Source organism: Cetorhinus maximus, chromosome 11, assembly GCF_964194155.1.
Source record: "Cetorhinus maximus chromosome 11, sCetMax3.hap1.1, whole genome shotgun sequence".
NCBI classification, from domain to species: Eukaryota; Metazoa; Chordata; class Chondrichthyes; order Lamniformes; family Cetorhinidae; genus Cetorhinus; species Cetorhinus maximus.
Genome location: NC_135889.1, coordinates 72,431,804 through 72,503,892, shown reverse-complemented (window position 1 = coordinate 72,503,892; position 72,089 = coordinate 72,431,804). Strand labels below are relative to the sequence as shown.

The following is a 72,089-nucleotide window of genomic DNA, read 5'->3' as shown; positions in this document are numbered from 1 at the left end:
CGCTCACCTGATGCCATCGCGGGTCATTTTATGCTTGAGCGGGTCGGCCACGTACCCACCCGCTCAGCAAAAAATATATCCTGGCGGGTATCGCTCCCCCTGATATAAGAAGAATGGTAGCCAGCAAGAAAGAGCGACTCCATCAAACATCAGATGAGAGGCACCCTCTACATGGTCATACGCCTACACCCAGCCGCCTAAAGTCAAGGAAGAGCTTCATGAACAGTGTTGTTCCATTACAATCAACCTCATCTGAAGCCCGCATCGCCTTGTGGAAAGACCGGCTCGCCAGTCTCGAACAACCCTCAGCGATGGAAATTCTACCGGATGAAAGCCTTCCCCCAGGAGCTAATTGCAACTGGGCAATCTGGAAGTGCCTTAACAGACTTAGGACTGGTGTAGGTCGTTCAAAGGTGTCACTAATCAAATGGGGATATACAACCAGCCCGACAACTTGTGAATGTGGAACTGAGCCACAGACTATGCAACATCTCCTGCAATGCCTATCATTAGAGGAACCCTGCACTGTTGCAGATCTTGCCGAATTCAACAACAAGGCGCAAAAATGTGTCCAGTTCTGGCTGGGCCATGTATAGGCTGTCCATGGACACGATAAGAAGAAGCACAAAATCCTGCCCATATACTCTGAATCTCAGTGTGGTTTCAAAACTGGAAGGTCTACAATTGACATGATCTTCTCCGTCCCGCAGCTACAAGAGAAATCCAGGAACAAAGGAGGCCATATATGTTGCCATCATCAATCTCACGAAGGAATTCGACCCTATGAGCCGAGGCAGGCAGTCTATTTAAGCTGCTGAAGAGAATCAGCTTCGCACCGAAGCTGCTCAATATGATCTCCTCTTTCCATGACAACATGATGGGTAAGGTCAGTTATCACAGGGGAACATCAGAACTCTTTGAGATCCACAGTGGGGTCAAACAGAGTTACATTCTGTCACTGACATTCTTTGATATATTCTTCTCTTTGCTGCTGTTATATGCCTTCAGATCATCTACAGAGGGTGTCTACTTACATACCAGGACTGACAGAAAGTTGTTCAACCTTGTTCACTTAAGGTCCAAGACAAAGATGTGCCAAGTCCTCATCAGAGAGTTGCTCTACGCTAACGATGCTGGACTAACATTCCATATTGAGGAACACCTACAGTGGCAAATTGACAGACTCTCTCATGCCTGTAAAGAGTTTGTTTTGACCATCAGCACCAGGAAGACAAAAGTCATGGTGCAGGATGTTGCCAGACCACCATCCATCAGCATTTACAATGTGACGTTGAAGATTGTTGACAGCTTCACATATCTAGGCGCCAAACTCACCAGCGATCTGTCACTTCATACCGAAATCAACGCTCATTGTAAACATCTCAAAGTTAAGGGAGGAGCTATTGGGAGGAAAGATCTTGTAACAGTCTCTATCACGAGGGACAAAGTATTTGACAAACTAACGGAACTAAAGGCAGGCAAGTTGCCAGGACCTGATGGCCTGCATCCAAGGGTTTTAAAGGAAGTGGCTGCAGAGAAAGTGGAGACATTGATCAAAATATTCCAGAACTCACTGGATTCTGGAAGGGTCCCAGCGGATTGGAAAACCACTAATGTGTTGCCCCTGTTCAAGAAGGGAAGAAGACAAAAAGCAGGAAACTATAGGCCAGTCAGCCTAGCATCTGTCATTGGGGAAATGCTAGAGTCCATTATTAAGGAAGAAATACCAAGACATTTAGAAAAGCTTAACGCAATCAAACAGAGTCAACATGGTTTTGTGAAAGGGAAATCATGTTTGACAAATTTGCTAGAGATCTTAACAAGCAGAGTTGATAAAGGAGAACCGGTAGATGTAGTGTATTTGAATTTCCGGAAGGCATTCGATAAAGTGCCACATAAAGGGTTATTGCACAAGATAGGAGCTCACGGTATTGGGGATAATGTATTAGCATGGATCGAGGATTGGTTAATACACAGAAGACAGAGAGTCAGGATTAATGGGCTTTTTTCAGGTTGGAAAGACACAACTAGTGGGGTGCCACAAGGACCAGTCCTAGGGCCTCAATTATTTACTATCTACATTAATGACTTGGAGGAGGGGGCAGAGTGTAATGTATCCAAATTTGCTGACGATACAAAAATAGGTGGGAGGGCATGTTGCGATGAGGACATGAGGAATCTGCAAGAGGATATAGATAGGTTGAGTGAGTGGGCAAAAACTTGGCGGATGGAGTTTAATGTAGGAAATTGTGAGGTCATGCAGTTTGGTAGGAAGAATCAAAAGGCAGGCTATTATTTAAATGGAGAGAGACTCCAAAAAAGTGCAGCACAGAAAGATTTGGGTCTTCTTGTGCATGAAACACAAAAAGTTAGCATGCAGGGGCAGCAAGTAATTAAGAAGGCAAATGGAATTCTGGCATGTATTGCTAGGGGATTGGAGTTTAAAAATAGCGAAGTCTTATTACAACTGTACAGGGTGTTGGTGAGGCCGCACCTGGAGTACTGTGTACAGTTTTGGTCCCCATATTTAAGAAAGGATATTCCTGGCATTGGAGGCAGTTCAAAAGCAATTCACTAGGCTGATTCCTGGGATGAAGAGGTTGAATTATCAAGAGCAGCTAAACAGATTAGGCCTTTATTCATTAGAGTTTAAAGAATGAGGGGTGATCTTATTGAAACATACAAGATTCTGAGGGGACTTGACAGGGTAGATGTTAAGAAGATGTTTCCACTAGTGGGGGTATCTCAAACTCAGGCACATAGTTTCAGAATAAGGGGACACTCATTTAAAACTGAGATGCGAAGGAATTTCTTCTCTCAGAGGGTAGTGAATGTCTGGAATTCTCTACCCCAGAGAGTTGTGGAGGCTAGATCACTGAAAGTATTTAAAGAGGAAGTAGGTAGATATTTGAAATAGTGGGGAGCTGAGCGTTTTGAGGAGCTGGCACGAAAGAGGGGCTGAGGCCTGGGGCAGGTCAGTCATGACCTTATTGAATGGTGGGGCAGGCTTGAGGGGCCGAATGGCCTACTCCTGCTCCTATTTCTTATATTTTTATGTGCACATGGCGATCTGCAATTCACTTGTGACTTTGAGGTATGTTCATTTACCTTGCATTGTGCAGTGCTCGCGGCACCTCTGACTCTGCGCCGGCTTCGCATACAACACCACATGGCTTTCACGGCGGGGGCTACAGAGGCAAGGCTCTAAATACAAGACCAGCTGTAAGGCAGGGGTGAGCTGTAATGTGCTGCAGGGCACGGGCTCGACTGCAGCTGGGGTTGGGGAGGAGGGTGCGGAAAGACAAAACAGAGGCAAGGGAAGGGGCTGGAGGTCAAAGGCTTGATTGGGACCGGGGTGTGGAGACTCGGGAAGGTTGTACTCAAACACATGACTGGGGGGGGCAGGGAGGCTGGGGAAGGTTGCACTCAGAAGCTTGGGGGAGTGGGGGCGATGGGAGAGTCTTCTGGGTAAGAATTGGGAGAGAGTTTCTTACAGAAGGACATAAGCAAGTTGGGGCCAGAGTGGAGGATTGTGGAGGATTGCGCTTCAGCTTACATTGCTGAGCTTCCAAAGACAGTCCCTGTTCCAGTCCAGGGAGGGGGAGGGCATGTCTGTCCATTATCAGTTGTGCCCAGCGTAGTGTGAGCAGGGTGTGGTCATCACCTCACACACAATAGTCAGGGAGTTTCCAGCATAGTACTCGGCCACAGATGGCACAGTCATAGTCAGGGGAGGCATCTGCAGCCTGTAGATAGGGAACAGCTAGCGTAGGGACAGGCACTCAATGGTCTCATGGGGAGTTAGTGGGGGATGCCAATGTGTGAAAGTACAGTAGGCCTCAAGATAGGGATGAGTAAGGTCTACATTGGGTATAGGCAGATCCACCTCAAACGACTCTAGGGGGTAACACTGGGATATCAGCCACAATTACAATGGGATCAAGGATTACGGGGCGGGGGGGAACTGAAAGTAATAGGAGGGAGAGAAATCTGAACGTTATGCTCCTCTACGAAGATGGGAGGGGTTTCCATGGACACATAGGGAGGGCCAAAGCTGGCCTACCATCTTGGAACCTCAAGCAATGGTGCAGTAGACTGTAAAACAAAAAGAAAGTGCTGCTGAGAAGGGCTGTTAGGGCTTCTGGGAGGAGTGGATCACAGCACTGTGGGGCCGACTAAAGGGGCACCCATATGGAATCTGTATTACCAAATGAGGAGGAATGCACAGCTGAGACATGTTAGGAGCATCTCAATAACTATTGAGGCAATCTGGAGCCTTCTGTGTAACAGCGCATTCACACGAGATTAATTCTGGTGCGTTCCAATCATCGATCTCCTGCAATAACCCATTGTACCAATCGTGGTAATTCTCCAGTGTGATAATGACTCCAAAAGCAAGTGGGCACCTGGACCAACAGGAGAAGCCTCTTGGAAATCCCACCTCAGAACCTTGCAGCTGCCAGGTTCAGAGATGGGAACTCACAAGTCTCCCTAAAGGAATCTCATCCCCTTACAGAACATGTGCCCTCTTCAGTATTCTAAAGGATGTAGTGATAGAGTCCACTTAATGAGTAATCTATCACCTCGAATACATGCAGGGCATCCAAGCACCTGGCCAAATCCCTCTTATAGCAGTAGATCTACTGAAATGGGCCTGGGGGTTGCTGGGGGAAGGGGGAAGGGGGAAGCATACTGTGATACTGAGAGCGGTCATTGCAATGGCCAGGACTGTATTGGCTAACACAGTCCTAGACCTAAGTGCCCATACTGTAACCAAGCCCTTGAACTCACAGTCACTTACGAGTCAACGACAGAAAGTGAACCTTTGAAGCTGATGCTTACTCATGCCTTTCTTTCAATGTTCCTGCAGAGAGGGAACTTTCAGGAAGATGGAGGGTGCATTTAATGTTACCTGCATCATTGCATGCAGGCAGGAGGAAAGGCGGAGAAGAGTGTGACGGCGACGTCAGGCTCGCCAAAGGGAGGAGCTTCACCCTGATGAGCAAGGGGCAGCAGGGCCCCCTCCAGACCCAGAGGATGAGGCTCACAGAAACGCTGCGGGTAGGCACCTCTCAAGACCGAGGGTGTACAGAAGACGCATGTCTTTTCTGCAGATGAGCAAGTGACAGTGTCGTCGACACCACCATACTTCCAGGGATCTGGTGGCTCACATCTGCCACATTCTCCCTGAGTTGATGCCATGGGGACTGGGGCGACATCCTTCGCCAGTGGCTCTGAAAGTCACTGTCGCTCTTAACTTCTGGCTCTTTCCAGGGGTCCACTGAGGACCTCTGTGGATCTCTCAAGCTTCCACCCACAAGTGCATGCAGAAGGTGACGGGTGCTCTCTTTGCCAAGTGAATTTTGCAAGAGATGAGCAATGGGCTTTGCTGCCATTTCCAGATTCCCACAGATGCAGGGTGCCATCAACTGCACTCATATGGCTATCTGCTAACATGCAATATAATACATCAGCAGGAAAGGCTTCCACTCACTTAATGTGCAGCTGGTCTGCGGCCACCAGAAACACATCATGCAAGTTTGTGCAAGATACCCGGGGAACTGCCACAACTCCTATACCTTGAGTAGATTGCAGATCCCAGACGTCTTCAAAGGACCACACAACATCCAGGGTTGGCTCCTCAGTGACAAAGGCCATCGGCAAAGGACGTGGCGGATGACACCCATTTGACGGCCACAAACTCCAGCTGAGGGAAGGTACAATGATGCTCATTCCACCACATGAACATGGGTAGAGCAGACCATTAGCTTCTTGAAGATGCAATTCCAATGCCTCGACAGATCTGGCAAAGTGTTCCAGTACACTCCCCAGAGGGTCTCACAGATCGTCGTGGTTTGCTACGCCTTGCACAACCTGGCGCTGCAAAGGAGGGAGGGCTTGCCAGATACTGAGATGGCGGAGCTGCACACCTCCTCTGAAGAGGACATCGAGAAGGGTGAGGGTGAGGAGGTCGAGGTAGGCAAGGCAAGAGCCGGATGAGGCAAGTGTGCATGTGAGCCACTCATAGCCACAGGTTCCAGGAGGATGATGACGAGTAGCACTGCGTATCCTGTCAGACCAGTGCCCTCTGTGATGGGTCCATATCACCGCCAGTGTAGCTAGTCTTCTCAACCATCCTCTTCATTCTGAGATTGAGAACTTACACATTCTGATCACCATATCCTCATCCTATGAAGGATGATGAAACTGTGCAGGCACGTGTCCTTGCTGAGATGAGGTATTAAATGCAGGAGGTCGTTCCGGCATCACACGACAGAAGCTGCTGCCTCTTTATGTGTCTTTATGTGTCTCTCCAGCCTAAAAGAGGCAGAAGTTACCCTGCAGTCCTCAGTGGACTCATGGAAGAGTACCCTCAGTCTGACAAAGCGCCTCAAGGAGATCCATCTTCAGCAACAGAAAAACACCTTCTGTGGAACTTCAGTGGTGATACTACTAGGCAAAACTTGGGCCAAAGCAGGCGCGGATGTTCAACGGGTGTTAACGCATGTTCAAAGTACTCAGCCCTCAGTGTTACCTTAATCACCAATACATTGAGACCTTCCATTCTGTTAGGAATGTGGGCTCCAGTTAGCCTGGCCTTTCAATGTTCATAGCACACCTGACAATGACCATCTTCACATATTTGCCTGACAGACACGAAAAAGCCTCCTCTTCATCACCAGTTTCCCATAATGGTCAGCCCTGGCCCTTGCCAACCCGAAAATGCAGACACGCTATGGAGCCCTCAAGGCTCCGCTTCATTGATAATAAAGAGCACACATCAGCTGCATTACATCCTAGCTGCTCGTTCATTTCTGCCCTCAGCATTGTCTTCCATATAAGCATCGAGACCATGCTCAACAGTTCCATTGACCGCATCACATCTCCATACGGATGCAGCATCACTGAGCTCAGTAACTGTTTAGGGGACAGGAGGCTAAGCAGAATTAATGGACCAGTGCTGCATCCCTTCTTTTTGATGATAGTCTTGTGGGTGCTATGCAGACAATTCCAAAGTGGAAAATGGTTCAAACTGTAGCTTTGCGCACCTGGACAAAATTGTGCCCCCGGAGGGACAGAGCACGGAACATTGAGGTGGGAAGGTGCACACACTTATTGGTGAGCTTAGAAGATGTACACCCATAGAGTTTACAGTGCACAAGGCTGGCAGGAGTGCACACGACCTCTGGGTATGGGCTTATAGATTGCAAACCCTCATGGATGACAGAGAGTACATGGAGTTCAAGGAAAGATTACCCTTCTCCATGCACATCTACATCTCTGCTTCTACACAATACCTTCACCTTTCCACAATGCAGACGAGTCGGGGGACTACATGAGCTTCCATCTTACAGCCAAGAATGAACATCACTTGAACCTTCAATGCATGTTGACAAGATGCTTTGCACATGCACTTTTGGCATTGAGGGTGAGGCATTACTGATGTCGGTAATGAACTGAGAACAGGCACACATTGTGATGAGATGGCTGCACACAACATTAACCAGAAGCAAATGATGTGAAATCTGCGATAAGTAGGGGGAGGGAACATGGTGTAACACCTGATCGAGCAAAACACAACTCAGCATACAGAGGAGGCATACACAAGAGATGTGGAATCAGTGCAATTCTATTTACATTAGTGGAAAGTATATACATGTGGTGAACACCTGTGTTACCGCTGTGCTCCTAGTAATTCTTGATCCTCCTAACCCTACCACTACGTCTTGGTGCATCCCCGACATCCACAGCAGAGGTGGAGGCAGCCTGCTGACTGCTGCGCCCCATTGTCTGTGATGACTTTGGCGGGCATCCTCTGGAGGGTCAAGACTTGGAGGGCCCCAGCCTTCTTTAGTTCTCCTGCTGTGGGGCAGGTGTAACCTCCTCGGCCTGTGGAGCTGGAGGTGGTGGGGTCACAGGCAGAGGGGATTAAGATCTGGTGGGCACTGCCAGAGTCACCTGGGTGGATGTCCGAGGGTCTCTGGTTGACTCCTTAAGGAGAAGGAGCACCTGGAGTGAGCTTGAGGTGCCCTGGCCCCCTCTCGCATAGCCACTGATAGATTCCACCAATGCCTACAGCAATGGAGTTCAACTCCTGGAGCAGTGCAGGACCCCTGTCCTGGACCAAGGCCTCCATGAAGGCCACCAGTGTTGACCTCAGTGTGCTGCCATGCCAGCGTTATTACCTCAGACTGAACATATCTGCCAACCCCGCCTGATATTCCAGTGTCTGTTGCTGCAGCTCCAATATCTGCATTAAGACCAAGTCCAGAGGCTCATCATCTGACTGGGACTCAGCAGAATCCGGGTCTCCAGCAGTCCTCCGTGTTGGTGACCTTGGATGTCCCTGCCTCCACTGGCTGTGGACCAGAATCTGTGCTGTGCTGTGCTTACCAGATTGTGACAGCGAGCCTGCTCTAGATCTAGGTCCCACCAAAGTGCCTGTCTCTGGGCTGGTGGAGGGTGCGAGAGAGCATTGTGACAGGTCTTCCAGAAGTGAGTCCTCAAGATCCTCATCCGAGGTGTCTTCAGGGCTGGATATGAGGGGCTGGTTACCAGTATCACTAGGGTGCTTGGCTATGGTGCCTATGAAGGAGAGTAGAGATACTTAGTACGTGGCAACAGACACCAAGCCATAACATTGCACTCACAGTCTTGCAGTCTGAAGTCAGCTGGTTCAGGATCCTCACTTAGGTGTGCCCTGTTGACCTCACCATCACTGCAGGCACGGTCCTGGTCCTCTCTGGACAGGAGTACTGCTCGCTCCTCATACTGGGTGAGGACCTGACCTCTGGCATGCCACCGCCAGTCCAGGACCTCTCCTTTTTATTATGGGCGAGTTTGACCTGCATGAAGACAGATGGACAGAGTGTAAGCAGGACACATACCGAGGCAGATGATAAGAATGCCTGCCTTGTGTGTGTGCTGACTGGAGCCGTGTACAGGATGAGGATGCAAATTGCACAGAATTTGAGCCCAGATGGAAATATCAAGGTGTATATGGGAGAGTGAGTGGTGATGTCCCTTGTGCTGATAGTGCATGAGATCCCTGTGGACTGTCATCCTGCGAATGTGTGAGGAGCTTGTGAGATTGTGAGCTGAGAGGGATGAGAAGGCTGACTTACCTTGGGTGTGCAGAGAGGCCATTCATCCATTAGCGGCACTGTATTCCTGTTCTCCTCCGGGCTGAGGTGGTGCTCACCACCACAGCCACCTCCTCCCAAGCTAGGTTGGTGATCTTGTTGGAACTCCACCAGCCATACAGAATATGGAACGTTAGAAACAGAGTTAATGTTTTGAGTCCATATGACTTCTTCAGAGCCGTAGTCTTACGGACTTAAAACATTAACTCTGTTTCTCCCTCCACAGATGCTGCAAGAACTGCTCAATTTTTCCAGCATTTTCTGTTTTTATTTTAAAAAATGTTATGCTTTAAATCCTTGCTCACGTAGTAAATAACCTCACATTTCCCCATATTATACTCCATCTGCCACCTTGTTCCCGACTCAATTAACCTGTCTATATCCCTTTGCAGCTTCTGTCATGCCCAGAAGACATGAAGGAAAATATGTATGTCTACATCATCCTGGTTACTTTATATTTTTTTTAAATGGACAAAGGCTTTACACTGACTGAAGCCTGACTAGCTACAACCCACACACATGGAATTTCTAGCCTTCAGAAAACAGCAAGGACCTTGTTATATCCAGAGGCCCTAATGCCCCTGTGCCTGCAGAAATCAAATTCCAAGGAAATGTACAAAGGCCCTTTTCATTTCTAAGGCAGAGCTCTGGCTAATGGAGATGATGCGTCTGTGAGGACAAAGGGATCCTGAAACCTCTGAAGCTTATTAATGGACAAAGTATTAACCATCTCAAGAATCCACACCAGGAATATACATCCTTTGTCCAAACCAAAGGGAAGAAGTGGGAGTTATGTCACATAAGTGCTCCCACCCCCACCCCCACCCCCACCCCCACCCCAAACTGCTAGAACCTGTAATATGTGAAGCTAAAAGAGGCAGCCTGCCATCTTCCATCAACAGAACAGCAACAGAACCCAAGCTCTGTCCAAGGTTAATTTGCCTGGCCCTCATCTACACTGTTTCTACTGGAACACCTAAACTTCTGTACCAGTGCCTACTACAAGACTAGTTCATCTCTTCATGCTTCTCCCATCGTGGAAGTCAGCACTACTGGAAAAGTGGAACACCCCGTATCAGCTTCAGCCTGCTAACCTCACTGAAGGAATACACCATTGGACTTCTGATTCTGGACTCTGGACTCACGTGAAACAATAATTCTCATTTTATCTGTGGCCTTTGCCCTGCACCTCTTTCTTTCCCTTATCCCTGTTTAATTGCATGAATGTACTGGGGTTACATAGCAAAACCCCCTTCCCACATTTTGAGTGTGTGTAAAATAACCAACTCTCTGATTTTACTCTATCTCGAGTTTACTGGGGGTTATTAACAGAGGATTGGACCACTCCAAAACTGAGGGGTTGGGGAAAATATACCACCACTTATAAAGGGGGAAATCAGACATTTAAAAAAACACCTTTCTGTTTAGACAGTTGGTGAGAGGAGAAATCAGGGTTGTTTAACTTAAACCCCCTCTCCTATCCATAACATTTCTCTGAGTCCTCCTCATAGTTCCCATTCCCAATCCAGAGGCTCAGGCTAATGATCTGGGGACACTGGGTTCAAATCCCACCATGGCAGCTGTGGAATTTAAATTCAATTAGTAATCTGGAATTTAAAAGCTAGTCTCAGTAATGGTGACCAAATTGATTGTCATAAAAATCCACCTGGTTCACTAATTTCTTTTGGAGAAGGAAATCTACAGTCTTTACCTGGTCTGGCCTACATGTGACTCCAGACCCACAGCAATGTGGTTGACTCTTAATTGCCCTCTGAAATGGCAAGCCATTTGATTCAAGAGCAATTAGGGATGGACAACAAATGCAAATGTCAGCAATGCCTACATCCTATGAAAAAAAAACTTAGATGTTATTGATCCTTTTGTCTATGTCATTAATAAACATTGTAAAAAGCTAAGACCCCAGCATTGATCCTTGTGGCAGTCCACTAATTACTAACTTGAAAATGCCTCATTTATCCCTACTCTCTGCTGCCCGTCTGTTAAACAAGTCTCCATCCATGTTACTTCAACTCCATGAGCCCCCAATTTACCTATTAACCTTTCGTATGGCACTTTGTCAAATGCCTTTTGGAAATCCAAGTACATCCACTAACTCTCCTTAACTAACATGCCAATTACATCCTCAAAAAACTCTTTAAATTTGTCAAATACAATTTCCATTTCATGAAACCATTTGACTCTGTCTGATCATCAATGAGTTTCTAAGTGCATTGTTAAGACTTCCTTAATAATAGATTCCAGCATTTTCCCAACAGCTGATTTCAGGCTACACCTGAAGTTCTCTGTTTCCATGTTCTTAAGGTAGATCATAGCAACTGGTTCCATTTTTTCAGGCAATAAGTGAAGGCATTGTTTCTACTGTTGCCATTTACAGCTTCTCTGGACCCATCTTTTGTTTATTTATCTGTCCCATATTTCCTCCCTTTTGCCTTGCACAATGATCCCTTTTGTCATTTTATCACCTTTGCCATCCACCTGATCACAGTGCTGTCTTCTTGTTCTTTCCTGCCTTCCCTTTCCCCATCTTTGTACTTGCTTAAAATCTGTATGCTCTAGGCCTGAGAAAGGTACCTGAAAGATTAATGTTCATACACATAATCTTCATACACAGATGCTGCATGAGCTGCTGAGTATTTCCAATATTTTCTGTTTATAGTTCAGATTCCAGCATCACAGTATTTTGTCTTTGTCAAAGTTCAGTACTGCTTCAGTGGAAGTATGGCTGGGATATTTGAGATGGAGAAGGCTTCTCAAGGCCCACACAAACCAGACCACGAAAGGAGGTGGCAGAACAAGTAAATCCTGAAAACAACACCTAGAGCATTTGGTATCCAGCCGTCCAAAGCTGAGCTTGTAAGTGTAGGAGTCTGACATTTAGTTGCAGTATCAACTGTCTGGCATCACTCCTTTACTCATCTTTTTCTTTCCCCAAAATAATATACAGTATCAAGGTATTATCGCTTTTGGTCGTTTGGTGGAGATGAAAATGGCAATGCTAAAACCTAATAATCAGTAGTGTTAACAAAACAAATTGTATTGTATGACAAGTTTAGCTTCTGCCTTCAACATTCTCTTGGGTACCATTTTGCCAACTTCTCCCATAAATATTTTGAGCATTTTATGTTCGAGGTGTTCCTGTATTGCCTAATATCTAACTATACAAAAGCATAACCCAGGGCATAACAAAAGTTTTCAATTGTAATATGAACTAAATATTTGTGCCTTTTGCATATATGCTTCTTCAACCTCTTTGAGAGTGTGCAAACACTTGCTGAGATATAGGCAAAGTAAGAATTATTAAGCAGTTATCATCAGATTCATTTATTTCAATCATTACAAGTTGTCTATATGTAATAATGAAAAATAGTAAACATGCTATGCTTCCCACAGCAGCAAGTCGCCTAGCTTATCTTAAACAAAATAATTTCTCATTACTCCCTTGCACCTTTTGCGATTCTGGCAGCCTCGTAACTTCCATTTTAGAAATCTGGTCTACTGACTATCACAACGGATGTGACTTATTTTTTCATAGACCAACTAATTGCTTATTATTTACAATCTATGGGAAAATCGCATCAAACCTAGCTACTTTAAATCTTAATTAGCTATTGCCTAAGGGCTCTTTTCTTTTAATTTACATGAAGATACTCTGCTTTAACACACGATTAAATTTACATTTTTTAAAACCATCTGTGAAAAGATGGTCAAAAATCCCAAAGCATGAAAGCTCCAATAAAATCTATGAGGAGTACTCTTGTGCTGCATACTGCAAAAAATAATAATCCAAGTTGATCCTTTCCCCTTTAAATTCTCACTAGTTTCAGAACAGGGCCTGCAACCGTGTCAACAGGTAACATCGTGGAAAAAGATAGCATCCTTTCGTCCTTTGAGTAAAACTGGCTAAATTCAGGGATGGCAAGACAAGCTAATGAGGTTGTTAAAGCAATAAAAGAAAAGTATAGCCAGTCCATAGGCTAGCATGTAGTCTGATGCTAAGGTTTCCAAAGAGAGGATCATTGGGTTAGAACAACCAACAATTTACCCGTATTATTACTGCTATCTTTCTAGAGTGCTGAAAACTGCAAACATCTTTACAACCAGATTAGCAAACCTTCGTCCTTTAAGAGCTGTTCATTGATGTTTCCTGCTGTTTATTTTGTCAATGTAGGGCCATAACAAATAAAAACTAAATAAGACAGAAGAAATCTGTGAAAATTAGGAAAATACAGAGCAAAAGTAAGGTCAATTCATTCTTCTTCATTGTTCATCAGACTGACCTGGGAATGTAAGCCTATCAGTCGACAGATACTGTAACTGTTCATGTTCATATTTATAGATTTTAACTATTTATTTTTTCACAATTACATAAGCCGTTATGTAGGTAACTTCTTGAACTTCAAATCCTCAAAAATATTATTGATTAAATAAATTCTTCAATTAACCTCTTTCTAATTATTATGTTATGGGGAATAAGTAATGACAAATAACCCAAAACTGTGTTTCAGTAATTCTCTTGTTAACCTGTACGGCAGAGAGGAGAGAGAGAAAAACGATACAGTATAAAAGGTCAGAGAAGTACAGGCATAAGCACATTTTTTCTATTTGCATTGGACATTACTTCAGTACTTATAATAGAAAAATATGGACTGTGACTAGGGTCAGGTAGCATAAAGCACAAACATGACCACCCGCAGATCTAGGTCTATCTCAAAGGTAAGGCCATTTATGGTCATTCCAGGGGTAGAGTAGATTTTGATCCATTGGACTAAACCAAATGGCAAGAGTATAGCCAAAATTCAGGATTGAGACACTTAGGGCAATGCTGGAAGTATACTTATCTAGATGTCCCTGTGTCTTGGCAACCTGTTCAGTTCTCTCTGTGAAAATGCTGACTATCACAGGTGCATTAATAAAACATGGCTGGAGACAGTCTGGTTGTAATACATAAATATGGATAAGGGGAGTTCAGCATAGGGGTTAAGGGCATAACATAGATCAGAGTCATAAGGTTAATTGGGCTCTATTTGTTTATGTGGGTTGAATAACTCAAATTACATTAGCTGGAATAAAGTAATTCAAACAGTATCATCATGCTTTTATTTAAGGATTGGACAATGAGTAGCTAGCATTATTCCAAGTATTAGAGTTTACGGTTAAGTCTTGTATATTTGGCTGATAAATTTACATTCTTTAAATTTGTTGTTCCTTGAAGAACAACCCATGAGCAGTTGTCTTTTTTGAAGAATACTGTACAGACAGAAAAATCTGGGTATATACTACATTGTAATAGTTGAGCATTCTGCTATACTGTCCTCTCTGCTGCCAGCTCTGTTGAGGAGGTGTAAATAAAGTTGTTCAATAATGGCCGCCAGGAGTTGACTATGTGTCAGTCTTAGTATAATACACAACTGACAGATGGCGACAAGGATGGGATGAAATCCTTTTGTGCACTTCCTTTGAGAAATTAAGGACCGAAGAACAATGTGACACACTTTTTGGAACTTCTAAAATTGATTTTGAGGAGGTTTGAGCAGTTTGAAAGATTGGCCTGTGTGTGCACATCATATATTCAGGTACACAGTGAGTCAGTATGATACGTAATTGCAAAATGGCACTGAAGACGTATTTGGGGACAATGGGGGATTTCAACCCTAATAAAAAGGGCTGGTGTGATTACGAACAAAGGTTTCACATTTGGCTGAAAGCAAATGTAATAGGGGATGAGGAGACAGCAAATGTTTTCATCACCATTATGGGACCAGATGCTCTTCACAGCATCATAGAATTGTTACAGCGCAGAAGGAGGTCATTCAGTCCGTCGTGTTTGCACCAGCTCTCCGAATCTCCGAATGAGAAATTAACCTAGTGCCATTTCCCCATCTTCTCCCTGTAATCCTGCACATTCTGTTCAGATAAAAGTCTAATTCCCTTTTGAATGTTTCAATTGAACCTGCCTCCACAACACTCTCTAGCAGTGCATTCCTTAACCACTCGCTGTATGTCGGTATTTTGCCAATTACTTTAAATCTGTGACCTCTCATTCTCGATTCTCTGATGAGTGGGAACATTTTCTCCCTATCTCCTCTGTCCAGACCCCTCATGATTTGAATACTTCTATCAAATCTCCTCTCAGCCTTCCCTTCTCTAAGGAAAACAGTACTAACTTCTCCAATCTATCCTCATAACTGATGTTCTTCACCCTTGGAACCATTCTCCTGAATCTTCTCTACACTACCTCCAATGCCTCTGATGTAGTGTTTAACCAATATTGTCTGAGAGACCCCAGTACTATGGACTATGCTGAAATTAATGAGATTCTGAACTCATATTATAGCACAACCAAGAATGAAATTGCACTGAGAGTGATGTTCAGTCAAAGGAAGTAGTTGCCAAATGAGACTGCTGCAGATTACTTTCTTTAATTAAAGAAGATCTCTTGTCACTGTGGGTATGGCATGAACTTAGAATCAACCTTAGAGACATGTTTGTAGGAGGCCTAAAGAGCAATGAAATCCAGGCCAAACTTTTGAACAAAGAAATAAGCTGATGTGGAAGGAGGCCTGTGATGAGGCCAAAGCCATGAAAATGGCAGAAAGAGATAGTTGCAAATTTCAAGGGAGTTCTTTTCCTGAGCTGGCAGGATTTCAGCAAGATTCCGGCCAGGGCAGCCAAGTTCATAGTCTCAGAGTCAGAAATTTAGATGCCATCATTGCTATGGTAGCCACCAACCATTTAAATGTCCTCAATTCCAGTCAAAGTACTATGCTGGTGGGAAAGTAGGTCATATACAGAAGGCATGCAGGGGTTGAGGAAATAATAATGCTACAGGTCATGGTAGAGCTCCAGCCATGCACTAGGATGAGGTTGTGATAGATCTAAAGCTAGTTCAGGAGTCTGGAAGTCCTCGAATGCGCATATGATAGATGTGGAAACAGAAGCTGATGTTATTGAAGAGGGAGGTCAAGAGATGTACTCAATCTGTGAGCAAGAAAAACAGCACATGGAAGATGGGAGTAATAGGGCTGAAGGTAAAATTCCAACACCCACAATGGAAATGAAAGTTGGAGATTCACAAATTACTTTCATCGTTGATACAGCTGCAGCCGTGTCTGTTAGTTCAGAAGAGAAGTGCAAGGAGTCCCTAAATTACATTCCCTCACAGAAAACTGGTATGAAACTGACTAGCTATTCCAATAACAGTATTCCAGTATAAGGTGAATTTTGTGTTGGAGTGGAATATGATGGTACACCCTATTGCTTGCCATTGGCAGGAGTAGGAGGGAGCAAAATCTCCCTGATAGGAAGGACTTGGCTTAAGAAGTTACGGTTAAACTGGGCCAAGTTATTCACAGGATCAGGAATCAGTAAAAGTACGTCTGACATTGACAAAGTGCTAGGGGAGCACAAACTGGCCATTGAGTAAGGAGGACCAAATGATAAAATTAGGCTTCATAAAGCCCAAGTCAAGATGAAGGACAATGTACAGCTGACATTTTGCAAGGCTAAACCAATGGCCTGTGTACAGTTAGAAGTAGTAAATAAAGTGCTGACTAGATTAGAAAGAACAGGGGCAATTAAGAAGGTGAAGCGCAGTGAATGGGCCACACCCATTGTGGTAGTTCACAAAGCAGATAGGTCCGTTTGGACTCATGTAGGTATAAGCAAGCAGTAAATGAAATGATTGAGAATGAAACTTAACCACTGCATAGCAGTGAGGATTTGCTTTCTAATTTAACCAAGGAAGGTGTTCAGTAAGGTAGGCCTATTAAATGCATATTTGCAATTAGAACTAACTGACGAGAGCGAGGAATTGCTTCGTACACACAAAGGGGTGCACCAGTATGGAAGGTTACCACTTTGGGTGTCTACTGCTCCCACAGTGTTCCAGAGTGTCATGGATTAGGTAGTAAGTGGGATGAAAGGTATGTGCTGCTTCTTAGATGACATTCTAATTAACAGTAAAACAGAGAAATAGCACATTGAAAGGTAGAACAAAGTCCTAGATCAACTTCAAGAGTGTGGTATCAAAGATAAAAAGCACAAGTGTTGCCATGTGGTCAAGTGTAACATACCTGGGTCATTAAATAGATGGTGAATGTATCCACCCAATGCAGGAGAAGGTTAAGAGGATCTTAGAAGCAAAAAAACCAGAGAACAAAGAAGAACTTAAAACATGCATAGGAATAGGTCTATTATTCTAAGTTCATCGTCGACTTATCTAACACATTCATTCCACTGTACCAACTACTCAAAGATGGAATAGAGGAGAAGTGGTCTGTGGAGTGTCAGAAAGCATTTGAAGAAGTGAAGAAAGTACTGACTAGTGATGCTCCTTTGACCCACTATGATCCCAAGAAATAATTAGTTTTAGCGTGCAATGCCTGACTACAAGGGTTATTTGTGGTGTTATCCCACATAATGGAAGCTGGTGTGGAGAAGCCTGTAGCATCAGCTTCACGTATTTTAACAAAGTAGGGCAAAATTACTCACAAGTTGTAAAAGAAGCATTAGCGATCATAATAAAAACAAAGAATGCTGGAAATACTCAGCATCTGTGGTTCAGTAGCATCTGTGGCGAGAAACAGAGTTAACGTTTCAGGTCGATGAACATTCACCAGTAAGATAGAAATGTAAGAGTTTTTAAGCCAATAGAAGTGGAGGAGGAGGCAGAAAGAGCGAAAGGAAAGGTCTGTGATAGTGTGGAGGGCAGGAGAGATTAACTAACAAAATATTTCATGATGCAAAGACCAAAGAGAGTGGTAATGGGCATAATAAAGAAACAAAGATTGTGTCCAGAGGACGTGTGAATAGCTACATTGCAGCCATCTGAATGCAACACGAAGGGATGAAGAATGAAACAAGCCAACAAAAAAACCTAAAAAAACACATAAAATAGGAGGGTGGCAGAGGTTATGATCAAAAATTGTTGAACTCAATATTGAGTCCAAAAGGCTGTAGCGTGCTGATATGAAAGTTGAAGTGTTGTTCCTCGAGCTTGCGTTGAGCTTCATTGGAACACTGTAGCAGGACATGGACAGGAAAGTTCTCCACCTTGCTCCCACTCTGACCACAGTGAGCCACTGAGTTACCTGTGAATTACTTTATATTAAAAAATGCCAGAAATTAGTGAAGAAACTCGCAAGGATGTGGTGCTCAATAAAGTGTTTAATTATGTTTTGAATGGCTGCCCAGTGTGATGATGATAAATTGCAGGAGTATTTCACACATAGAAATGAATTGAGTGTAGGTCAAGGCTATCTCCTTTGGGGTTTAAGAGTCATTATTTTGCCAAGATTTAGAGATTTTTTTTTAATTCATTCACGGGATGTGAGTGTCGCTGGCTAGGCCAGCATTTATTGCCCATCCCTAATTGCCCTTAAGAAGTGGTGGTGAGCTGCTTTCTAGAGGTATTTCAACAAGAGCACACAACGTGTCTGTATGAAAGCAGTAGCAAGAAGCTATATTTTGTATCCAAAGGTAGAGATATTATTGATAAAAGCAAAATACTGCTGATGCTGGAAATCTGAAATAAAAACAGAAAATGCTAGAAAAACTCAGCAGGTCTGACAGCATCTGTGGAGAGAGAAACAGAGTTAACATTTCGAGTCTGTATGACCCTTCATCAGAGCTAAATAGAAGTAGAAATGTGATGAAATTTATACTGTTTAAGGGGCGTGGAGCAGGTGAAGCTGGATAGAAGGCCAGCGATAGATGGGGGCTAAGGAGAGATTGACAAAGATGTCATGGACAAAAAGACAAAGAGAGAGTTAATGGTAGTTGTAAGGGCTAAAGAAGGTGTTGATGGTGGCATAAAGGTAAAAAAGCAGAATGTGTGACTAGCAGAACAAGGGTCAGCGCTCTGTGAAAGAACAACCGGGAACAAGTAGCAGCTGGCCCTATTGGAGGTGGGGTGGGGGCAGAGATGGTGGTTTGGGAAAAAAGATTAGAAAAAGGGATAGAAAAAGGGGGATAAAAAAGGGGATACAACAATGAATAAATGAATACAAATAAAAGTAAGTGGGTAAAAAATAAAAATAAATTTTTAAAAAGGGATTAAAAAAGGGGTGAGGATAGAGGCGAGAGTTCATGTTGAACTCAATATGAAATCTGGAAGGCCCTAAAGTGCCTAATCAGAAGATGAGGTGATGTTCCTCCAGTTTGCGTTGGGCTTCACTGGAACATTGCAGCAGGCTAAGGACAGACATGTGGACATAAGAGCAAGATGGTGTGTTGAAATGGCAAGCGACAGGAAGGTCTGGGTCATGCCTGCGGACAGACCGAAGGTGTTCTGCAAAGCGGTCGCACATTCTGCAATGTAGAGGATTCCACATTGGGAGCAATGAGTGCAGTAGAACAAATTGAAGGAGGTGCAAGTGAAGCATTGCTTCACCTGAAAGGAGTGTTTGGGCCTTGGACGGTGAGGAGGGAGGAGGTAAAGGGGCAAATGTTGCACCTTCTGCGATTGAATGGGAAGGTGCCATGGGAAGGGGCTGAGGTGTTGGGGCTGATGGAGGAGTGGACCAGGGTGTCCCAGAGGGAACAATACCTACGGAATGCTGACAGGAGCCCAGGAGCCAGGGAGGTGCTGGCGGGGGGGGGGGGGGGGGGGGGGGTGAAAGGAAGATGTGTTTGGTGGTGGCATCATGCTGGAGTTGGCGGAAATAGCGGAGGATGATCCTTTGAATGCAGGGGCTGGTGGGGTGAAAAGTGAGGGCAAGGAGGATCCTATCATGGTTCTGGGAGGGAGGGGAAGGTGTGAGGGCAGAGGCATGGGAGATGGGTCGGACACAGTTGAGGACTCTGTCAACCACAGTGGGTGGGAAACCTCGGTTAAGGAAGAAGAAAGACATGGAAAGTGGTATCATCAGAACAGATGCGACGGGGGCGAAAGAACTGAGAGAATGGGATGGAGTCCTTACAGGAAGCAGGGTGTGAGGAGCTATAGTCAAGGTAGCTGTAGGGGTCAGTGGGCTTGTCATGAATATTGGTGGAAAGCCTATCGCCAGAAATGGAGACAGAGAGGTCAAAGAAGGGAAGGAAGTGTCAGAGATGGACCATGTGACAGTGATAGAGGGTTGGAAATTGGAAGCAAAATTGATCATTTTTCCAGGTCCAGATGAGAGCATGAAGCGGCACTAAAACAGTTATTGATGTACTGAGAAAAGGGTTGTGGGAGGGGGCCTGAATACCACTGGAACAAGGAATGTTCCACATACACCATAAAGAGATAGGCATAACTGGGGACCATGAGGGTACTCATAGCCACACCTTTTATTTGGAGGAAGTGAGACCAGTTAAAAGAGAAATTGTTCAGTGAGAGAACAAGTTTAGCCAGACGGAGGAGAGTGGTGGTGGATGGTGATTGTTCGGGCCTCTGTTCAAGAAGAGGCAGATAGCCCTTAGACCATCCTGGTGGGGGATGGAGGTGTAGAGGGATTGGACGTCCATGGTGAAGAGGAGGCGGTTAGGGCCAGGGAGCTGGAAATTGCTGATATGACGTAGGGCATCAGAGCAATCGTGGATGTAGGTGGAAAGAGACTGGACAAGGGGAGAGAGAATAGCGTCAATATAGGAAGAAGTAAGTTCCGCGGGGAAGGAACAGGCTGACACAATCGGTCTACCAGGACAGTCCTGTTTGTGGATTTTGGGAAGGAGGTAGAAGTGGGCTGTCCGGGCTTGGGAGACTATGAGGTTGGAAGCTGTGGTGGGAAGATCTCCAGAGAAGATGAGATCAGTGTCAGTCCTGGAAACAATGGCTTGATGTTTGGTGGTGGGGTCACAGTCCAGGGGGAGGCAGAAAGAAGTGTCTGAGAGTTGGCGCTCAGCCTCTGCAAGGTAGAGGTCAGTACGCCAGACAGCAACAGCACCATCCTTGTCGGCAGGTTTGATAACAGAGTCAGGGTGGACCTAAGAGAACTGAGTGCAGCAAGGTCAGAAGGATTCATATTGTTGACATTGGTTTAGTCATATTGTATGTTGGGAAAGTACATGCATCATTTTACATTTTAATATATGTTTCTTTGTGGGGAGGGAGTGTAATATCTTGTAATAGTCAAGCATTTTGTTATACTGCCCTCTCTGTTGGGAGGTGAAAATAGAATAGTTCAAGAATGGCTGCCTGCAGTAGAGCATGTGTTAGTCTTTGTCATTCACAACAGGCTATATACAATTTTTTTTTCTAATGCAATTTGTAATTAAAGAAGTTGCTGTTTCTTTTTGGGCTGAAGTAGGTGTTTGTAGTTTGAAATTACAAATCGACAATATGATCAGAGGTATCTGAATTGTTCCAAGCCAGACCTTCATGTTGTCAAGCCTCCTCATGTATTTGGGTAATTCTGAATTCCCACTGGAGAACCCTTTCATAAATTTCAGGCACAATCCACATGAGCAGCACCAAAAGGCTACATATAAAAACAAACACTGCATGAAGGGCTTATTCCCTTGTTGTTAAAGATACTTTTTGCTAACTCTCCCAGTAACTCACAATTTCTGTTATTTAGTTGGTTTTGTTGGAAACTGGGGTAACTTTGAAATAAAAACAGAAAATGCTGGAAATACCTAGCAGTTCAGGCAGCATCTGTGGAGAGAAACAGAGATAATGGCCAAGATCATCACGGGCAGGATGGAAAATTTGATGAACCATCCAAAGGTTTGTCGACTTCGGGAGGGAATTTCCGGTCCTGCGGCGGGCACGACCAGAAAATCCCAGCCAATATTTTAGGTTGATGACCGCACATCGACCTGAGACATTGACCCAGATCTTACAGTCAGCAGTGGAGCTGACTGCGATTTAAATTAGCCCCCTTACCTTTTAACATTGGAGTCTTTGGACCTTCTGGTCCTGACTCCAGCTTGAATCCATTGATGAACAGACTGGGGAGGCCTTGTGGCAAAATGTAACTGAAGCGAAGCCATACCTCCTTTCTCGTCATGAACTGAAGACATTCATGCCCCTTAAGGTCTCCTTCAGTTCATTGATGTGCAGAGTTTTAACTGTTACACCCAGCGTCCCTCCCATGTCACTGCTCACTCCCTTTACCTGATACTGCTCATCCTCACCCCTCACCCTGACACTGCTGGCCCTCCCCATGACAATGTTCAACCCCAACAATGCTCGCTCCTGACAGTGCTCCCCCTCCCCCTGACAATTCTCACCCATGACAATGTTCAACCCTAACAATGCTCACCCCCGACAATGTCCTTTAAGGTCTCCTTCAGTTCATTGACTTGGAGAGTTTTTAACTGTCCCTGTCACCCCCAACACTTCACAGCTTCTCCGCCATGACGCTGCTCACCCCCCCACACCTGGCAACGTTTATTCTCACCCTGACACTACTGACCATCCCCCCTCACCCTCAACAGTGCTCACCCTGACAATGCTCCTCTTCCCCTTCACCCCTGACAATACTCATCCTTGACAATACTCACCCCAATGATGCTCACCCCTTGACAATGCTCCACCTTTCCTTCTCACCCCCGACAATATTCACCACCAACAATGCTCACCCTCCCCGCTCACCCCAACAATGCTCACTCTAACTCCTCAACCCCCCAACAATACTCACCCTCACCCCTCACCTCCAACAATGCTCACTCTAACCCCTCAACCCCCCAATACTCACCCTCACCCTCCAACAATGCTCACCCTCACCCCTCACACCCCAACAATGCTCACCCTCACCCCTCACCCCCAACAATGCTCACTCTAACCCCTCAACCCCCCAATACTCACCCTCACCCCTCACACCCCAACAATGCTCACCCTCACCCCTCACACACTAACAATGCTCGCCCTGAGCCTTCACCCCCAACAATGCTCACTCTCACCCCTCAACCCCACTAATGCTCACCCTCCCCCCTGAACAATGCTCATCCCTACATTCTCATACCCCAAAAATGCTCATCCTCCTCCCTAAATCCCCGAAAACATTTATTCACCAACCCCCACCTCCACCGACAAAGGTAACTCTTCCCACATTGGCCAGACGGGAGCCAGGGATTCCAGGAGGTGAGTTGTGATAGGGGGTGCATGTAGGTATTTGGGCAAAGTCAGGTGAGTGCAGGGTGAGTGGGTAAGCATTGTTGGAGGCTGCTGTTGGGCAGGTAAGCATTTTTGGGGGGACTGAGCTGTGTGGGGGGTGGTGAGCAGTGTTGGGAGAAGGCTGAGCTATGTGGAGAATATGCTGAGTGATGTGTGGGGTGGGTGAGCTCTGTGTGGCTTGAGGTGAGCAGTGTCCGGAGCAGGTGAGCGGTATCGGGAGAGGGGCGTGCAGTGTCAGGAGGGCGGAGAGCTATTTTGGGAGGGAGAGTGAGCTGTTTCAAAAGTGTGGTGAGCTGTTTTGTGAGGGGGTGAGCTGTTTCAGGAGGGTAGTGAGCAGTGTCATGGTTTCTGAAGAGTGGTTCAGTAGTGTCAGGAGGAGGTGAGCAGTGTCAGGTGGGGGTGAGCAGTGTCGGGAGGAGGGTGAGCAGTGTCGGGAGGAGGGTGAGCAGTGTCGGGAGGAGGGTGAGCAGTGTCGGGAGGGGCTGAGCGGTGTCGGGAGGGGGAGAGCGGTGTCGGGAGGGGCTGAGCGGTGTCGGGAGGGGGTGAGCAGTGTCGGGAGGGGCTGAGCGGTGTCGGGAGGGGCTGAGCAGTGTCGGGAGGGGGAGAGCGGTGTCGGGAGGGGCTGAGCGGTGTTGGGAGGGGCTGAGCGGTGTCGGGAGGGTTCAGCAATGTTAGGAGCAGGATGAGCAGTGTCAGGAGGGGGCGAGCAGTGTCGGGAGGGGCTGAGCGGTGTCGGGAGGGGCTGAGCGGTGTCGGGAGGGGCTGAGCGGTGTCGGGAGGGGGAGAGCGGTGTCAGGAGGGGGGTGAGCTGCTTCAGGAGGGGGGTGAGGTGTTTCCGGAGGGGGGTGAGGTGTTTCGGGAGGAGGGGGGGTGAGCTGTTTCGGGAGGGGGGTGAGGTGTTTCGGGAGGAGGGTGAGCTATTTCGGGAGGGGGTGAGCTGTTTCGGGAGGAGGGGGGGGTGAGCTGTTTCGGGAGGAGGGGGTGAGGTGTTTCAGGAGTGGGGGGGGGTGAGGTGTTCGGGAGGAGGGTTCAATAGTGTTAGCAGGCATTTGAGCAGTGGCGTGCAGGTGAGCAGTGTCTGGATTGCCGTTGAGCTGGACACTCCAGCAGATTTACTTAGAGCTGCGACCTTGAGCAGGCTTTACACCTGCTGGGAAAAGCTCTAAGTAAATTGGTATAAAGACCAGAATAAGTATAGTGCAAACAGCCCAAGTCTGCCTGGTTATGGCCATCTCTGTTGTAGGGAATTGCAGAGCAGTCTGGCAATGAAAAATTAGCAATCAGAAGTTTAAACTTCCCGCTGAAGTACTGTGCATGTGAGCGTGTGTCATGACTTCCTCAGGGTCGCAATGAGCATCAGCAGCTTCTGTTGACTCAGTCACTGCTCCCGATAACAGAGGAATCAGGCCATTAACTCTGTTTCTCTCTCCACAGATGCTGTCTGACCTGCTGCGTATTTCTAGCATGTTCTGTTTTTATTTCAGATTTCCAGCATCTGCAATATTTTACTTTTGTGTTATCTGGAAACGTCTTGTTGCCTTCCTGACAGCTTTATAAAACTATGTTAAATCCCTGTTTGTACAGCTGAAGCTACAGCTACAGTTATCCCATGGGAACACCACTCTGCATCCATGTTTTAGAGGAAGGAAAGATGATTAGAAGAAGCATTTTGGACGGGTATGAGAGATATGCTGAACAGCTGTGCTTGCATTTTAGACATTCTTTTAAGATCCTTCTGTATGGTGCTATTTGTGTACAACATCAGACTTCTATAACTAGAATCATTCGAAGAAACCAGCCTGCATGACTATGATTCTTAAAGAATTCCACAAGTGAAATAGGCACATTCCTGCAGTCAGATGTATGGGCTGATTCCAGGAGAAGGACATCTCTGTTAGTTTCTTTGAAGGTTGCAGCAGTGTTAAACAAACTGATTCTCCGAAAGTACAGGCAATCTTTATTCAATCTCCCAATCTGTAGTGTACACTTCCATCATGGAAGTCACCAACACTTTGCCTGCCAAAACCAGTGATTGAATTAAAGAAGGCAGCCAACAGCAGGAAAGAACCTACTACCTATAATGTGCAGCTGGATTCCTGAGTGCACAGCAGAATATACTGTACCTCTACGTCCATATGTGCCTCTGTTCCAATACAACTCCATTCTTGAACAAAACAAGCTGCTGGTGGCCCATGGCCATTGGAATTGGATTACCGGCCTGTGCCTAGTAACCCTTGCTGCCCTATGATTCCTTCATCCAGGGAGGTTGACAATGCAAGTATTATTTGAACGACCATGAAAACTTGAAGGATGACATTGAAGCAGTGGCTCATGAGACCATTGTCATCAAGTACAAGATTTGTGAAGAGGCACAATGCACGCAGTATTAGTGAAGCACACCAATGACATCCTGAAGCAGTGATTCTAATGCTTGGCTAGATCAAGGAAATGTTGAAGTCTAGTCCAGCTCAGGTCTCTGAGATTTTTTAGCCTGCCATGTCCCACAAAGCATTGCCCTGCAAAATAGCTTAATAACTTCACAAGGGTAGAAAGACAAAGCTCATTCAAAAACCCTCAATTACATGTTCACAGTAGAGCAGCAGTTCTAAATCTTATGCTTTGTTCTGGGATTGGACACTGTCACATGATGCAAGTGGGAATTCCTGATCTCATGATAATATTTACCGGATTGCATTTATTGGCAGCTCTTGGCAGAGATTGAAACAATACTGTCAGGGAGAACTTGGATCTAAGACCACCAAATTCTGACATGCGCACCAGATTCTCGAGATACTGATATCATTTGTAAATGCTGGTGATTGGCATGTGAGGCCCAACTCTTCAACCATGATTTTGCCCCACCATCCTTCTTTTCCCTTTTCTCTCTCTGCTTGTTGTCTACTCTTTATGCACTGCCATGTAAAATATTTTCATATGCTCTCTGCATTTCAATTGTGCTCTACTGATTTGCTTATGCAGTTCTGCATTTTATTTCAGTTCTGGAAAGAGCGACAACTGAAGTTTGTCTGCATGTATTCATTTAACAGATATGAATCTCCAGCATTTACATTTTTTAACATCAGCTATTTACTTTGTTACAGTAACTGGACATATGGAGTGTTAAGTCTAATAAAATCTCTAGGTCACGCAGCTTCATCCTCAGCTATTTTAATATTGCTTATGTAATGTGTAATTTGTCTGTTAACCATTTCTTTCATGTGGTTCCTCTGGTTACCTCTGGTTTGTCACGCTGCTTACCTGACATCCAGTATTGGATAAGCAGAAATTTCCTCCAACTAAATAATGGGAAGATAAGAGCAATTGTCTTTGGTCCCCATCACAGACTCTGTTACCTATCCACTGACTCTATCACCTTCTCAGGCTGAACCGGTTCACAGCCTTGACATCCTATTTGACCCTAAAATAAGCTTCTGGCCATATATCCACTCTATCATGCGCCGAGACCACCTGCTTCCACCTCCATAATATTGCCCGTCTCTGCTCCAGCTTCAGCACAAATGCTGTTGGAAACCTCTGGTACCATTGGACTTGACTATTCCATTATCTTATCCTGGGCGTCCTCCATTTTGCACAGTCTGTAAGCTTGTGCTCATCCAAAACTCTGCTGCTTGTATCTTTAAACATGCGCCATCAGCCCTTTGCATCCTTATTTTGGCCTCACCTGTGTGGCCTCTTCCATTTGCTGTATTTACTTTAGCTGCAGACTTCCTCCATGAGGGCGATGGGTTTTGTTTTCCCTGGTGGGTTAGATGTGAGTGCTGTCAACAGGGCCCAAGCTAGCAGTAAGTTTGCTGTTCTGCCTGAGCTGTTACTCCGGACAGTGCAAATAAATAGTTCACTCAGAGCAGACTGTGTGCATAGAGTGGACCGACCAGCAAAATGTTAATGAGTGGTCGGCCTGAGCTTTGGTGGCAGAGTTCCCAGACACACTTAAATCAACGCACGCGGAATCTGCCGTTAACCGTTGCTGTTGTATAGAGGCTGCGCGCAGTGCTCTCTGTGCATCGGTGGTTCAGTGGTAGAATTCTCGCCTGCCACGCGGGAGGCCCGGGTTCGATTCCCGGCCGATGCAACAAATTTTTTTCCCTTCGCCGCTCCCCCCACCCCTTCTCTTAGCCACGTTAATCGTTTGTTTTTAATTTTTGAAATCCTCGTATACTTTGCTCCTCATAACATCTGAATTATTACGTTGCTCCAGTCGGGGTCAAGCCGGAGGAAACGAGCTAAACTTGTCAATCTCGCTGACACGAGAGTGAAGGGTTGGCGTTCCGCTGGTACCTGTCAACCATCTCAAGCGACAAATCTCCAGCTGAATGACCAATCCAACTGAAATTGTATTTCACCGCATCTGGTCAGTTGAATCCACTTCAGCCATTATTTAAGGGCAGTTTTCGGGCTTGGGGATGTAGCTCAGTGGTAGAGCGCGCGCTTCGCATGTGTGAGGTCCCGGGTTCAATCCCCGGCATCTCCATAAAGCTGTATTTTATTTATCTTCTGAATGGAAACACGATGCTCTCTAACAAAAAATTATTTGTGGAGGAGAAACACATAATATTCGCAAAGTGAAAGGAAGAAGAAGCAATTTAAAACGCCGGGAAGGAATTATTTTTGTTTTCAACATTGCTTTAGAGTCGAAGCAAAATCACCGTCTGTCCAACCAGAAGCTCCTTCCCATAATAAAAATTTGCCTGAGTGGACACAAGCTAATCTTTGATTTGAAAAGTAAGATTTTGGATCATTTTATCTTTACGGAAAAGATCTCGGAATTGGGTTACGTTTTCAAACCAAGTGAATTTACAGTGCTATGGGAAGAAAAGCCCAAGCTGCCGGCCAGACAATCCAGCCTGGGGAATAGTACAATTCACAGCCAGTTTCAAAATGAGTAGAAAGAGGATTAATCACAACCCTATTATCCAGGATGACAAGCAATATTTAGCAATTCATAACCTGTCCCACGTCGCCGTTGAGATGCCACCTGGAACCAATACTGGAGGTGCCCTACATCATGTCCACCAAGCCAGCTCGTTATTCAAAAGAGATCTGCAGAGTGGACCTGCCAATAATTGTGATTAAATTATTTCAGAAGCACCTCGAACAAAGATCAGTAATTCCAATATGATTCTGATGAGATGGAGCAATTTACCATTGAACCCGTTTCTGTTTGTTTTCTGCCACGTCAATTCATCAGGAGTTGGTGGTGCCAGGGGAGGGGTTGAGTGGTGGTGAGAGAGGCACATGCTTCTTAGACAAAAACAAAAACAAAAATAGCTGGAAAAACTCAGCAGGTCTGACAGCATCTGTGGAGAGGAATACAGTTGACGTTTCGAGTCTGTATGACTCTTCATCAGAAGGCCCATCTCTGTGATATCAGGTTAGCCCCAGGCATTCCAGCCAGCTGGTCTTGATAGGCCCAGCAGAATCTACACCTACTGGTCACAGGTGTACATCCCATTCTGGGCCTTAAGAAGGCCCCTGAAAGCAAAAAACAAAGGTAATCAACTCCAGAGGGATTGCCTTTATGACATTCCCACTCCATTCTCCAAGAAAATTAGGAAAGCAGTTTTTTCCATTTTTTATTGGCCCAATTTGTCCTTTTTGGAGTTTTAGGTTCTGCTTTAATTTCTGCCTCCACAGAGAGGTTGGCGCCTCTGTGAACCATCCGATATTCTAATCTTCCCATTCCTGGGGTTTTGATCCCATCATGGCACACCAAAGTAGCTTCCTGAATTTCTGCTATGCCACACTTATGCTCCCTCAAAGGAGTCTGTTAACTTCTTAGATTTCTGAGATCAATGTCATCCAGCACATCATTGTTAAAGACATTTAATAGAAAGGGCAATGGTGCCTCCTATTTTGCCTCCTAAGCTTCTACTTTTATTAGAAATAGATTCAATTTCCCATCTGCCTTTACTTGAGTCTTAGAGCTGGAATATATTTTCAGATAAAATCCAAGATTTGATGATTTACTCCCATTGCTTCCAAGTTCATCCTAAGAAGGGTTGCATGAAGCAATTTGTCAACAGTCTTATAAGGGTGGATTAATCAAATTGTCGTATGGTGTTCTACCATCTCAAATGTAACTTACCCAAGCCTCATAAAATCTAGCTTGTTTCTTCTTGATTATACCATAGGCCTCCAAAGCATCTAATAAATGTATCACAAGCATCTGAGGAACTACCTTGATAACAGTGAAATATTCTGTCAGTACAATTCACCTTTCATAGTGATCACAATTGTACTGTTGAACACTAAGGGTGTACACACCTCAGACAAAAATCCAGTTCCTACGCCTCAGAAAGACAGCACCAAGGTGTATTGTTGGACTGTAGTACTGGTCCATTTTCTAAATCCATTATTCATTCTCCTCTCCCTCGCCTTGAGTAGCTTTAATGAACTTGGCATGAATACCATCCATGTCTACCAATCTACATCTTGGCGTGGAGTCTCTTTACCCTCAGCGAACTGCTTTATTGAGGTCTCCCATTAGCACAATACATCCGCCGACCTTTCTGAACTCCTCATGGATGGATCATGGTACAACTCGTTGGCATCAATGACCACCAAGTTTAATGTTCACTCTAAACCCTGAAAATGCCCACCCAAGTCTTTTGAAGTGTACCGGACCAGTCATTGATTGGCATTAGCCCAGAGAAATCTTTTTAATTATGATTGATGACAAACATTAACCAAAGGAAAAATTATGTCAAATAATATTTGTGTAATTGCTGGGCCTTGCAGATGATGCAACCTATTAATATTGCTTCACCTCCCTAAAAACCTTCCTGACATTAAGAAGTGCTATATTATAATTTATCTTCACAGTAGTTCTTGGTTGTTCTGAAGTGGCTTCTGAAGAGAAATTGTGCTCTCTACTGTCACCCCATAGTTCTTCTTCCCTTCATAGTACCTTGAAAAAGATCTGCTGAGTGAATACATGGCAGGTGCCAGCTTAAATTGGTTTATCATTTTGGCCATAGAGCCAAAAAAAATCATTAGCCACATTAACTGCCATTAAGTCTGTTTTACCCACAATCACAAGAACCCAATCATGGACTTCATGCTCAGCACCATCTTTCTTGCAGCTCAGTGCCTTGGTGCCAACAACCACTCCAATTTAGTGGTTATCCCTTTGTAAGTCCAGTATATGTTTCAACACAGCTGCCCTATTGACAAAGAAGATAAGCAGCCCAGTGGTTCAAAATTTCTCAGCAATGTCAAACAAGACAATTTGAAAACAAAGAGATGTGCCAAGGCATTCCTTACTGTCATATGACTGATTGCCATACTGTGAATGCCCCTTAATGGGTGAACTGCAGAAAGGGGGAAAACACTACTACTACCAAAAGGTTTACAAATGAGAAGTTAAACAATTTGATTCTTTTCAGATTCTGACAGATCTGCCGCATGCTTCCAGCATTTTCTATTTTTAAATGCAGGAGGACGTTCTCAACATAGATTTCCTAAAAAGAACTGGTGTGTATGACTATTACTGTTGTAGTGAGATACAGCAGATGCCATTGATATATGTAATTTGAAAATCTGCCAAATCTTGTGTAACAAATGTTACTAGATATAAACTATGTCACTACTTTACAAATACAGTATACAGACTTTTATTTCAGGTAATGTTTATTTAAAGCAGTTTGGGTGGTTGGAGTCTAGAATAAACTTCCTGAAAGGGTTGTGAAGGGAGGTTCAATTGAGATATTCCAAAGGGAATTGGGTTGCTACCTGAAAAGAGAGAATGTGCAAGGTTATGGGGATAAGGCAGAGGAGTGGAACTAGGTGGAATGCTCTTTCAGAGAGCCGTGCAGACTCGATGGGTTGAAAGGCCTCCTCCTGCACTGTAAAGATAGTGTGACACTGTGATTGACTTATTAATGAATCATGAATAATACTTTTTACAGTGATGCTAGTATCCAGGCAATGATAGTTCTTTACTAGACATTAAGATACTCTTCCAAAATAAAAACCAGATTGCAAACAAAAGGCAATTTTGAAAACTCATACACCCTTCCACATTAAGTATCTTATTTGTACAGTTATGGAGAGGTTTCTATCTATATGTAACATTCACACATAAGCCAACTATATTTAACTATGCTAATACTTGCTTCACAGTTTGCAGGAAATGCTTTCAGCTACGTATCCTCATCAGTTACTTGTTACAGGCGTAGGCAGACATACCTAATGTACACAATTGCACACAATCCTTTTCATGCCATCTCTGTAGTAGCAGCAGCTTGGAGTTTAAATAGTTAAATAGTTGTCACATTAGTGACGCTATATGTGTTTTTTATGCTAATGAGAAACTAAGAAAAGGCACTGTGATGCCTACAAGACTGGTGCTTGTGTTTGAGTCCCATGAACCTTATGTAAGCAGCTGCATGCATTGTATGCAAACATGGACAGTTTTTCTATTTGGTGTGACAAATCTGTTTTTGCAGTGTATGCTCTCACTAGAAAGTCCATTCCCAGAGCAAAGTAACAGCATCAGAGTGGTCACTGAGGGAGGGGGGGCAAGGGTAACTTTGTGGCAGATAAGGTAAACATGCTGCTGTAAAACAGGATGGGGGTGGAAGAAGAGTGTTTCCATGAAAGAGGAAAAGAGTGCCTCTTTGAAGAGGGGAGAGGGTTTTGTGAAAAGATCTCTCAGTGAAAGGGATACAGGACATAATGTAACAAGATAAAATGTGTAACAGTTCAGCCATTTGTAAACAACTGATATTAGTTTCTATAAACAGACCTAATCACTTATCAACTGATATATGTCCATTTATATTATGTTGCTTATGGTTTTGTGTAGCCCAATTTATAAATGAGCAGCATGCAAAAACAAAAAAGATTTGGATTTATTTGTACAAGACAATGGTTAGGTATAGTAACTTGCCACACTCCATTCTCTCAGGTCCAACCCTGACTTTGTTATCAAACCTGCTGACAAGGGTGGTGCTATTGATGTCTGGCATAATGAGCTCTACCTTGCAGAGGCTGAGCGCCAACTCGCAGACATTTCTTCCTACTTCCCCCTGGATCATGACCCCGCCACCGAACATCAAGCCATTGTTTCCAGGACTGTCACTGACCTCATCTCCTCTGGAGATCTTCCCTCCACAGCTTCCAACCTCATAGCCTCCCAACCTCGGACAGCCCATTCTACCTCCTCCCCAAAATCCACAAACAGTACTGTCCCAGTAGACAGATCATGTCAGCCTGTTCCTGCGCCAAGGAACTCATTTCTTCTTATCTTGAATCCGTTCTCTCTCCCCTTGTCCAGTCTTTTCCCACCTACATCCGTGATTCCTCTGATGCCCTACATCATACCAACAATTTCCAGTTCCCTGGCCCCAACCGCCTCCTCTTCGCCATGGACGTCCAATCCCTCTACACCTCCATCCCCCATCAGGATGGTCTAAGGGCTCTCTGCTTTTTCCTTGAGCAGAGACCTGAACAATCCCAATCCACCACCACTCTCCTCCGTCTAGCTGAACTTGTTCTCTCACTGAACAATTTCTCCTTAAACTCATCTCACTTCCTCCAGATAAAAAGTGTGGCTATGGGTACCCGCCTGGGCCCCAGTTATGCCTATCTCTTTATCGGGTATGTAGAACATTCCTTGCTCCAGTCCTACTCAGGGTCCCTCCCACAACTCTTTCTCCGGTACATCGATGACTGTTTTGGTGCCGCTTCATGCTCTCGTCTGGACATGGAAAAATGTATTAATTTTGCTTCCAATTTCCACCCCTCCATCAATTTCACCTGGTCCATCACTGACACTTCCCTTCCCTTCCTTGACCTCTCTGTCTCAATTTCTGGTGATAGACTGTCCACCAATATTCATTACAAACCCACTGACTCCCACAGCTACCTCGACTACAGCTCCTCACACCCTGCTTCCTGTAAGGACTCCATCCCATTCTCTCAGTTCCTTTGCCTCCGTTGCATCTGTTTCAATGATGCCACTTTCCAAAACAGTGCTTTTGACATTTCTTCCTTCTTCCTTAGCCAAGGTTTCCCACCCATAGTGGTTGACAGGGCCCACAACTGTGTCCGACCCATCTGCCCTCGCACCTTCCTCTCTCTCCCAGAACCATGATAGGGTCCCCCTTTTCCTCACTTTTCACTCCACCAGCCTCCGCATTCAAAGGGTCATCCTCCCCCATTTCTGCCAACTCCAGCATGATGCCACCACCAAACACACCTTCCCTTCATCCCCTCCCTGTTGGCATTCCGTAGGGACCATTCCCTCAGGACTCCCTGGTCCACTCCTCCATCACCCCCTACCATGGCACCTTCCCATGCAATCGCAGAAGCTGCAACACCTGCCCCTTTACTTCCCCCCTCCTCACCGTCCAAGGGCCCAAACACTCCTTTCAAGTGAAGCAGTACTTCATTTGCACTTCCCTCAATTTGGTCTACAGCACTCGCTGCTCCCAATGCAGTCTCCTCTACATTGGAGAGACCAAACGCAGACTGAGTGACCACTTTGCGGAACACCTTCAGTCTGTCTGCAAGCATGACCCAGACCTCCCTGTTGCTTGCCATTTCAACACACCACCCTGCTCTCATGCCCACATGTTCGTCCTTGGCCTGCTGCAATGTTCCAGTGAAGCTCAACGCAAACTGGAGGAACAGCACCTCATCTTCCGACTAGGCACTTTACAGCCTTCCAGACTTACCATTGAGTTCGACAACTTCAGACCATGAACTCTCTCCTCCATCCTCACCGCTTTTTGATCCCCTTTTTTCAAATATTTATTTTTAAATTTTTATGTATACATTTTGCCCCACCTATTTCTATTATTATTTTTAAAATTTATTTCCATTCATTGTTTTATCCCCATCTTTTAGCCTATTTTGATCTTTTCTCCCACACCGTCCCCTCCCCCCACCCCACCCCCACTAGGGCCACCTGTCACTTGCTCATCCAGCTTTCCACTCTTAATGTCCCCATTAGCACCTCCTTTAGCCAGTATCACCTCCATCAACACCCCTTTGAACTTTTGTTTATGACATCTTTTGCAATCTCTCCTTTGCCTCCACCTATCATTGGCCTTCTATCCGGCTTCATCTGTCCCACACCCCCCCCCCGCTTAAACAGTATGTATTTCACCGCATTTCTACTTCTCTTTAGTTCTGAAGAAGAGTCATCTGGACTTGAAACGTTAACTCTGTCTTTCTCTCCACAGATGCTGTCAGACCTGCTGAGTTTTTCCAGTAATTTTTGTTTTTGTTAGGCATAGTGGTTAGGTTATTCTGTGCAGAATTGGATACCCCATTATGGAAATTTAAGACATCTGGCTGGATTTTCCCTCCAGAGATGGGAAACAGGAGTTGGGACTGTTTCCAGAACCCAAACTTGCTGCTGGGGCAAACAGTCACTCTCTGAAATTTTTACAGAGGTTTAGTTGGCCTGGAGATAGGTTCTCTGTCCAACTAAGGGTGGTAGATGGGCTGTTGAAGTTGGAGGTCAATCAGAGGCCTTCCAGTGTGAAAGGAGCAACTGACTACAGACGATGGTAAGTAACTGAGAGGGAGCTCCAACATAGAGTTGTCCTCTCACCAACTTTTTAAATTTTAAACTAAGATACATCAGCCAGGTCATCTGTGTGTGTGTGTGTGTGTGTGTGTGTCTTGGGGGTGGTAGGAGAGGGTGCAAGGTGAGATGTGGAGGGATTGGTGAAATACATCTACAGGGGACTTGTGGCTGCAGCTGTACCCAGGGAGTTGGGAGGGCCTGTAGGCCTGCCTGGAGGGCTGGCTTCTTGGCCTGCCACTGAGTGCCTCCCTCCAGGCAGTTAAACTGACCCCACACTGGTTCGGGAAAGTGGAGGCAGACCAAACAATTCCAGTTGGCCTCCTTTGCTGTTAACAAAGTGCCTAACAAGTCTAATCGGCTACCCAATGTGTGGGGGCAAGTAGCCAGCCTCTTCAAAAATGCCAGCGCTGAGAAGTGTCGGGAAACCAGCACATCGCCCTTTGCCGGTATTTTTGGGCCCTGTCAGCCTCTGTTCCTGCCCCTTTCAGGTGTAGGGATCATGATGGCAACTAACACACACCTGTTAATTGCTTATTTTCATGATTTCTGCGTCAGCCAGAGCTGACTATTTTGTTGATTGGCTGGACGGCTGAGTAGGGGGCCAATACCGTGAGTGATTAACAACAATTAAATTTAGCCTGCACCTTTTAAAGAGGAGGTACATTGCGGCTGGAGCATGTTCTGAGAGATGTGATTGAAAACAATCTCACCTGGGAAAGAGTGGAGACAAAGATAGGAAGAGAGTGAGCAGGCCCCAAAGCTTTAGAAGGCTATGCACTGGTGCAGGAGGTGGAAAAGGGGTGACATGTCTTTTATCTGCAGAGGGGAAGGAGGCTCTTCAGACATATGGACAAAAGGTAGTGGGAGCATACAGCCAGGATTTAACTCCATATGCTTAACCTCACCCTCGCACACTTAGCACTGCTGGAAGCCTCACATCTACCCCTCATAGGCTGCACAAACTGTCAGCTATTCAAACAAGACCGCTCCATCAGCAAAACAGATTGCATGTCACTCATTGACACAGTTCCTTCTCTCTCACAGGACAAGATAATGCATAACCGGAGGCAGCAGGAGCTAACCTGAAAGGGACAGGCATGCCTGCATGTTGTAAGCGGGATGTAGAAGACAGTGCTGGCCATTAATGGGATGCTCAATGCTGAGGCCCTGGCTCGCAACAGGGCTGAAATCATTGAAGGTGAGAGCATCCTCATACCTAATCCTTCTTCACACATCCCACTTCTCCCTTGTCACACACTCACTTTCTGACTTACGAGCTACAGGTGACATAGACATGCACCTCTTAATTTCCCCCTCACTCCCCACACCATGCATTACCCTGCTACCTTTTTCTTTCCAGGTACCCAAGAGGTGCAACTTGGCAGGGCAGTGAAGGAACAGCAAGAAGACAGTGCTGATGAAGACAGTCAGTTGACTTCATTCTCGTAGCCAACTCAGATACTGACATTGCATGTATCTTAGAAGATAAATTAGAGGTAACATTGGCATGTGGTGAGACACCAGGAATGAGTTACACGTGTTATGTCAATAAGGCATGAAAAGAAATCCAAAATCGAATGGTTTCTGAATTTTATTCTTTTTGCTATTTTTAAAATAGACTTTTGGCTGAACCAAAAAGATAGCTGCCAAAAGTCACATGACCACAGGATTGGCCCTTTGTTCTGGAAGAACAACTGGAGTTACAAGAACAAAATAATTCTCGTCTTTTCATCATGGACTCTCACACCCAATTGTCAGAACATTATAATCATGAAACCAGGGGAGTCGCAGATCAAAACTCATAATTCTTGCAGAGCTGTTAACAGACCATTAACAGACCATCTCACACCTGGGACTACCCAAATCCATTTCAAAAAGGGACCATTGAGGGGACAATGGATGTCATTTGCATCTTGATAAGGTTACGCCTCTAGTGGAGTCAGAGGGTCTGCCTAGGCAATATCTTCCTGACATAAGGACCTCAATGTAGATGGTAACTCTTTCAAAAGCTAACGCCTGGGACATTATCTGTCCTGAAACCAAAGCCAGTCTGAGACAATAGATAAACATCCCTTTCAATATCATTGTGGAGAAAGAAGGTCAAATGACTTGAGTGGTCATTTTGAAATTTCTATAATTCTATGAGAACTGGGATATCCTTAGACCGCTGCATTAACACCAACCGGAAAGAACTCCAGCAGCTCCAGGCTGAGCAAGCAGCTGGCCACCATCTCTCAATTCCTGGAATCCTGATTTTCAAAGTCTCTGATCATCACTTGCCAAGTGCTCTAAGCACAGAAAGCCCATTGTGCTGCAGCGTCATTCACTTAAATTCATGTTGTCTCTAACCAGAAACTTGTCTGGACTGAACCCCACCACAAAGGAAACACCCTCTGGACTTTGACTTCTCAGACTTTGGAAATCATGTGAACTAATATTAATTTCTGTAGTTCTTTTATTGTTGTTGTCCACAGTTATAAATCTTCTTTTCTATATGCCTTACTGTATAAACATTTAAGAGTATGTGTGTATGTTTGTGTGTGTGAGGTTGTGAACACTTCATGACTGCTGCCATGTTATTGGGCATTGACCTGTATGATTTGCTGTTTGCGGTAGCACAGCAGCTAGGCATTGAGGGAGTGGAATCCCTTTTGGTTCTGATATAGAAAAGAAATGATATGCATGCAGTCTATGGCACCCTGGGAAGTCTGGACTCTTAGCAAAGCTATTTGTGCTCTGCCTGCTACTCTCTGGCTAGAAATTTGGATTGCTCTTTTTGAAAAGACAGCCTCAGTGATTTCCCTGTCACAACAGTGGGTAGCAAACTCCAAATAGCTCCAATTCCAGCCTTGAAGGAGCCGGACTTATAAAGTTCATCACCACAGTCACTGGTAATGCCATTCCTCTTCTGTTCTGGAGTTGCTGTTGTGAATGCAGCAGGTAGCATGTTTCAGTAATAATGTCATGTCACATGTGCTTTGCTTGAAGGTAGGTCCTTGGCTCGTTGCCTGCTGATGTTTCATCCCGAGTAATTTTTTGGCAGATTTTGTTAGTTGTGCTTTGCCATTACCTTCCGTTCTCATGGGCAGGGTGAGGAGGCACGACCTAAGATTATATCAGCCAGAATAGGAATTTAACCCATATTGTTGATGTTATTCTGAAGCACACGTGAGCCACCTAGCCAAGTGAGCTAACCGCAACCCCTACCCCCAAGTCAGTGATGATATCCTTATTGAAATGTAAATGTCTCACACATTATTCTTCTCTGAGGTTCAGCTGGAAGAATTGCTCCCTGGGCACCCTGGATGTATCTAGCCCCTTGCTCAAAGCTGTTCTCCCCTTCTCCTCCTCCCTCTTCTAGCAGTTTGTCCTCTCCTGCATGACCTCTATTTATTTTCCAAGTCATCCTGTATGCCAAGGGCTATGCCAACTATCATACCCATGTCTGGGAGTAATTAGTTTGTGCTGGAGCCTTGAAGCTCTTCAGCATCTGCCACACCACTTCCTCTGGATTACTGCAACTTGAAACAACTATAGAAAGCACTTGTAGATTCAAAGCAACAGCCAGAAAAAACTGACCAGCAACTAACCTGTAAGTAATTGACTCTACCATCAATAACTTTAAATAGCAATGATGGCGGGTCCTTCCTGCTGCTACACATATGTTCAGCTATGCAAGGTTAAGAGAGGGCATGGGTTGGAGCACTGAGTGGCAGTACTGGGGTCACATTAACGTTGCACACTGATTGCCATGATTTGCTTGCCGTTCACACATCTGGTGGATATTCACTGGGTGCATGCTAACACCCTCATGAATATGGCATCTGGTGCAATTTGCCCATAAGTGTGTGCATGCGTTGCAGACCCATTTTTGAACTCTGAGGGCCCTCGTAACACCCAAAAAAGGTGCTAGCCAGTCCAATTTCTCGCTTTATAGATATTAGGAGAGACTTAAGATAATAGGACTATTTCAATTGCAGTATTGATTTAACAGGAGATTTACTAATTATTTTTTTAAATTTATGAAAAAAATTGCTGAAGTGAATAGGAAAAGATTATTTCCTTTGGTTAGAATATGAAAGGGGTCATCAATTGTCACCAAGATTATGAGGAGAGAGGTTTGGAGAAATTTCTTTACACGGAGCTTTGCTACAAGGAATAATTGAGTCAGTGACTACTGGATCATTTTTTTATATAGAGCAAATGAATACTTCGATCAGAGGAAACTACAGGATGGTGGATTTAAGTTTGGATGATTATTAACGATGAAAGCACAGTTTTCAGCTATGTCCTTCAGGACTCAGTAACTTTTTGCATAGCTACTCATGTACAGTACGCCCTTTTTTCCCTCAATGCTTCCTTTGTGTAGTGTTCAACATGGAGGAGTACTCATTCTTCAGTTGCGGTTTGGACTATAAGCTTATGCATTTGAGGTTGTTTGGCTTGAAGTCATGTGGAATCTAGAGGCAACAGTGAGGACTCTCGGGGCCACTTCCACCCAATTGCATACCACAGTGATCCCACCTCTAATGGGTCTACTGAGCTGGTGGGAGAAGCCAAGGATAGTGAAGGAAGAGCCTGGGAGGTTGGCTGATAGTCATGATTCTGTGAGTTTAACTCAATCACGCAGATATAGGCTCACATGGGCATTTTTTTCCAGGTGCAAAAAAGGACTTTGCAAGATGGACAGGGTCTAGTTCCATGTGATTATTGTTCTACTTATTTTGAATTTGGTATTAATTGTTTACAACTGAGTACCCTGGTAGGCCAATTGAAAGAACATTAAGGGTCAACCACCTAACGTGGAACTGAAGTTATATGTAGGCCAGATTGCATAGTCTCCCTTTTGGGGAACCATTTTGTTTTTTTTAATGATAATCTGGAATTTTTTTTTATACCAGTATAAATTAGGGAACGTGTTCAATTTCACAGCTGGCCATGGTGGAATTTTAACACAACCTCAAAGTAGTAGTGATCTACTAGTACTACCTCTGGATAGTATTGGTAGTACTGTAGTCCAGTATTATAACTACCGTGGGGATCACAAATTCTTATGAGAAGCATTCTTAAAGGAATACAACTAACCATAAAAGGGGAAATTGTGATGATGGGAGAGAAATGATGAATTGTTTAGCATTTGGAAGAAATGTACATAATTCTAAGTTTGCTATCTACACCGGGCGTGTGGTACATTTGAGAGGGGGCGGAAGGATCAATTGAACAGGCTCTCTATGTATACAGGATTCAAATTGCTACCTACAACCCACTGACTATTCATGAATTATAATAATATGAACTGCGCAAGTGCAATTTTATCAATTTCAATAAGCTTCGAAACAAAAGTAACATGGCACATCAAAATGTATAAATCTACATCAATACATTTCTCAAGCTTGTTGTTTGGATGGATCTCCTGCAAATAGCTTGGTGGCGCAGCACAAAATTAGAAATTGTCTCTGAATTGAGGAAAAACGAGTTTTAAATATTCCATCGAAAGTTTGCAGCTGCCTGTTTTAATCTGTTTCTAATTTCGGAGAATGCTTGCCTGATGATATTCGCTATTATTGTAATGCATCATCGCACACGCAGTAAAACTTGTGTTTCCATTGTACAGCCACTTGTGAGGATCCCCTTTCGCTTTTTTTCCCCCCACTAAATGCCGTCAATGGAAAAAGCCATCAGTCAGGCGCTGGGCTGTAATTGAAACAAATGTGTCTATTTATAGGATGACGCAGGCAGTGAGCAAGCGCCACTCACGTCACGGAGTCTGTGCTCCATTGACGCCAGAGTGACGAGGGTGTGGAGTTTGTTAGGAGGGCTCCGGGCGCGAGCGGCAGAGCGGCTGGTCACAATGGAGCCTTTATCTCGGAGAGTTCCACTCGGAACAAAGGGCAAGCGGCGCGAGGCTGCCTTAGCAGCAGGTACGCGATGGGTGAGTAGCCGCAAGCTGCCCCAAGGACACAGGCACTGGGATCCGAGCTCTGCCCGGCTCTGCTCCGCTCCGCCAGCGCTTCCCCACTCCCTGTTTTGGGTGAGTAGAGGTGCGGACCTGTGTCCTGCCTGGAAATCCTGTTCTATGGTGAATGCTGTGATTAAAACCAAAGTGGAGTAGGCTTGCCCTTTATCCGTTATTAGATTTTTTTTTTTAAATCCCACTAGATCTTTATTGACAAGACTCCACGGACGAACCAGGAGAATCTGTACTAACATTTTGTTTTTGACAGTGCAAAGGATTCCAGGACTGAGGACTATATTTATGTTTTACCCTGGCTGCATGAAACACGGTTATTCACCGTAAATACGATGATCACCTATTTTCATCGCCTTTTTTCAGAGAGATTTTTTTTAAGATTGTGCATTCTCTAGTAAGGCAACTTCCTAATATGATTTAACATCAGATCCGCTGATTTTCTCCATTGTTTCTAATGTATTTTAATCGGGAGTTTTATCAAAAATAATACCCATCGCATAATTAAGTGCACGCCTCAAAAACTCATTAATTGTATATTATGGAAATAATTAATTATGTCAATGATATAATAATAGTTAACTGAGTAAATAATAGAAGCATATTTCGATTAGCGTAGCAGGAACCACATGGGTTACAGATGTTGCTTAATAAATGGTTAAGCATGGATGGGCATGTAAACATATGGAAAGCAACATGTTGCCATCTGGTCCATTTAGCCTCTAACCTTCAGCAGAATCAATCATATACAATGTGTAAAATGACAGTGGTATCTCAATGGCAAAGATGAATTTTATGTCACAGAATGATATGTGGTAGTACTAGTTCATACATTGCGAGAGATAATAAATAACCATGTTAGTGCTTGTTTCATGTTTTGGGGCCTTTGCACTGCCATAAGTTGTAGCTAAATGCTTAAATATGTGATCTTGTTAAGAATGAGCAGGATTATGAAAAGCCTGTTTTAATGTTTTGAAGGCAAATTAGATTGTATTAGGTTTAAGAATACAGAATGAGGAATTGGAATAAATGTTGCAATGCAATCCTATAAGTAGACAAAATCATTGTTCAACAGAGAAAAACTTTGGGTTTAGAGATTGTATATAAAGTGCTTAAATACCAGAGGTGGAAGGGGAAGAGGCTTTGGTGCACCCTGCATGTTACCGTGGAAGTTAGGAGCAGATAAGCGTAATAGCAAAAAATTGAGTTAAAATTTAAATTCTATATATACATAAGCTTATAATCCAAACCTTCTCTTCCACAGATTCAAACCAGCACTGACTCTCATACTGTCGACTGACGGTTGGTTTAAATTAGGTAAGTGTTATAAATATGGACTATTCATGTTTTAAGTAGGGGATGATTCATTTGCTGCTGTAAACCTACACTGTGCTAATGAGTACCGTATGTTTGTATGAACCATATGCTATTCTCCCACTGCCATTGCATCTCTAACATGGATTTTTTTTTATCTTGCATATCACCAGACTGGTTAGATGCATAAATTAATTGGATGAATGTGAATTTGTTCAAAGTGGGATAGCGTGGTTCTTTACTGAAATAGCTTAATTCACATTAGAACCACGGCTAGATAAATGATCCTCTGTGTACTAAATTTACTGTAGGTTCGTAGTTTGCTGGTGAGAAGAGCTTTGGGGAAAGCAGGGAAGTGGGACCAATTGAAGAATTCTACCAAAGAATCAGCACAGACATGGACTGAATGGTCTCCTTCTGTGCTGCATCGTTCTATTATTTTAAGAACCATTAATGTATGATTTCACAATTATCATTGCGCTTAAAATCTTTCTCAACACTTTTTATTTCAATAGAGATATTTTGAGTGCACTTAGAAATGTTTTTTTTTCACTGGTTGCAGACTGCAACAGATGTTCTATATTGTATGAGCAAATATTCTCTCGCTCAGACTTTTTTAATTAGTGATCAGTTCTCTAGGCTGTGATGTACCAAGAATATCCATGCGTTCCTCTTTCCTTCTGCTTGGCCTGCTCCCTGATTTATGTTGCGATCAGTCTCTCTCTTTCTCTCTTTGGCTCTGCTGTGCACAGAGACTAATACCATGTATCAGGACAATTGGGCACAGTGTTATGATGTGGGCAGGCCTAGAATGACATGGAGATATCACTCAGGTGCACAGAACTCGAATCCTTTGTGAAATGAGTTTAGTCATCTCAAACCCACTTTGTAGAAGGCATATAATTTCCCATTAAATTTATTCTATGGAGATGAATGTTAAGGGAAACAGAACTTATACTGATGTATAATGATGGATGAGTGCAGCTCCAACAGCACTGAGGAAGCTTGACACCATCCAGGATCAAGCAACCTACTTGATTGGCACCATATCCACAAATATTCACTCCCTCCACCACTGATGCACAGTGGCAGCAGTGTGAACCATCTACAAGATGCACTGCAGGAATTCACCAAGACTCCTTAGACAACACCTTCCGAACCCAAGACCACTACTATCTAGAAGGACAAGGACGGCAGGCACATGGGAACACCAACGCCTGGAAGTTCCCGTCAAGCCACTCACCATCTTGACTTGGAAATATATCGCTGTTCCTTCACTGTCGCTGGGTTATCATCCTGGAACTCCCTCCCTAACAGCACTGTGGGCGTACCTACATTACATGGACGGCAGCAGTTCAAGAAGATGGCTCATCACCATCTTCTCAAGGGCAATTGGGGATGGGCAATAAATTCTGGCCTAGCCAGCGACACCCAGATCCCGTGAATGAATTTAAAAATAAAGCGGGTCTTTGAGGTTTAAGTCAATGCATGATGTTGGAGCAAGTAAGATTGCTGCTGTTCATGTGGCTATGCTGTACCTAATCTGAAAATGGCTGGCACACAAGCTGAGTAACCAAAGTTAGTGCCCCAAACACTGGTATCAACCTCCTTCACCTTGAGCATTTGAATTCACCCCCACTTTTAAAATTTCTGAACAACTTACTATTATTTAAATTTATAAGTTAATTACAAATTAGTTTTGGATATGATCAACTTAATAAATATACAAGATTTTCTATATACAGTGGACATTTCATGTTGTATTGACAAATTTGTTGAAAAATAGCCACAGTATGCATATAACATTGCTCGGTTTAACCAACTCCTGGAGTAAACTGTAAACAGTTTCAAAAATGCTGGTACTTTCAGAATTTTGGTTCAGTGACTTGCGTTTTTTATATTGTGCCTTTGTTGTAGGAAAATATCCCAAGGCGCTTCTCAGGAGCATTCCCAGACAAAATTTAATACCAAGTATATGAGGAGATATTAGGATGGGTAACCAAAAGCTTGGTCTAAGAGAGAGCTTTTAAAGTTTTAATACTAGATATTTAACACCAATGACCTAAAGTAAGGGTTGAAGTTGATTGGTGGTTGACCTTATTTTTCTGGTCCTGTTCTTGATTTTTTTTTCATTTCCCCCACTCAAAGGTTGTGACTCACTGGAGTAATTAGGCACTTTTTATATCTCAATACAGACATTGGGTGACATCACAGTCAAGTCCAACTCTGCTTTCACCCAAAGCCTATACACCTGCAGTTTCCAACCTCGGTCTCTGGGTAGTAGTTAGGAGCCAAAACTCTGGTTAATTGAATCTTCACAAATGAGCTTTGTAGCTCAGTAACATGTATGTGTGTTTAATGTATACCATTATACATTACTGCTTGAGATATAAGGGGTTATTGTCTCTCATTTTAACTATACTATGTTAAACTTGTAGTTAATATTTTAAAAATCCTAGCAGTTGAATTATAACATTTTTCTTTCATTACAGAGATAGTGCCTCATTCATTGACCCTGAAGGTTGCTGTGTTTAGTGCAGTGAAGCTTTTTTCAGCACAGTATATATGTGGCTCCATTACAGATAAGTACAAAGTGATGCTAGGGCTCCATTTGTATTTGTAAATTAATATTTTAGATAATTTTACTTCTTTCAAAAATATAACCATTTAATATAAACATATCTGTTGAATTAACTATCTCAATGCTCTGTATAAGCTATACATACATGTTATAAGATCACAAATGGAAAATTGTAATACTACAAAAAATAATATTTTGCCAGTGTAAAAACTGCATTAGAAATGCAACCAAGTATTGCATTATAACCCTTACAACTAAATTGTTTATAATAGGATAAATTCAACAGTGCTTCCTTAATTGTAGTAATACTTTTTAGTACAAGGTATATTTAAAATATGTTAAAAACTTGCATTTATATAGTACTTTTCATATATGATCACCAGACATCTCAAAGCACTTTACAGCCCCATTGAAGTACTTTTTGAAGTGTATCCACTGTTGTAATGTTGGAAATGTATGGACATTTAGTTTAATGAACAACAGTCCTAGTTTGATTTCTGAGAACGTACTAATCCATGATCAATTCAATATTGAGAACTAAAGAATGCACTTTTTATCAATCTTATGTATATTTCTTTTACGCTGAGGTTTCTTTACATTATACACTGTGTTCAAGTTGAACCAGATGAGGTTACATTGGTGGATGACTGGAAAGTGCGGAAGTGTGTGGTCTAGGCAAATTAACCTTTATAAATTGCTCTGCTTTCCTCTGTCAGAAATATATTGGCCTCTGCTCTTTGCTGTTATACATTTGCCCCATGACACAGTCAAAAACTTGTCATAAGGTAAATTTTAGGAACAAACTTGCATCCTAACACCCTACAATGGGAGGAACAATGCCATTCTTCTATGTTGTAAAGGAAGAATGTAGTCTATATATCAAAACTAAAATGCATGCATTATTTTAGAGGTCTTTGATCTAATTAACACTAGCCTTTCTTTTGTTATATGTCCTACCATATCATGTATGTTCATGTACTGTAACTAAATTGTAGAGAGAAAAAAAAATAATAGAATGAGAATTCTATTGCAGTCTACCATCTGTGATTAGAAAAGTTGTATTCTGGAACAGTAAACTATTTTCGACAAATATCTAGCAATGCTGAAAAGGACAGATTGCATTCAACGTCACATAATGACTCCAAAATGATGGGCAATATAAAGGTATCTCTTTTGTTTTCCTTTCTTTACCCCACTTTGCCACTCCTCCAATCAAATTTTGCTGATTCTACAATTCTGTTCTCTGACCACATGGAAATGGAAATGTATAATTACTTTTCAAATCCAATCCAAATTTACCTTCTGTAGCTCTATCTGCAGTTACAAAATTTGCCAGTATGAATTAAATTTCAAAATTTCAAATGCTTCAAAAGCTTTTCACAGTGCTTTCGGGCTACATTGCAATGCTTGTAACTGTAAAGCTAAACTAGTACAGACTTGTTGCTGTAATAACCTTACCAATGACGTACATGCAGCTGATCACTTTCATGTTAAGACAATTATGCAGACTACTTCTAAACGTAAACTCTCACTTTTAAAACCCACTCGCAATAGTTTTCTCCTGTCCTGTCCCGTGCCTCCCTTTGTGGTTCAAATGCAATTTAATTTCTCAACATTGAACCTTTAATCACTAGTGTCCATTTTTTCTTGTAGTTTTATACATTGAACATGTAATACTGAGATTCTGAAAATTATGCTTTTAAAAAAAATTATGCTGGCACATAATTTCTGATATTATAAAATTTTCCAAGATTGGCATTAAGTTAGTTCAAACTCTGGCAATAACTATTTGTTTTTACTCTTATCAGATCACAGGCTATAAATATCAATGCTTCTATCAGGAAGACATTTGTCCCATTATTTTTTGTGCTTGTTGTTGCAAGAGTATTTCAATACTAATCTTACTGCCTTCCTCTCTTCCCATAGCCTTGTATTTCCCACTCTTCAAATGTATAGAATGAGGCGTTTTTTGTCCCTTTCTTAAAATGAATAAAAACAGCTAGTCAGCAGAATTTTCTGAGCAGTTCTAATATATATTGTGGTTCTAAAGACAAATTGAAAAATCTGTTCATTTGAATGTCTTAATCTTTTGCTTTTAAATTAAATGTAAACGTCCAAATAGACACCAAATGTAGCATGATTTTCCTTTGAGAAGAAACCAGAAAGGGATATGTGAAATCTTAAATATTGCTTGTTTTCAAGAATCCTGTAATTATATAGATTGAACATATTACGATTGTACAGTTTTACAGGATTGCTAAACTGAATTGTACAAAATACACAGCAGATCAGTCAGTCACTGAAAGTGAAAAACAAATTCACATCACAGATGAGAATCTGCAGTTAATGAAGGTCCCACCTTGAAATATTAACTTGTCTTTTTCACTTTTAGATGTTTACTCCATTTCTTTAAAAAAATTGAAAACTGACTTGAATAATGTTGAACAAAGCCAAAATTGGAAAGAAGAGCCAAATAAATTGGGAAGTACTGATGTTAAATGTAATAAGCGTTGGTGTTAAAAGCCTGATGATTGTAGAAAGACTTAAAATTAGAGGGAAGTGAGGAGTAACAGAGGTTTGACATCTCAGGAAAGAACAAATTAAGAATGTGACATTCTGAAATAAGAGTTTATGTAAGTATATTGGGGATGTAGGGGGAAAGAGGAAACTATGTATGGTGCTGTATTTAGAGAAAGAGGAAAGTTTTAACCATAGTATTGATCAATAGGGAGAAAAACCAGAAAGACTTGTCAATCAGACCAGTTGAAGGCCAAAGGTATGGAAATGATCACCTAGAACAACAACCAATATTCATATAGTGCCTTTAATGTAATAAAACGTCCCAACACATTTCACAGAAGGAATATTAAACAAAATATGATACTGAGCCACAAAAAGAAATATTAGGGCAGGTAACCAAAAGTTTGGTCAAAGAGGTGTTTTTAAGGAGTACCTTAAAGGAGGAAAGTGAGGTAGCGAGGCAGAGAAGTTTAAGGAGAGAATTCCAGAGTTTAAGGCCTAAACAAGTGAAGGCATGACCACCATTGGTGGAACAATTTAAAATCTAGGATGCTCAGGGCCAGAATTAGAGGAATGCAGGTGTCTAGGAGGGTTCTAGAGCTGGAAGAGGTTAGAGGTAGTAGGGGGAAAGCTCATGGAGGGATTTGAAAACAAGGATGAGAATTTCAAAATGAAGGCATTGCTTAAATGGAAGCCAGTGTAGGTCAGCAAGTGCAGGATGTTAGGTTAACAAGACTTGGTGCGAGCTAGGACACAGTCAATAGACTTTTAGACTTTTAAAGGACCTTAACTTCACGGAAGGTAGAACATGGGAGGCTGGCCAGAAGTCAAGGTAACAACGGCCTGGATGAGGGCTTCAGCCTTTCAGAGTTTTAGGATGAGCTGAAGTGGGGTGGAACCAGGTGATGTTACAGGGGTGTAAATAGTTAATATTTGTGAAGGCTTAAATATGTGGTTGGAACTCATCTTGGGTTCAGATATGACACAGGGTTCCCAGGGAGAGGAATGTAGTTGTTCACTAGGGATCAGATGTCTGTGGCAGGGACACAAGACAATGGCTTCAGTTTACCCAATATTTAGCCTATCAGCATTTACTTATCCTGTCCAGTGGTATGAAACAGGTGGTAGCAATGTCTGCCTTTAGATATGGGACAAGTATTCAAGTTTTGGTCAGAGTTCGGCTTGATGAGTGTCTTGAAAGGTGGGGGTGGAAAATAGTTCTTGGCATGAAAAATGAAACTAAGCATGGAATCAACAACGGTGAAATGCCAGTTCCACGAAGTCGATGATTCTGAAACCACCAATTTTGATTTTAGATGACAGAATATTATGGATACAGCCATCAAAGGTAGGAGGTGTTCATTGTAGTGTTCAATTTGCTAAATACATGAATAAACTGTCTGAAGAATGGAATGAAATAAGGTTTTCATTCACCCATTGACTGACATGGATGTAATGATGTAGTAGTTCAACCACTGCAATGAGAGAACATTACAGTATGAGAGGATGAGGCTGTGTAATGTGATCTGTTATGTATTTCCTTCATTTTCTGTTTAGATTTCATATTTCAGCATTTTTATCTTTGAATCTGTTTTAACTAGACTCAGTTGATTTTTAATCTACACCATGACCTTGGAAGGAATTGTGGGGTGGGAAATGTATGACCTACACCATATTCCTGGGATGTGCATTGAGTGTAGGCGATTTAAAAAAAAGTCTTTACTTTTATGCAGTGTTTGTGCTAATACAGTCATTTCTCTAGACTAACTGAAGAATTCGTTTAACATGTTTAGATATTTCATTCAATTTATTTGCTAATTTCAATCAACAGGAATTGTTGCCCAGTTTGTTTTAAGTTGAATGTTGTCCAGCTTTTATTGGCAAGATGTGGGGAGTTTGCCAAAGCCAAAGAAACATGCTTGAACCTTTGTTTTAACAGTTTAAAATTTACTTTTTTCCATAAATGGTTTTGAAAATAATTTTTACATCAGTTGGAAATTGCTAAGAACCATTTGCAGACAAGATCATGTTTATTATTATCCATGGGGATTAGTTTCGGCAGTAGGCTTAACATTTATAATTGTACTGTCTCTGTAACTTTAATTCCTTTTTCATATTTTAGAATTTTCAACAATACATCCACTCAAAATAATATTTTGTAATGTTAGTCATTAACCATAAATGATCAAAACGGAGTCATCGGCACGTGATTCCTCTAATAATTGGTTTACTTAGGTCTTTTATCAGTAGCATCAGGAATTTGATTATTATCTGTGCCATTAAGAAGGATCTGTTTTATATCACATGGATAATTAGGATGTAAAATGTCCTTTACTAGGAATTATTTCAAATTATTTTTGTTCAGTATATAACTTTGTGAGGAGCATATGAAAACTCTTCCAAACCCTTATTTAACATCAAAAGGAAGTTACTTTCGATTGACTTTTGGAATAATTTTGCCATTAATAAGCTGTGCTGTTTACTTAACAATAAAAATTTTGTTCATTTTTGACTTTGTGTCATGCGTCTCTACTTTCTCTTCCCCTTCTCCCCTCCCGCCCCCCAACAAACACATGCGCGCGCGCGCACACACACAAAACACAGATGTTTAGACATTTTAGCCTCAGAGGAAACAAGATCAGAAAGCATATCCTTTTTACCATTGTGAAACATCCTGTAATTTTACTCTTCAACAATGAAACTGAATTGGATCAATAGGGTAATAGTAAATGATTAATGTTTCTGGCAAAGACTTAAATTATCCTGTAACAATTCAAGAAAATGTGCTATCCGTTCTGCTGCTATCTATCTAGCTGATAACGGCAGTCCTCAGTGCACATTGGGAGCTTGTAATTTAGCCAGCCTACTCTGCTCTATATGTGAGGAGAAGCTAGATGTGCGTTTGATCTATTTGGTTTGATATGTAAATTTATTTTGGAGAAAATTATGTATTATGTTGCTGGAATATGATTGAGGGCGACTGCCTCTGTCTGGTCAAAACGCGCAACTGCAACAGTTCCGGGCATTTGAATACAACTGTTTCCAACCCAGTGAAGAACCTGCAAAGCGGTCAACCACTGGAAATATGCCATCTGCCAATAACATTTCCATTTAGACACGTAATGGGCGTTTCGCTTAAATTGTTTTCTTTTTCTTAAATTGATTTTACGTTTGGATACTAGATAGCTCAGGATTACTGAGTAGACAAGGGGTGGGGGGGGGGGGGGGGGGTCTTTATTGATTAAAACACCGCTTATATGATTTTCCCAACCACACTCCCTGCTTGACAATTATTAGCTCAAATGTTAAAAGTTGAGGTGCAAAGCATCAGGTAGAAGTGGATACGGTCGTAGACGCGGCGGACAGGTTTTAATTCAAAGCTAATCTGTTACACTGTCCGGCTTGCTTTATAGTGAATGTGAGAAAGTATAGTATTGCTGTACCACTGTCTAAACAGCTCGTCAATTGTGGCAAAAACAATAAGCCAGTACAACATACGCAAAAGGCATGACCCTGCAAAAAAAAAACAATCCTTATATATATTGCAAACTTGACCCCTTCTAAATAGCCCCGTGCCAAAGCACTAGCTCTAAAAATATCCGCAATGTCTTAATTTGGTGTTCTTGAGTTTCCGATGGGGTTTAAAATAGCCGGAGTAAGTCCTGCCCCTGTGTGCATCACTTGCAGACTGACAGTACATTGCCAGACCTGCTATTTTTGGCTGAGCCGGCTCTTTGCGTCAATGGCAGCGTTCCTGCGTCACGCGGCACTCTGCCGGCCCCGGCGCGCAGCCGCTCACATTTTCCTTTCGTTCATTAAATAGCTTCGCCCACGATCACTGACGCTGCTCTGCAACAGGCCGGATTAATGAGCTCCCTCTGTCCTCTCCTCGCCTTACATCATTAAAGGTAGTCACCAGACTTTTCCCAACCAGTCCGCCCTCCCTTCACATTGTTTCCACCAATACAAATATATCTGTCTATCTATTTATATATATATATAAATATATAGTTGGGCTTTTATATTTAGTACTGCTGCAGAGCAGCTACATTAAATATTTAACTTCGCAATTACCAGTGTAGATCTTTCAAAACGTACAGTTAACCGTAAACTAAAACTTACTGTCCCACGCACCCAGCAATCCGAAATTATTATATCTGCTGATTTTGTTGATGTTTTACATTCCATAAGCAGGACACTTTCCAGTATCCAACGTATCTGCTTCTTAAAGCAGCTTGCATCAAATAAAATGCGTGTCTTTCAAACAACTGAATACAAACTGAATAAAGCAAAGGAAGGGAATGCTCTTTGAATGCCAAATAATACACTCGCCGGTTTCCCTTTCTGGCTCTAACGAATTACGAGAATTTACAGAATAAATACTTAATAATGGAATAATTTTTTATACCGGAAATAAAAAATAATAATTACGCAGTTTACCGTTACAGAAATAAGTCCAAAACAAGTGATCAATTAGATCGATAAGCTATAAACGGCGAATATTCCAACTACGTGTTGTTGTGGAAATGCTGAAACAGGAGGTGAGAAGGTTGCCTCAAGTCATGCCCCAACTACCTTAAAAATCCAGAGCGTTAACGTCACCTCGGAAATTTACCAAAGTGAGACTTAGCCAACCGTGTGGTGCGGGCCCAGCCCTCGGGCGCTCATTGGGTTTGGCTACGCTGACGCTCGCTGACGCTCGGAGACTTGGTTACACGCTGCCGGTGGAAGAGAGGGGAGCTCACATAAACAAAGGCACATTGGAGAGTAGGGCCAGTCCGAGTCTGATCGCCTGCTCAGAGTGCGGGAACAGCAACCTGTACCACTGCTGCCGCTACTTAAATCAAACACTGCTGCACTTCAAAGTTAATTCTATGTTGAACCGAGTTTCTACCCACCCTGTGATCTGCGGTATCTAAATGAGAAGTGGAAGTAAAAATTTAACAAGTAGGTATTGAATTATTTGAGTAGTCTCATGATGCGTGGTTATGCGAATATTTCTATTATACTGTTCACCGCTGCTGTTCTGATTGTCATGGTTTAGTTTTTCTGAGGATGTTGTGAATTAGCTGTAGAACTAGCCAATTTTGGAACTGTGTCTATTGGACAACAGTTACGGACTGGAAGCTCTTTCTGTTACGACCATCGTTGCTCTGTCACTAAGCAATTGAAAAGCACGTCCTGATAGTAATTTAAAACAGTGATTGGATATCTACTCCTCCTCTTAGAAGTTGTGGGCGATGTCCAGGTTGATCCGCGTGGCTTTGTTTTTACCTGTACGATCCACCTGGTGCCCTGCCACCGCTGTTTGGGATGGGGGCAGTAATAGCGGGTTCTCATTCACACGTGCATCTCTTGCGACCAGCAACATGATATATTAAAAGAAACAAAAATACCAAATTAATCTCGCTCACTAAGGCGCAGCCCACATTACAATGTGTAAACATCGGTTTGCAGTCCAAACGATTTGCAGACGATATGAGACAGTTCACAGAAAGTTAGATGTGCCCAGTTAGTTATGGGAACATAGCCACTGTACTTGAGCGGGTATTATGGGGATTATCAATCTAAAATCTGCTTGATGTTTTGTAATTACGACGGTCCGCAAATAATTAAATCGAGCTACGCAGATATGTTAATATAAATTAAAGCATACACAGTTGTGATTGTTATTTCCAAAAGTTATTTTGACTTTTTAACATTACATAATTGTTTCCAGATTATGATTTTAAAGGCTATCTGCGCAATAAATGTAATATGTGTGTGTGTGTGTCATATTGCTAAAAAGCTATTGTTAAACCAATGGTTATGACTTTTACTGTTTGGATTCCGGACTCTTCCAGGGAACCACAGCATTAAACAACTGCCAATATGGTTTACCGAAGGAACTTTGCATGTTTTTTTGTGAACAGTCATGCATTAGTATGTTTTTAAAGACATATATATTAACATAGTCTCGCTGCCTTTCAATATGTGCATTATAGAGCAATAGTTTAATGTGAATTAATGCTGGATATTTGCCTTTCTTTCTGTGCCTGTCTATCTGGCTGTTTTGTCTATCCTTCTATTTTAGATGTGCGTAATACTCTATACAACTATTTTGTGTATAATAATGGGCAGAATTTTGCACACATGTCTTTCCATAGCTGTAATTTAACATTTTGAGTAATTGTCTTACTAATGCTGCATTATTAAGAGCAAAGCACACAACTTTCTATAACACCCCTTTCTAAGCAGACCTCTTCTAGATGTGCTTTTCCTCTTGCATGTTTTGTCATAGTCTCCTAGGCTGCTATGTTGGATTGTCCAGAAAATATGATCCAGTATATACAGAGACAGTGAGGATGTTAATCGTGTTGGTCACTTACTTATAATTTACATACATAGGGAATTCACACATGTTCTTCAGCAAAAATGACCTTTTGCTCCAGAGGATGATGAGTGAAGCAAGGCAAAAATGAGAACAAGAAGTTGTTCATGCAGAGGTTTTACAAACCTGCTGTATAACAGGGTACATCAGTGCGTATTGAAATCAACTTTTGAAATAAGGAGTCACAAGGAAAATGTTACTTGAAATGGGTAAAAATAACGTTATGTGTCCTATGAAAGTCACTGGAATATAATAATTAATATTCTATAACAACTAACAGTTGGCGTGGTGTGAATCAATGATTATTTGTTTCCATCTGTTTTCAGAAAAGATTTCATTGTACTTTTATCTGAATTGCGATTAAGAAAAACATTCCGAATACAGCGCTTCGGGAATTCAAATCACAACAGTGTCTACTTTCCAATTCTTTCGCAGTCACTTGGTTGAAGGTACGTTGATTTGAATGCGCTGTTATAAGACGTTAATTTATCAAATTATTCTAATTAAATTATATCGTCATTTTATTTAAAGTGACTCATGAAGAATATTCTCCATGTGTTAATATTTTTAAAATTACATTTGCTACTTTGATGAAACACATTACAAATATTTTAGTTCACCTCGAATACTTACAGAACAAAAGGAAACTTGGCTGAATGCAGTGTTGAAATGAAGCATATTAAAATAACAAGGAGTTACTTTGCTAGAGAAACCGTCACCAGTTGGTGCATTAAATCGTTTTTAGCTTGTATCTTTGGCACACGCCCTGAAAGTATATCCACTGGGTTTCGAGGCATTTAGTTCAGATTCCTACAGTGCTGCTAGGATGTGGGAAGCAAGATGATTTAGTAGTGGCCGTATGCATTTAAATGGTATGAGTACATGTTCAGAACTTTCATTTACAGCCATGCCCTGTGTTCAAGCTCAGTATGGGTCATCGCCACAAGGAGCCAGTCCTGCCTCTCAGAGCTACAGCTACCACAGTGGGGAATACAGCTCTGACTTTTTAACGCCAGAGTTCGTCAAATTCAGCATGGATCTCACCAACACTGAAATTACAGCAACTACATCGCTACCAAGCTTCAGCACCTTCATGGAGAATTACAGCACCAATTACGACGTAAAACCCCCTTGCTTGTACCAGATGCCACTGTCCAACCAGCAGTCCGCCATCAAGGTTGAAGACATCCAGATGCACGGCTATCACCAACAGAATCACCTACAGCATCCACCAGAGGAGATGATCCATTCTGGTTCCATGTATTACAAGCCATCTCCACCCCCTACCCCAACAACTCCAGGCTTTCAGGTTCAGCATAGCCCATTGTGGGATGACCCCAGCTCTCTTCATAGCTTTTCCCAAAACTATGTAGCCACCACCCATATGATAGATCAGCGAAAAACTCCTGTCTCAAGACTATCTCTTTTCTCCTTCAAGCAGTCGCCCCCCAGTACCCCAGTGTCCAGCTGCCAAATGAGGTTTGATAACCCTCTACACATTTCCATGAACCCTGAGACGGGAGGTGGTCATCACGTAGTGGACAGCCAGAACTTCGCTGTTCCCAATCCCATCAGAAAACAAGCATCCGTGGGCTTCCCTGGTCTCCAGATTGGTCATGGGTCTCAGCTGATGGACAACCAGGTACCATCACCTCCATCTCGAAATTCTCCATCAAACGAAGGCCTTTGCGCAGTGTGCGGGGACAACGCTGCCTGCCAGCACTATGGAGTCCGCACATGCGAGGGCTGCAAAGGCTTTTTCAAGGTGATTGTTTCATTTTAAATTTTGTGTTAAGTTTCCTGCATGTTTAATCATTATATGTACACTGATTAAATGAAATCCGCCAGCTAGGTTAGTAAAAGGATGCGATGCTGTATGTCAGAGTTTAGAAAGACATACGGTTAACTTGTACTTTGGGTTAAAGAATAGGCTTTGCTGTGAACAGTAATGTAATTTCTGACTGCACCAACCACAAGTTTTGGTGTGATTGTCTCAAATACAGATAGCGGAGGGAACCTAGCTAGCGCCTGACTCAAATTCAGACGACTCCTTGAGATTTAAATTGGTAACAACATTAAGCCGTGTCTAAGTTAACCAAGTGGAACAGAATTCCCTGTGGTAAAATTAAAGTGATCTCTTTATTTCAGCACCGTGATTGAATAATCTTATCATTTTAAATCGAGGGGTCTCGGAGGGATGTAAATAATATGAATGTCCACGAATTTGTATTTACCCAGTGTCTGCTCCTTCCCTTCCTCGCATATCAAATACAGCGAGAAGCTGGGAAAGAGGCAGACGGTTAGAGCTACAGTGAGCACTGCAAATATCCATCTATTAAATATGGTGCAAAGAGCATTAGCTTAAAAATTACTGTCTATTTTAAAAATATACATGTATCTGTTATCAGACAATGCAGAAATAACATGAGTAATTTTATTGATTAACGTTTGTGCATTGTTCCTTTGATAGCGCACGGTGCAGAAGAACGCTAAGTACGTTTGTTTGGCAAACAAGAACTGTCCAGTTGACAAACGCCGCCGGAACAGGTGCCAGTATTGTCGTTTTCAGAAGTGCCTTGTTGTTGGCATGGTGAAGGAAGGTAAGTTTAGCTCTAAGTCTGTCCATACACTAACCTGTACTAGAAAGCAATTTGTAAGTACTTTTTTTAAGGAATGTACCTGGTCACTCCATTTTAAGTTTGTTTACAAAGAAAAATCATTTATTTTCCAGTTGTTCGTACAGATAGCCTGAAGGGTCGCAGGGGACGACTCCCATCCAAGCCGAAGAGCCCCCAGGAGCCGTCTCCTCCTTCTCCTCCGGTCAGCCTCATCACAGCCCTGGTCAGAGCGCACGTCGACTCCAACCCTGCCATGTCCAACCTCGATTACTCCAGGGTGAGCCCCACAATTGTTTCATTTCACCAGACACCAGCCACTAGCCAGGGTTTTCAGTCTAAACAGTTTGAAAACATATTTCTGGGTCAGTAATTCAGCTCTGCGTGATTTACCATTACATTCGAAAATCCGCGCAAATCTGAATCTGTTAGGAATTACAGACTATAACAAACACCCTGCTTTCTGGGTTGCGGATAAACAGCGGACATTACACCAACCTCAATCTCTTATGGGCTTTACTGAGGTTATTGCAATTTAAACACAGTAACATTTGGACCGGAGAACTACGTTTTATTATTTTATTTCAGATTTCCAGCATCCGCAGAATTTTGCTTTTACAATTCATTAAATATGTTACATCTCGCTAGGACTGTTTGTGAGATTTTAAAGGAAATGTAAAGAGAAAAAGCATCCCCAGAATTAATTCAGGGATTAACATTTCTTAATTGGTCAACACGAGGTGGGATTGTTAGCAGAATTATCAGGCCTTCTCCTGTACAAAGGGGGTGTCATTCTGCTCGTTATGTAGCCTAACAGGACTTTATTGATCTTTTTCTCTCTGAAAATCTAGTTCCAGTCCAATCCCGAGTACCAGCTGAGCGGCGGGGACACGGAGCACATCCAGCAGTTCTATGACCTTCTGACTGGTTCCATGGAAATCATCCGCGGTTGGGCAGAGAAGATCCCCGGCTACGCCGACCTTCCAAAAGAGGACCAGGACCTGCTTTTTGAATCGGCTTTTCTGGAACTGTTCGTCCTGAGGCTAGCCTACCGGTACATAGATCGTGTACTTTCAAAGTGTCATCGACCCTTTTCCATATCCCAACCCCTTTCAAGCTTCAGTGATTCGAGTTTTATTGCTGTCCTCTAATTAAATTCCGCTCATTACTGAAAAGCAATTAGTAGCGTTATCCTTGTTAATTTCAGGTCTAACCCAGTGGACGGCAAGCTCATATTTTGCAATGGGGTGGTGCTGCACAGGCTGCAGTGCGTCCGTGGCTTTGGGGAATGGATAGATTCAATCATTGACTTCTCGTCCAACCTCCATAGTATGAACATAGAGATTTCAGCCTTCTCCTGCATTGCTGCACTCGCCATGATAACAGGTCAGCGCATTTATTTTAAATTGTTCCCCTTAAATCGTTTTTTAAAGAAAACCCTTTAACCCCTTCGGCGCCACTTTGCAGTGCCCAAGTTCAACCTGGAACCCCTGGTAACGTTCATGTTTGTTTTTTATATTGTTGCAGAGCGACACGGGCTGAAGGAACCCAAGAAGGTGGAGGAACTTCAGAATAAAATTGTAAACTGTCTCAAAGACCACGTGACTTTCAACGGCGGCAACTTAAATCGCCCAAACTACTTGTCCAAACTTTTGGGGAAATTGCCGGAGCTCCGCACTCTCTGCACACAAGGTCTTCAGCGCATCTTCTACCTAAAACTGGAGGACCTTGTCCCGCCCCCGACAATAATTGATAAGCTCTTCCTAGACACACTACCCTTTTGAAAGCAAACCTAAGCACTTGAACTGAAACAGATTATAATAATAAACTGCTACAGACATACAGCAGAGACAGTTCTGCAGTGAAACCAAACTTTGGTGCCAAACACAGTTGCAAAAAGCCTGAGAACTTTTTGCGCTTGTTAGAACTTTGTATTCACAGTCGTTTACTGACCAGGATTCACAGCAAATAAACTGCAAAACGTGGTATATACAGTTTTTAATTATCTATTTTATTTTTTTTATTGACGAGATGAAGCTTCCCCAAGTGGGGTACATGCATTCCTGTCAAGCTCTGTTCAACTTTTGATAGAACTCATATTTGAAGGATACGAAATGGATTGTAAACTCCGTCCTCGGCAAAGCTCGTGCTCTAAGCAGACATAATGCCGTAGTATGTATAATAAAGAATTGGCTTATATACATACCGCAATTATAGGATGATATGATGCGTCCATAAAGTCATTGAAAGCCGCAAATAATTGTAAATTAACAAATTAAGTTTTGCTCTGATTATTTTTCTGGCTGATTTGAAATGTACGAGTGGAGAAAAAAGATGGAGATCTAATAGTGGTTAGTACATTATAAAGGCTAAGCATGTGAATGCTGTTGCGGGACTAATCTTCATATTTGTATGTTGGAAATATTATAGGCACTTGGTATCTTCTCGATGGATTATGTCTACAGTATGAAAACCTAAGAAATAGTATTCCAGACACTATGTAGTCTGTTAGATTTTTTTTTAAAGACAGATGTAGTGTTTGATATCTTGTTAGCAGATGTACAATTCTAGCATTTGGCTACAAGTATAAAGCGACTGGCATCTTAAAGGGATACATTGTGTTTGTAAAGACCGTTCAACATTCATCGTTTGTAAGTGTTGTATGTACTGTTGATGTTGATAAAAAATTTATATCTTTATTATTTTTGTCGTCTAACATGAATTTGCATGCTACTGCTTTCGACGGTTTTCAGAGTGCTTTTAGAGATAATCTCCTGCAATTTACTGAGCACTTTGTCTTACTTTCCAAACGTCTGCAAAAAGGTGACAGTTGTCATTTCATGTTTCAGTGGGATTTTTAAAGGAAAGTATTTACATACATGTAGGTTTTACTTTGTATATTAAAATATATATATGTATGCGGTACGTATACATTTTGACCTACAAGTCACTGCCTTTTCTATTGTGTATCTTACATTTAGAAATGCTTAAAGTATGTTTTCTGAGAATTCTTTCTTTGAGAAAGAAACATTTAATGTTTACACAAATAAAAAGATGTCTTCAAATTGTTGTTTCGTCGATTCATCTGTATTCAATCCGAATTTCCATTAAATTTGCATATAAAGTCATGTACCATTTCAATTTTAATCATCCATAACAATTCATTTTATACAAACACCTATTCGTCATAGTCAATCTATTTACTGTGGCGCTTTGGGGGAGAACAAAATAGCAAAGAGTGTTTGTGTGTGCATTGATCATTTTACTCGTTGATGAAAAAGCTATTTTTTATGTAATAGGCGGTGTTTTTTTAAAAACAAACTTTAAAATGTTTGTCAAAGCGTGCAGATACCCTTCTTAACTAATTACGCTAAATATATAAACAGAAATTATACTGATTTAAAAGTATTTAAGTATTTCTCTAGCATATGCGATAAGTACCAGCCCTGCTCTATCCGTGATTTGCAAGTTTTTTTTCTCTTATTTCGGCGGAAATGTCCCATCAGTTTAAGCACCTTTCCTAATGAGAAATGCAATTAAGGTTTTCGACATCCTATCTGGATAGCATTTGGTTATCGGTTATTCATGTATTCTGTCTTGGGATTCAAATAAATTAAAGGAAATAGCTACCCAGAGAATTTCTCGATTTCATGAATGTCACAAGATTAGCCTCTCTGTCTCCAGATAAGCAATTCAGATTGGTTGCGCAGTGAAAAGATGCGCGTCTTTCTTCATGCACTGACTGCTTCGGTGGCTGTGAATGCAGAAAGCGTTTTTTTTTAATGATTACCTTGCCACAATTAGATATCTTATCCGAAGATGTGCGTAGTTGAAACCGCTAATCGACCATTCAATTCCCCCAAACTATCAATTGAACAATCTGCAGTCAGCGACTAGGAATATTTCCGATGCTGTTAGCGGTTTAAATCCAGTACGAATTCGTAATCGGATTGAAGAAAGTTTGTCGCAGCAAAACAGAAACTGTCACGGAACATTTGCCCAACATTCAGGGGGAAGATCCAAGTCACCTGTAGGCAGTAGAATATCACTGTTGAAACAGCATCTTCGTCACAATAGTGAATCCTCTTTAATAGAAGTAGGAATCCCAAATCATAATAAGTACATTAGATAATTTGCAATATATTGCTTATAGTTACATTTTCAGACTTGCCGATGAATTTATATACCAATCTTGAGCCCTGGACATGCACACAGCGCCTGAATATACGCAGGTTTCTGCACAGATGACTAAAACTTCTCGAATCGCTGCATCTGAATGGAAGTGATTTTCCTAAAAGTTCTCAGCCTGAATTATTTATGGGAGTGTCATTTTTATTTTTCAAAATATGAAGCCCAAGATTAAAAAAAATGTAATTTGTAATAACATGCTTTTTGTTCCAGGTGGTGGGTTGTTTCAAGATTTATTGATGCCAACCAGCCTTAGCTTTATGTTGAAATAATGTTCCCAAATTTTAGGGAAAATGTGTTTTGGGAAGTTGCGGTTGTAAACGGCTTGAGAAGCGACTGTCCTTTCGATGCGTGATTGTTGATGTTCTATGGGTTTCTTCCACCTCTCCAATTTAAAACAGTGCAGCATTTCTTTCACAGCACTAATATTGATCAACAATTCCTGCATTCACTCTGTGTTTAACAAACATCGCAATCGCTTCCACTCTATACAGTGCCTTCACTTAGGGAGTTACCTATAGCACACGCCTGAATGCAAAATATCGTTCTTCCTCTATTTTGGAAAGTATGAAGAAACGTGAAAATTAATTCGATTATTATAATGCAACTTACAAATCAGTTTACAAAGACTGTAAATACCTAGTGTGTGTTTGCTTCAACCCCGTATTTGTATATTGTATAAGCTGTTCACAAAGATTTACTTTCTTAGCAATAATGCGAATTTGCCTTAGTTTCTAACTTGATTTGACCATTTATAAGTATCGAAGCACTTCAGTGATTTTTATTAGGACTGAATGGGCGGCGAATATTATTTAGCAATGTTGGACAACCAGGGGGAAAAAAATCATCGAAAATCCATAAAGTCGCTTATCTGGCTGTACCGTCATTGAGTCGGTTTTAGCAGTACTGTTCCGTGCCCAAGTTCAGAAACGTGAGCAATAACTTTACCATAAGGACTGTCTTATCATGTAACAATTCGATTAAGGATCAGCTTTGAAAGACTGAAAATAAGAATCTTATTTCACGAGTTCGAGGCAAATAGCGGAACAGTTCTCCAGGAAATCAACCATCTCGCCAAAAGAAATACTGTTGTCATTTTAGATGGTTTTGCGAAGGTTCACTGACAGTTTAAGATCTCAGTGCGCTATGAAATATAATTTGGTAGGATTTGGAGGCATCCTGTGTGTCGGTGTATGGACAGCACTTTACTGAGGTTCCACAGAAAGTGGTCGGCAGCTGGGTCTGCTGCAGAGCTGGAACAGAGGTTCCACACTTGGAACAGGGAACACCCTGTTCGGAGGCAGTTCCACCCGCCAAGTAGGACAAGCAGAGGGCCAGCTACACCATAAAGCAGCTGGTTGGAGGGGGGTTTGGAAGGGGTAGCTCAGTCTAGAGCACGGGGTAAAATCGCAGATCGTACCCAATACAAAGGAAACATATAAAGCTGAGAACAAAACCTGGAATAGAGACAACACGGTCCCGGTCAAGTTTGGGGACAGAATTTGTAAACGCTATTTTGCGTGCCACGGTTTTGCACCTAGAGGACACAATGGCCACATATACGTATATATATAACACTCTACGTATTTTTAAACTGGATGACAAAAGCGTGCAACTTGCACGTTTAAACCGTGGAGCATACCGTGCATCTTTATCTGTAAATGATATTTCCAAATCAATAAACCTTACCACCCCTGCCCCCCACCCCCAGCCCAGCAATTCTCAAAGCGACAACATGAAATGCGCACACAAGGCTTCAAACATCTGTAGGAACAAACAGGACAAAGTTGTGGTAGCTACATTTGAGAAACAGGATCGCTCTCGTTTCTAATGTTCGCAGGTGTTGTGAGAGTTGTCCCGTCATGTTATTCAAACATTCTGCAGAAATTTCTAATAGGTTCCAAATGATTCCTCAATCATTTGGCAATGGCATCACAGCTGTCAAATCTAGAGCGTCAACACATATCGACGGTCTGCAACAGCTAGTATCGGCAGGAACTGACTCTAAACCACCTTCACCATATAGATTTCATGCTAATTACAGATCATATGGAGTAAATCCAAAGCAATAATTCTGAATGTAGATGATGGTTTTAATCCGTTACAGACTTGTGTTTGCAGTTTATGATACCATCTGAGCCCATTAATCAGATTAGTGCCCTATATTCCCCCAGAGATATTCATTATTCTTTTCCTAATTTACATTGTTTCGAGGTATTTACAGCGAGTTGGGTGGTTTCATCCACTGCTTCCTTGGACTGTGGTCTGTTATCAAGTGAGTACGCGGTGGTGTAATTCCTGTCCTCACTCACGATGGTATGGCTCAGGGATACTACTGTTAACATATTGTAGAGATACTCGAAAGCGCGATGAAATCATCTGATTTATGCTGTCACTACACTCCATTCTTGGTACTGGTGCAATGCCAAGCTTTTCAATGTTCTGGTGCCAGAGGTATAGCATAGTACTACCTGTGCCAGTCTGATCTCAGAAGTTTCGATGTGAGCATGAAGACCTCCATGAGGTCATTTCACATTGATTTTGCTTTGTTGTGATTGGTGTGAAACCTGCCTCATATTTACTGTTTTAAACAAGATATTGCCCACATAGAAGGCTTCCTTTCTATTTGTTTTAACTGAAAAGAGATTACTACCCCATCAGCTGTATTCAATCAGTAGAAATTTCGCCAGCAGTACGGGCTGGTAAATCATAAATGCAAACGTTTGAACGCACGCAGCCTCTGCACACGTGTAAACAGGCAGTATAATCATATATTCTGTACACATGCCAGGCTTGCACCGATATTGCCAGTCTAATGACAGCAGGAAATACAACATAAAATGGTTATATATAAGGTCCTGTGTTTGTGTGAGACACCTGTTGCCCAGGTATTAAGTAAAAATGATTACTTGAATAATTATAACTACACTTTTAGTCAGACTGATAGTTAATTTTCGTTTTGTTTTAGAGTAACTGAATTATTTTGCTTTTGTGTCAGATTTCAGCGAAGTCCAGGGATATTCTTGGCCCAAAAGAGCAGTGGGCAACCTGAGTGTTCTCTTTAACCTGTCTGAGTGGATCTCTGCTTCCCCACATGTTGTCTTTTTGATTTCAACCACGCTGCTTTGAGCAGCACTGGAACAAAGGCGAGTGGCTCTTTTCAATAAGGCAGAGAGAGAATATTGGAGCAAGTACTGTCTTGGGTCCCTGTCATGTAGATGTTCTATCGAAGACTTCATATTTGCATTGTGGAAGTCTTGGAAGCTTGTTGTCCATTTCACTTTTAGCCAGGGATAATGCACAATATGGAGGGGTCGGTAAAAGAGGAAGGGAGAAAACACATTGAGGATAGTGTCCTCCCCGTGACTCTGATGCCTTAGTTGGTGAATGCATTGTTCAATGCAAAATTGAGCACCAAGAAGGTGCCAGCTTCAGTCACCAGTCTGCGCCCAGTTAGCTGTTCTCAGGCAGGGTGATGATTGGAATGATACAATTGGTCTCAGCATGGTTTGACTTCCCAGGAATCCTACACTTGATCATTGTCCAATGGCGCTTCCATAGTGGGGATCATTTGTAATGTCCCCATAGTGTCATGCCTGCTGCCATTCATTGCTTCGGCTAACACAGGAAGAAGGGTGGGGCACGAGTGACTGGCTGGGACTCATGCAAGGAAGCTATAGCAGATATCAGAGCCTTCGGAAGCGATAGGGGCGAGAACTGGAGAAAGGTGAAACAGGAAGTTTTATCATTGTCAAAAGCAAGGTAGAGGCAGACATTTTGCTTGTTTCCACTGTGATACAGTGATAGAGCAATCTGCGTGGAGGTGGCCCACAAAATTTGCCATGGCCCCAGGTCAAAATTGCGAGATTCCACCGGTTGCGCTGGTTTGGGAAGTCTCTTGAAATGGTGCTCATTTTTTTAGGCGCATGACATGACTAGACATTTTTAAAAAAGATTTGTCATATCAAAAAAAAAATACTTTGCTGAGGAATTGTGTAGTATACATTACTGAAACCTTAAGTGGTTCAGTATAGTTTTATTTCGTCATTTTCAGTGATGTAAAAGCAGGACTTTGAAACTCCGGGACTGGGCACCCTTAGTAAAGACACTTATTTTTGTTCAGAACCTCGTTTTCAGCTGTATTAATAAACCTGAACTAGGTTCTTAGATATATCAAAGAATACTTTTTAATGGAAGCAAAAAGGGGCAATTAAGTTATATTACAATGCAAATACAGCTGGTTCATGGAATATTTTACAGTTGGAGTTATGCAAATAAATTTTGGGGAAACGTTGAAGTCTAAAAATAGTAAAAACTTGCATTTTTATAGCGCCGTTCCCAACCACTGGGCATCTCAAAGCACTTTCCAGCCCATGAATTACATTTGAAGTATAGTCACTGTTGCAGCCAATTTGCCCATAGCAAGCTCATACAATGGACAATGTGATATAATGACCAGATAATTTGTTTTTTTGGTGTTAATTGATGGATACATATTTGCCAGGATACTGGGGATAACCTCCCTGCTGGTCTTTGATATAGTACGGTAGGATCTTTTAGCACCACCTGAGAGTAAAGACAGGGCCTCCTTTCACTTCTCATCCAAAAGATGTCACCTCCAACAGTGCAGCACTTCCTCAGACTGCACTGTCCTGTTAGCCTTGATTTTTGGACTCAAATCCTGGAGTAGGACTTGAACCCCAAGCTTTCTGATTCAAAAGGGAAGTGTGCTACCAACTGAGGCAGAGCTGACACCTAAGCAGCACAATTCCAAGAATATTTTGGCAATAATTTCAGAATTTGGAAATTTATTTTAAAAATCTTTACTTTATAATGTTAAAGTGAATACAGTCACTTTTGATTTACAGTCATGGATAAGGGAAACATCTCCAAACTCTCATCTGTTCCTGGGACAAAGGGAGATATATCAAAATTCAGAAATAAGGGGAGTCAATGTTTCATAAAATGTCCACGACATAGACAGATGAGAATTGCACCTAGTAAAGGGTACATTAATGATCAGTAATATGCTCTATTCCTGTCATTTGGATGGTGTCACAATTCTGCTCAAACAAGAACCAAGCTCCACCTGGTGTTTTACTGAACCACACTGATCAGCAAAGCCTTAGGCTTGATTCATTGTCTGGTTTGGAATAGCTAATCTCAGCTAGAGTGCTGGTGAAGGTGCTATTGTTGGCCTCAGTTATTTTTTTGCTATGACACTGGAAAGGCCTTCAAACAATATTAATAACGTCAAAGTTATTAAAACAAACAGCCAGTGTTAAGTTTGAAATACAATGGTTTGACAAATGTCTCAAAAGCATGGACAACTGTGAATATTGAGCTCTGTCATATCATAGAGAATATAGTATACATCACAGGGAACACAACATGGATCACACAGGCTGGATGGGTCACCCCGAATACATCACTGTTTGGAGGGCACACACACGAAACAGTCTATGTCACAGAACAGCCTAGAATAGAAAGAGCACAGCATGGCTGCAATGAAAATGCATAGAATACAGAAAATCAAGCTCAGAATGCAGGAAATATAACTAAGCATGTATAATTAACATAGGTACCAGCCAATAACATAGAGAATACAAATGAAGATATAAGGAACAGAGGAAATGGCCTGAAATGTGGAGATGCAGATACAAATATAAAATATATCCCCTGTAACTTGGAAGACTATTAACCAACCTTATTGACAGTTGAAATGGCTGAGGGGGAAAAACAGCCTAGAATATAGAAAAAAAAACATAGGAACAGAGACAAGACCAAAATAACAAGTCAGGAAAGACAGAAAATAGCTTCACATATAAAGATTACAACCTGGAATACAAGGGAAACAGACCAGATAGAGCTGTACACACACACAAAAGAAGAGGGAAGATATTCTTTGTTTCCAGTCCCAACTCTAGTATCATTCCTTGGCAACAAAGTTGCCTAAGCCTGAATCCTGGTGACTAGGTGGTAGACACTGCCTTCTGTGTTTGATCTCAGTCATGACTGAGGAAAGAAAACCTTGCTCTGCTGGCTGAAATGAATTCATAATAGGGGTGAGTTCATAGCACAAACCTACCCATTATGTAGGAATATTTGGCACAGCATGCTCATTGAATGAGGCCTCAAGGATTGTGATTGTAGAAAAAGGAAAATGTCACAGGGTGGCAGTATTTTTTTCTTTGGTCAGCTGGGTGTTTGACATGTGTGAAAAACTCACCGCTATGATTTAGGAATCTCCAACTATTGGGAAATCTACATACATAGAATTTTTTTTTTGTCTGATATGAAGTGAGTACTCTGGCACATAGAGACACTTACTTAAATCCAGTGAGTTTACGTATTGGTTAAAAGGGATCACAAAATGTGTGTAGGTGAATGAGTTTAGCTTGCTATATCCACAACATTTTAGGATGAAGCATTGGTAAATGCTGGAAGATGTGGAAAAGCCAAGAAAAAGTGGGCACAGATTTAAGGTAATTGGAAAAAGAAGCAATGGTGACATAAGGAAAAACTTTTGAATGGAGCGAGTGATTAGGAACTGGAAGGCATTACCTGAAAGTGTGGTGGAGGCAGATTCAATTGAAGCATTCAAGAGGGAGTTGAGTTGTTATCTGAAAAGGAAGAATGTGCAGTGCTATGGGAAGAAGGTGGGGAAGTTGCAATCGGTAAATTGCCCTTACGGAAAGCTGGTGCAGGCACGATGGGCCAAATGGCTTCCTTCTGTGATGTGACAATTCTGTGATTCTCTGATTCTGTAAGCTTCCTGTTGCTTGCCCTGCTAGTATTACCCTATTCATTAGGGAACTGGTTTGCAGAATTATGTAGAGCTGAGTGGTTTGATAGAATAGATATAGAGGTGTTTCCACTTGTGGAGGGGCCAAATATAGAGGCCAGAAATAAAAGATTGTCACTCATAATTCCAATAGAGAATTCAGGAGAAATATCTACTACAAATAGTTGAGTGGTTGAGACAAATAATATAGATGCAGTTAAGGAAAAGCCAAATAAATGCACAAGGGAAAAAGGAATAGGAGATTATGCTGATAGGGCTAGGAAAAGAGGGATGGAAGGAGGCTTGTGTGGAGCATAAGTAACAATGTAGACCAGTTGAGCTGAATGGCCTGTTTCTTTGCTGTACATTCTATGTAATTAGGTAACTGAAAATGTGGATGTGAAGCCTCACTTGGTGGACAGCACAAAACAGGAACCCCAGCAAGAGCAGCATGGTTGGCAGTGCAACTCACCATAAAGTGTGTGAACACAGTGCTGCTATCCTGCTGACCACACCATGAGCACACACTGCGCTTGGTTGAAGGTGTGAAGCTTTGTCAGCAGCTGATTAACTCTTCTTAACCTAATCATTGTGGATATCAAGTTTTGTTATTTGAAGGGTTTCTCATACCTGACCTCTAGCTGATACCTTTGAGCTATTTTGTCATAAACCTCAGAGTTTCCTCATCTGTTGGAAGACAGGCATCTGCCTACAACAGGAACAACAACTGTTGTGTGCGTATAAATGTACTAAGAGCTTTAATTGGGCAAAAATGGATGACAATCCAAAGAAGGAGATATTAGAGGGGTCGATCAAAGAGGTGGCTTTTAAGAAGAGTCTTAGAGGGAGGTGAAAATGTGGAAAACTCAAGCTGATCTGTTCAAGATCTTATTTATGGTGACATACTGAGACAACTAATTTCACATAAGGTTAGAAATATTAGAATTTATTTATCTCCTTTTGTACACTTAAACTAGTAAAGAACATTGCTGTATTAGAGACCAAATGACAGCAACAATCACCATGGTCCATATGAAACAGGAAACTCTTATGAAGTACAACAATTTTACAAATTATGTGAATAGTGAAAGCACTTTTCCGTCTTTATGTGGGAGCTGGTTCCTGTTGCAAATTTGGCTTCAAAAGCGTTTTGAAGGTCCATACTGTTATCTCAAATTCCTGATAGCACTGAGAGACATCTTGTTTGTTGCACTATGAAGATTTATCGGTTGCAGTGCGGCTGTGAGATAACAGGGTAAAAATTCATCTGGTCCTGTTTTCGAGTCCAGAACCAGCACTGTATGATTGGCATGCACCCAAAGCAAGGGACACAAGGATTAATAGAAACTGGTCTTTGGGTATCACCTGCACACTCCTGGCTCACTGCAGACGTTGGTTACACTTTCACAGGCAGCTTGCACAACAGGGGAATCCAATTTAAAGCCCCCTGCATTGCTGGATGCTGTAGCACTCAGATAAGTCCCAGTAGGGCAGGCTGGCATGTGCTATGGGGTGGGGGTGGGGGTTGGTAATTTCAGTTGAGGGAGCACTGCTGCTCCTGCTGGATCCATAGGAAGGATTTTTTCAAAAATAATTCCCATACTTTCTGTTGGTGCCTGTGAGAATCACTAAAGAAATCATTAGGAATTGATTTTACAAAGGAATCTTTGACAAATGTCCATTCAGGGTTCCTAAAACTGAACCTCTTTAATTTAGCAGTTGGACCAGCACATGCACTTTGGGTATAGGCTGTCTCCTGCTAAATTGGCATGATTTGCACCCATTTTATGTGTGGGAGAAAAAGGGGTCAATATATAACAATTTCTACCCTGGTGCCTCAATATTGTTTTTGTAAGAGTAAATGGAACACAAACATTTCTCATGTACGTTCAATTCATCCTGTCACTTGCTTTTCTCAAAATTACTTTTTGTTGTTGTTGCATGTATTAACAATTTATTAGCCTTTTTCATGAGTTGCATGGATGTATATGTACATTCAGACTTGGACCTTTGCAGAGGAGTTTCACAAACCTGCAGGTGCCCCCTATTTATTTCCTGCATTGGCTGTATGCTGTCCTATCACCTAATGGGAGGCCATTAAATTTACCGATAGCTAAAATTAAATAACACAGTAGACACAAATAATTACATTACCCAAAAATTGATTAATAATTAGATTATACAAAAGAACAATATGGTCCCAAAGCTCATTGGGACTTGGGGCAGAATGAAAATTTAAATGAGATGGAAGATGACAGGCAGAACAGTAAATTGGCCAGATGCTGGTAATCCCAGCTCCTCACTCCAAAGATGGTCCAAAGGACTCCAAAGTTCCTCCTGAGAATTCTTGCTATGGGAAGGTGACTTCCTTCTGTCCCATTGAGGAACTCATGTGTTCAGGTAGCATCAGGAACATAAAACACACAGGAATTGTGGCTTTTGCTCTGCTGCAATTATCTCAGTGAAGTGAGATTGTAATATCTCTTATATCCATATGCTGCTCAAAATTAACACATTACAAAAACTCTAGTAACATCCTTAAAGTCTTCTACATGTTCACAGCTATATGTATCAAATTTACTTGCTGTAATGCCAACTTCTATCACGTTACTCTGTCACAATTAAACTTACCTGTTGTTACAGTCTTTGTAGAGACCAATAACTTTAAAGATTCAAGTTTCCAGTTAATAGCTGAAAGAATGACATAACAAGATCTCACATTTTAAGACATTTACTGTAACAAATGACTAAAAACACTTTGATTAAACATCATTTTTGTAGCAACTTATACTTTAAACCACAGAATAGAATCTCTCCCTTCTGATTCCTAGCCCAACCAAAGAAGAAACATATTTCACCAGCTTACTTTACACTGTCCTTTACATGGACATTCAATTTTCTAAGAATCAATCCAAAGTGATTATCTCCTGAGGGTTTATTTCTGTTCTTTCCTTTTCTCAGCCTGGCAACTTGTAATATTAGAACTGCCATTTGAAGTGAGGTTTTCCTTTCCTAGAAACTACCCCTCAAGCTCAAACTAGGTGATTCTTCCTGCTTCGTTTCAACTACCCACAAATTCAATTTGAGTGCAAGCCTCCACTCACATTTTGCATGGTGAATCATAGAGATGTTTTTGACCTCTGGCTGCTCCTTCTCTCATGGATCTAGGTAGACTCAGAAAACTGTCAGTGATAATCTAAGATAGCCTGTAACCTGATCCTCTCCCTTCCCTTTTTCTATCTCTGCTGTTGCCCCCACCATGACTAGAAACTTGCCTGATGCTGACAACCATTTATTTCTCCAGTGGTGATCTCCCTTCTTTTGCTGTAGTTAGATATCAAGCCCAATTCTTTGACTCGCAAGGATTCCACCCACTCACCCACCCAAAATCATTCCAAGAAACTTAAAATTCTTTTAGCATGTTTGCAATGCTTTTAGAACTATAGAAAAGTTACAGTACAGAAGGAGGCCATTCGACCCATCTTATCCATGGCAGCCCGAGGACACCCAGGTGCCCTTTCTAATCTCGCCTTCCTGCACCTGGCCCATAGCCCTGCAGCTTACAACACTTAAGGTGCAGATCCAGGTACTTTTTAAAAGAGTTTAGAGTTTCTGCCTCTATCACCAACTTGGGCAGCGAATTCCAGACACCCACTACCCTCTGCATAAAAAAATTCTTCCTCATGTCCCCCCTATACTTCTTAAAATATTCAAATAATTAAAATGCTGAAAATGTGTCTTGGGATTTTTTTCCCTACAATAGAAGTACCATATAATGCAAATTGTTGCTGAAAATGTGACTAAGGAACTTGAACATGGTCCTGATGGTGACTGAAATGCAACTTTGAGAGCTACAGGTGGGCGTCATGGGCCTTGGGACTCATGCCAAGACTTGCAGTCTGGTAATGATGGTGGAGGAGGGGCCCAGTTGTTTCTCCAAGACAATGCTGGATAACATTTGTAAGAAATCTCCCATGTTATGAATGAAGCCCTCCCTACACCACTATTGCCTCAACCAGTTGCTGAATCCAAACACCTGCCCTTGAGATTGATTTGGGGCCCTATAACTGTTGATTTTGTTAGCAGCATCCCACCAACTCCCTCCTAGTGCTTCCATATAATCAACCCCCTCCCACTAATTTTAAACACAGCAACACCATTCCCAATGCTCACACACTCCATTACCACTATCTCAGTTTTGCCATACCCATATTCATCCTCCACTACCAATTGCTGCATCCAGTGCTCTCACACCTGAAGACCATGCTCTTACTTATATAGAATTCTGGTAACCTCTTCCCATTGTCCCCAAACACCATAACTATCCTCCCTAGGGCTCTCATGTCCCAAAAACCCTCTAGTTGCTCTCAGACCCGTACACTCAACCATTGCTTCCACACTGCATGAACCCTGCACACAAATTCAAGGACCATCTTCCCAGCACTTACACCACATGAACTGCAGTGGTTTAAGCAGGCAGATCACCTCCACTTTCTCAAGAGCAATTAGGAAATAGCAACAAATGATGGCCTTGGCAGAGACATCTATATTCAATGAATGAATAACAAAAATGACAACTCAAGGACCCCCTTCCCTCTGAATTCTACATGCAGTCCTAAGATTTACCTTCTATCTTGTTGCAACCGGAAGCATCTTCCTCTTATCATAGATTAAAAAAATATAAAACAGAGTATGTAATTAGCAATCATTTAAGAACTTCCATGCAAACGTACACATAATCATAGAATATTGCTAACATTCCCTCAATACTCAAGAAGAAAAATGCAATTTGCCTTATTCTTATATTTTATAATGTAAAATAAAAATAGAAAATGTTGAAATACTCAGCAAGTCTGGCAGCATCTGTGGAGAGAGAAACAGAGTTAATGTTTTAGGTTAGGAACCCTTGACCAGAAACATTAACTCTGTTCTTTTCTCCGCATATGCTAATACCTGTTGAGCATTTCTAACATTTTTGTTTTTA

General features: G+C 42.4%; 1 protein-coding gene and 2 non-coding genes across 5 annotated transcripts; all 3 read left to right on the top strand.

The window, feature by feature from the left end:
* Window positions 1-27,227: 27,227 nt before the first annotated feature.
* Window positions 27,228-27,298, top strand: trnag-gcc (transfer RNA glycine (anticodon GCC)). Its single transcript has one exon. It is a non-coding gene; the product is annotated as a tRNA-Gly (tRNA).
* Window positions 27,299-27,625: 327 nt separating this feature from the next.
* Window positions 27,626-27,697, top strand: trnaa-cgc (transfer RNA alanine (anticodon CGC)). Its single transcript has one exon. It is a non-coding gene; the product is annotated as a tRNA-Ala (tRNA).
* Window positions 27,698-40,575: 12,878 nt separating this feature from the next.
* Window positions 40,576-59,198, top strand: LOC144686676 (nuclear receptor subfamily 4 group A member 2). Of its 3 annotated transcripts, XM_078552199.1 has the most exons (9): window positions 40,576-40,796; window positions 41,998-42,050; window positions 53,845-53,967; window positions 54,424-55,283; window positions 55,989-56,118; window positions 56,250-56,413; window positions 56,985-57,187; window positions 57,341-57,519; window positions 57,661-59,198. In XM_078552199.1, exons 4-9 carry the CDS (start codon window positions 54,426-54,428, stop codon window positions 57,915-57,917), a joined length of 1,791 nt encoding a protein of 596 aa, XP_078408325.1. In that variant the 5' UTR covers window positions 40,576-40,796; window positions 41,998-42,050; window positions 53,845-53,967; window positions 54,424-54,425; the 3' UTR covers window positions 57,918-59,198. The 3 variants fall into 3 exon arrangements, with proteins under 3 accessions (XP_078408325.1, XP_078408324.1, XP_078408326.1); XM_078552198.1 differs by lacking the exons at window positions 40,576-40,796; window positions 41,998-42,050 and adding an exon at window positions 51,607-52,095; XM_078552200.1 differs by lacking the exons at window positions 40,576-40,796; window positions 41,998-42,050 and having other exon boundaries at window positions 53,883-53,967; window positions 54,442-55,283.
* The last annotated feature ends 12,891 nt before the right edge of the window (window positions 59,199-72,089 follow it).

Coding starts and splice junctions, on each gene's coding strand:
- LOC144686676 (XM_078552199.1), top strand. CDS start 54,426: ATGCCCTGTGTTCAAGCTCAGTATGGGTCATCGCCACAAGGAGCCAGT. Junction 56,119..56,249: donor TGTTGGCATGGTGAAGGAAG/GTAAGTTTAGCT, acceptor TTTATTTTCCAG/TTGTTCGTACAGATAGCCTG. Junction 57,520..57,660: donor TGCACTCGCCATGATAACAG/GTCAGCGCATTT, acceptor ATATTGTTGCAG/AGCGACACGGGCTGAAGGAA.